This window comes from Hemiscyllium ocellatum, chromosome 9 (genome assembly GCF_020745735.1).
Source record: "Hemiscyllium ocellatum isolate sHemOce1 chromosome 9, sHemOce1.pat.X.cur, whole genome shotgun sequence".
Taxonomy (NCBI): domain Eukaryota; kingdom Metazoa; phylum Chordata; class Chondrichthyes; order Orectolobiformes; family Hemiscylliidae; genus Hemiscyllium; species Hemiscyllium ocellatum.
Window position 1 is genome coordinate 74,628,051 of NC_083409.1, and position 72,089 is coordinate 74,700,139.

Here is a 72,089-nt window from a genome sequence, read left to right on the forward strand (position 1 = left end):
TAGAGGAAGGACTTGAAAGCTGGGTAAGCAAGTTTGCGGATGACACAAAAGTCGGTGGAGTTGTGGATAGTGAGGAAGGAAGTGGTAGGTTACAGCGGGATATAGATAAGTTGCAGAGCTGGGCGGAAATGTGGCAAATGGAATTCAATGTAGCTAAGTGCGAAGTCGTTCACTTTGGTAGGAATAACAAGATGATGGATTACTGGGCTAATGGTAGGCTACTTGGTAGTGTGGATGAGCAGAGGGATCTTGGTGTCCATGTACACAGATCTCTGAAAGTTGCCACCCAGGTAAATAGTGCTGTGAGGAAGGCATATGGTGTACTGGGCTTTATTGGTAGAGGAATTGAGTTCCGGAGTCCTGAGGTCATGTTGCAGTTGTATAAGACTCTGGTGAGGCCTCATCTGGAGTATTGTGTGCAGTTTTGGTCGCCATACTATAGGAAGGATGTGGAAGCTTTAGAACGAGTGCAGAGGAGGTTTACCAGGATGTTGCCTGGAATGGTAGGAAAATCTTATGAGGAAAGGCTGAGGCACTTGGGGCTGTTCTCATTGGAGAAGAGAAGGTTTAGGGGAGATCTGATAGAAGTGTATAAGATGATTAGGGGTTTAGATAGGGTAGATACTAAGAACCTTTTACCGCTAATGGAGTCAGGTGTTACTAGGGGACATAGCTTTAAATTAAGGGGTGGTAGGTATAGGACAGATGTTAGGGGTAGATTCTTCACACAGCGGGTTGTGAGTTCATGGAATGCCCTGCCCGTATCAGTGGTGAACTCTCCTTCTTTATGGTCATTTAAGCGGGCATTGGATAGGCATTTGGAAGTTATTGGGCTAGTATAGGTTAGGTAGGATTCGGTCGGCGCAACATCGAGGGCCGAAGGGCCTGTACTGCGCTGTATCCTTCTATGTTCTATGTTCTATGTTCTTGCTTCTCCATCCAAGTTGTCATCTGTAATCTGGACAGGAGATAATGTTTTATTACAGTTTGCTGCTACTGTCACATAATCTCCACAGACATAGCTCTCCTATATGATTCACTGAATGACAATGAGGATTGGAAATCCTCAGCAATCCTTTGAACAGGCCAAAGCACACATGTTCATAATGAGCAAAGATATAATGGCTAGGCTCACTCTCCCAAAGGCTACCATAGAAATAAGGGGCGAACAGTTAAAATATGACAATTGTTTAAACTGCTGGAATGTTTCTCACCAAGACTGTATCATAACACTGCAGGGAATGTTTGATATTGCTTGGTAAGGAGTGGAAACAAGGATATATCAGAAGATAGAAACAATGTGCACAAAGGATTGGAAGATAACAAAATTTGAGTAAGAAATAATAATGTATTAGATAGGCTCAGATTTAGTGGGTTAAAATACATTAAAATAGCTTTATATGTGTGTAAATATACAAACTGTGTTAAGTATGATCTGCAAACACAGATAGCTGCATGGGACAATTTGCCATGGTGATAATGGAAACTTACCTCAAAAAAGAACAGGACTGAGTGCTAAATATTCCTGGACACAAGGGGCTGAATTTACATCTGGCTGTGATGATGTGTTTCAGCTTGCAAAAAGTCCAACATAGAGAATTTATCAGAGGATTTCCTCCGCATTCCCAAGCTCTCACTATTTTCTGCCTTTTTTTCACACATGATGTGAATACTCTTGTATGGAATGCATATTCTCTCTGGCTGACATCAGTTCCCTCGTATATGAGGGTGAGCAAGATCAACTTTCCCAATGCCTGCTATTTTTGTTGGGCCCAGTATGTCTAATGATTTGATCAAATTTATGCCTCTGCTGTTGAGCTGAGAAAGGCTTTGTGACTAAAGATCAAAAATGTGCCTCAGTGACTTTTTTGCAACTTTTAAACCACCAAAATACTCCCTGCAAGTTTTACTGGAAAGAGGGCTCCCTTAAAAACCACAACCATCACAACTGAACAGCAGCACTTCAAGCTCAGTGTCCTGAGTGTTCAGAAAAATCCTGTTAAAATTTACAATCCCGAACGACAGCAGATCCATCCAATCTGCACTGTATATAAACTCAGGTGCAGCAGCAGCATTGGCAACACAAGGGCACCAAGAAGAGATACAGCGTTACCATGTGCCTGTGAGAATGTTGAGGAATGACCATCTGAGAGTCTGTCCTGGAATAGGGTAACTTGCCTTGATATGGTGAAGAGGCAATGTTGGAACATGGTACATTTGTTTTGAGAAGTGGTGGTTTGCAAACAGGTCTTCAGCCAAGGTGAAATCAAAGGTTGGTACTCACAGTGACCTATAAGGTGACTGTGAGCCCTTGAGCTCTTGTGACCTGCTCTGTTGCAAGTTCCACATCTGACTTCTATGGGATTTCACAGCCTGCAACATGCGACAGTACATCCAACTGGTAACCCAAGCCCGAGTTTCCAGTGTAGGGCATTTCAACTCCTTCAACACAGATACTGCAGTAGTGTCATATTCATTGACAAAGCTTGTATCGGTTTCGGGTCTCCCGCAGATGCAGAGGGTACTCAGCGGCACATATATGGCAATAAAGGTACCCTGCTGAATGCTGGTTTCTCACACATTCAAAACACCACCAGACCCAACCACAGTGAAGGTGCAATGAGAGCCACTTTCACATGAGGATCAGCATTTAATAGACAATTGACATTCTGAAGATATGGTTCTGGTGATTGCACTGCTCATGGGGTGGGTGCAGAGTGAGCAGCCATGGGTATGGGTAAGCGCATGGATTGCATAGAGGAAACATGGGGAGTGGGTGATGGAGTGAGGGGTTGTGACTTGTGAGGGCTACAGGGATTAATGGCATCTTAAACAATTGAGATGACGTCCCAGAGAACTAAGCCGGACTTTCTAACCAATCTGCCTTGACACTCACTTGCTCCCCGTGGCCACCATTACTTCTGGGGTTGGTGAACACAACCGTATCCACAACACCAACCTCCCTGGCGCAAAAATGCAGAGTAATGAGGCCTTTTAAACAGAGGTCAGTCAGCAAGGCGTAAACTTTCCCAACTCAAGTGACCACATCAGGAGCAAAATTGTGACCCATAGGGTATAATAAAAAAAACAGTGTCCAGCATCTCCTCTAAGCTGGATGGGTGACGCGGCAATGCAACTGCTCCAATGATCTGCAAAGGTGCAGTATTACCTCCTGGTTCCAGACCCCAGTGCACCTCGGAGGGCCATGCAGCAGAAAAGAAAGTTAGCAGGAACATTGGCCGTATTTCCAAACTTTTGAAGACACTGGTTTGACCTCAATTTGAATTTATGTACAATCACCAGCATTTGAAGAAGAAGGCAATGCCTTTAGAAAGCATGCAGAAAAAAATTACAAATGTGGTTCCAAGGATGAGGAATGTTAGTTATGTGGAAACATTGGAGAAATTGCGCTTGTTCTCCTTTAGGATAATTGGAAGGAAAATTGATAGGAATGTTCAAAATCATGAAATGTCCTGATCTAGATAGGGAGAAACCTTTCCAAGCAGGGTTGAGAAAGAAAGGATTCCAATTGAAGGTGATTAGCAGAATTAACATTGGTGACATGAGGAAGGAAAATCCCATGCAGTGAATGCCTAAGATCTTAATTGCACTGCCTGAGATTGTTTTGGAGGAAGATTGTGGCTTTCAGAATGGAATTGGATAAGAACCTGAAAATAAAAAAAAATCACAGGAATAAAGGGAAAGGAGTGAATTTAATTGGCTCTGTTGTTTTTGTAGAGAGCTGCTGGGAACTAAATGACCTCCTAATAGGGCTGTAATCTTTCTGTGAATCTGTGTACATAAAGACTATGTGCTTGAGCAATGGCCATGGAATACTCAGCCCCTACCAGATGATAATATTTTAAACAAAATAGCTGTATTGAGTAGATAGAAACTGGAATAGCTAGATGGAACCAACTATAATCATTTTTGAGCAGTAGCTTCTGAGATTTTAGCAGAACTGAAGAACCCATGTCTCTGCCCCAGTACAAATAGGCCCAGTGAAGTTAAGATTTCACTCCTTGGAGAAATCAGGGTGTACCCTATTAGTCAAATCATAAATGATGGTAAAGAGCAGTTGCAAGCTGCACAATGTTACTCAAGGTTGTGGATCCAGTGCAGGTAGTAGTGTATTTGTGGCAGTACAGACTTGGTGGGCCAAAGGACCACTTCTGTATTGTATGATTCTGTGATTCTGTGGTGAGGAAGCCCCATGCAGCAATTAGGCAGCAATCCTAAAAGACGTGATGACAGTGAGCCTGAGGCCAAACTCGAAGGTAAATCCTGCAACATCTAACAGATGATAATTGCAGTTAAAATTCAAGGGTCACCACAGTACAGTTACTGAACTGACTGATAAATCTCCATGGCCAATGCATGATGAGTTGTGCCACATTTAACCAGTGGAAAATAATTGTCCCCTCTAATGGTCTAAAAAAACTCTTTCACAAAAATTTTTCAAGTGAACTCATTATTTTGTCTTTGTTCTTTCATGGAATGTATGTGCTACTGTCAAACAGTTGTTGCCCATTCTAATTGTCCTGGAAGAGAGTGACTTTGTTTGATTATTTCAGAAGGCAGTTAAGAACCAAGCATGTTGCTTTGGGTCTGGAGTCACATGAAAGCTAGATGAGGTAAGGTCAGAGATCAGAGAAACAGATGGGTTTTTATAACATCCGAAGATAGTTCTCATGGTCAACATTCTTCTCCAGCTTTCAATTCCAGATTTTACTGAGGAATTTAGAATTTCATCAGATGACTTGATGGGATTTGAGCCTATGTTTCCCAGTGACAGAACATTTGCACATCCAGTACAGAAGGATAGAAACATGGAATTGTCTATGATTGGGGGGTCGGGGATGGGCAGACAACACATTCAAGGACTTTGCAGATGAAAAGGGTGTTTGGTTGAGGGATGACAGTTTATGAGGTCAGGGGTCGGCAAGGAGAGATTATTTGAAGACATAATATTGGGGTTTTGGGTAGGAGAACAATAGAGTCTGAAGAGAAAGGACAATTTGAATGGTCAACTGTCATGGGAATCTGGAAGGGGCATGGACAATATGATGTTGGAAATGGTATAGAAAAGAATCCAGGAAATATCAAAGAGAATTACCAAATATGGCATAAAGACGGTTTCACCATAATACTGATGAAATTGCTCATTTAGAGAGCTGCTGTAGTTAAATTACCTTCCTCTGTGCTGTAACAATTCTTTGAGTCTGTTCTTCTTTGGCTACATTTGTGTGAACATAATATTTCAATTAGACAGATCCTGTAAATATCCCTGAGGAAAAAAATACTAATGGTAAAGAGGGAAAATGGTAAAACTATGTACAAATCGCTACACTTCCTGTCAATAAGATGCATATTAGTACAAGCACTTACCAGTGTGTTTTTGCTGTTTCTATCTCCTGTGAACGTTTTTCTTTGCTGTCTTTTACTAAAACAATTTTTAATCGAAAGTTACAATGAAACATATCAATTACAGTTTCTCTGGAAAAACCATATCTTTAAGTTCCAGGAATGAATTCAAGCATGCAGCAGTGTGTTCATGCTTCAGCTTTGTCCATTCCAGCACATTCTCCATCATTTCCGAGGTCTCTCAGGTCAACAGTTTACCGCTGCAACCATCACATAGTCCACATTTGTGCATTGGTTGATGGCTGTGCAAGAATGATGAATTGTGTGTCTGACATATTCTCCTTTTCAGCTTTATATAAACCTGACACTTCAATGCTGGTAACTGAAGAAACTTAGTCTGTGTGTTGAGCAAATATTCACTTAATGGAAACATAACTATTTATTCATTTTAAAGTAAAACAGAAATGCTTGATAATGGAATCTAAATAGCTGTGGTGATATTATCTCTAGATAAAATACTTCTTACATCAATTGTAAATTCGTATTTTACTACCAGAGTGGTTTTCTGCTATGCTTCTTCATATTAGTGATAATCTCACTGGGTGTTCAGGTTACTCCAGGCCCAGAATCTTAGAACTGGTTGTTAGGTTCCTAATATCTTATATGGCTTTTTTCCAAACTCACGTATGAACCAAAAGAGTGAAGTGGAACATTTGCTTCCTGTAATTTAAAAAAAAGTCTTTCCATTTTGCCTTTGGAACATTTATCAAATGACATTTTAAGCATTCCATTTCTCAATTCATGCATATCGTTTAAGTGCAACACTTTCCTTGAAGAGTGAATTGGCACACATCTCCTCTGAGGTAAATAGGAACAGAATAAACCGTTCAATTAATTCCATTTCATTCTCATCATATTCCTGTGAGAAATGGAAAAATCTGTACAATAACTCAGGTTAAAAAAATTTGGATTGCATGGATTCTAATATAAGATCTGATTATGTGTTGGATTGAATGGATTTTATTAAGAAAAATATCCACCTGCTAAAGACTGTCCAGCGTAAGTTTATTTTGCATTGTTGATGTGACAATGACACATAGACTAATGGACATAACATGAGCAGAACCTGTCTTCATAAGCAAAGGAAGATGGATGTGGAGGGCAAATCTCCAAAAAGTTAAGACACTGCCATTATCTTGCAAGGTTCAAAGGCAATTAGGAAATGCTCATTTACCTATCAAATAATACATTAAAATATTGTTATAAACAAAAAACTTCTGCTTTAAAGAAGGCTTCTGGATTTAGCAGGCAGTGCATCTATTTCTCAGTGTATGTGGAACTCAGTAGAATCACCAAGGCAAGCACAGAGGGGCGACAGTCTCTTCAGTGAAACTGACAGCCTGAAAGCCTGAGATCAATGAAAAGTTGACGCCATTCCTGGGTGAGAAACTGCTACCTATGACACTCCTTCTATTAGAAGGGTGACTGCCAACCCTTTGGAAGTCTCTTTATGAGTCTTGTAATTTACCGATCTTCAGTTACATTTTCCTGTTGCCAGCCCTTACTACAGCACGTGAACACAACCTCCGATGAGAGACAGGAGTGGCAACACCAAGACCAATAAGCTAGGCAAATGTGTCTTTAGGCAGTGAAGAAGCCCTGAGGAGTGTGTGAGAGGGTGAGAGACTGAGTCTACCCATGTCCACAGAAATCCAGGCCAAATGCCAGGACAATCCTGGAAGATTTGGATGGTTAGTCACTCTGTGGCTGTTTGAACTGAGGGTGCCAAGTGCCCAGAGAGAAAGGAATTCCAATCCTGCAGCTGGGCATTCAGCTTAGTATGACAGAAATAGGAGGAGTATCCTTCTCAGAGATTCTCTCCAAGGCTGTAGTTTGCCCAGCCTCAAATATCTAAACACAAGCTAGCCATTTAAGCACTTACCATGGCCCATGTTATTAGAAATCCTTCATTTGACAGTTTCAGTGAGCCATCTGACCTGTATTCACCATGACAACAATCTACCAATCAGACTTCACTTTTCAACCAATCAGCATTCTCCATTCTTATACAATAGATGTTGGTTTTCTCCTTACTTTGGTATTCTTGCAAATTATCCTGATGATTGTATGATTAAAAACTTTCAAAAAATGTGATTTTATTTCACCAATACACCAGGTTAAATCTATTCTAATGGAGAGAGAAGTCTCACGGTCTTTAGTTTATATTCATGTTCATACATAATTAATCACTTCATAAACGTTTAACAAAGACGTGTCCTGTTGTTAATTGTTGTAATCAGAACGGAAAAACAACGGATGATTGTTTGACTTTTAGACCCTTATTTGTTAAGTTAATTTGTACTTCCTATTTTAATCTCTGATAACAGCAAGCCAGACACAAGCTGTGGCCAGGATGGGGGGTGAGTGACTCCCTCAAAATCCTTTGGCAATAAAATTCCAAAGCCGAGACATGAAGTATTTTTGATTGCCTGGGTGATGGCTCTCCCTCCAGCTCTTCCCTCACTGTGAGGGTTTGAGCCTGGATCTCACTCAGCAATTCTTACATTGCCAGGAATACATAAATGTTATTTTAATGAGACATAAACTATTTATTCCAATGCACAACAGGAAAGATAAGAACAACACTCCCATAGAACTGAAACACAATGGTTGTAAGTTGATATTTAATCCTCTAATCAGTGATCCTAACCTTAATCAACTGTTCTTTGATGTACAGTTTAAATTGACTTTTCTGGATTTCATTGTGGGCAATTTCAAGGTTGCACAGTTGTTTAGTTCCCTCTTTCCCTCTTCTATAGATTTCAAATACATTGAGCAAACAAAGGAATATGTAAAATAATGCTTTTACAGTCAGTCTGCATTGTATCTCCGTCTCATTAAATAAATGTTTGTGGAGCAGCGAGAGAAGGAGATTCTCTATCATCTTAGTTGGCTGAACTGGAGGGAATGGGTTCAACTGGGTATGATTCTGGTTGGAAAGGATCTTTTAAACGATTATTCTTAGTTAAAAATACACGTGCTAGGGCACCATCCACAAGTACAATCATATGGCATCAAACTGACCTTTTCATGTTGTTACTTCACTCCATTGCCTCAGTTTATGAATTTTTTTTCAGGAAAGATAGACACTGTCAGTAGGAATTCTTTAATATGTATGTGCTTGACTCTATAGAAATGTAGTTTAGTAAAGTGATACCACAGGAGTACGTGGCTTTCAACCTTTGACCAAGACAGGATATGAGACTGTATGGAACATGCTCTGAAACTGCTGTTTAAGCTGCACTCACGTTCAACATGCACATGAAATCATTCACAATACCACATTATTCCTCAACTAAACACCACGTTGTGAAGGATATTTATGTGCTGACCCTGGCCTGAATACTTAAGTCAGAATATTTAATTAGAGTAATATTTGCCAATTTCTTTCTCCGAATTGAGTCAGAAAGCTGTGCATTAACCCTGTAAGTACTGAAACCAGGTTGCAGCTTTCAGATGGTGTATCAGTTTGCTGGAGCATTCTGACACTGGTGACTTGAAAGTGGTCTGCTGCATGCTGTTGCAGAACAGTCACTGACGTGGTACCAACTGACTACACTTGTTCTACTCTAAAGCTTTCTTCAGGTGCTTACAAGCTTTTCCATGTCTTTGTGTTACATGAGACAGACAAACTGTAGGCTATGTCTGTTTCTGTAATGGTGTTTAGTTCTGAAAGGGTTAATGCTGAGGTGCACATTATGCACTTCCTAAAATGGTGACGTTATATGGACTTGGGTGTTGGAATAGTTTTTGATCTTGAGAGAGATTGATCTACCATCCAGGTCTCCTCAGCATCTTAGCAACAATATTATCAAACCAAAATAAATTGCACATGGTTGCTATCTTGCAACTAACTACATCTTTTCCAAGGTGAAGCCACTTCTCATTTGATTATCCTCTATCACACTAGAACAAGTGGAAACTGTAGATTCCAACTTGCAGGTGAATTGTGGCAACAAATCTACTTCATGGTGCCCAATAGTCTAGATATCTCATACAACCTAACATTGAACGGTATTATCTTACAATGTGGATAGTGGCCAGGATTCCAAAGGATCTTTAATCAGCAGCTGGAAGAGCTGAACATTCCAGAAGCTTGTGGAAGAGTTTATGGCATCATTCAATAAGATAGGAGCTACGGTCAAGTGAAAAAACGTTACAAATCTGGTAAGAGAAGAACAGTAGCGAGTGTGAGCTAAAACCTACATGGAGCTGAAGGACTAAGTACACCTGGCAGTTCCAGATTGCATTGTGTGCTGGTGAACTGCAGAAGCAGTCTGGAATTCCGCTGGAAACCAAATGAATATCGAAGTAAAGTTAAAATCCTTGATGGGCCAAGGGAAAATAAACAAAACAAAGGCACAGTTACAGGTTGAGAAAGATAGAAATGAGTGAAGTACTTACACTCAAATTGAACATTGTCCCGTAGAGCGTGGACACCACGAGGAATGGCTCGAGTAAGGAAAATCTACAATTGTAGATGATTTTTAAAAAGTTGTAGTACTGGGAATATCACAAAGCCAGCAATAAAGGGGTAATTTTGAAGCCCAAGCAGATAAAGTTTAATGGATGGAAAAAGTAAGGAGACTGTTTTGGCTACAGTAAGAGTGAGATACAATATTTAAATAGTGGATAAAGGTGGGAAGAATTCATCAAGCTTGCAATTGCAGGAAAATCTAGGAAGAAAAAAACAATGGGCATTATTATTGTCACTGACAATGTTAATCATCTATGGGAATAAGTTAAAGGAACAGGATCCACCTGCAGGCAGTGGGAGTCATTTAGTAAAGCTGCAGGAGAAAGGGAATGATCTTTAAAGCCACAGACATTGGGATTCAATTGGCAAAATGAGTTTTGCTCAGAAAAGGGTCAGGAATCGTCCATTTTACTTACATAAGGTAGCAGTCCTCTATTTTGACTGGTTAAGTTCAGGAAAACCCTCCAGTACAGAAGTACAAAGCAGCTGCATTGCTACACTGTAGAATCAAAAGGAAGAGAAGTAATTGATCATATTAAGAAGACATTAGCAGCAAAAATAATATCACCTGGGAGATCTAGCCTCACATGGGTCCAATAAAACACCAAGCTGGACATCTTGGATCGAGCAGTACTGAATACAGAATTGTTTCTGAGCTCCACATTAAGTTGGAAAGTCAATATGCATTTATATTCAATTGGGACTAGAACTGATGACATAGTTTGTCGAGGCATATAAGAATGCACAAATACTTTTGATTAAGTTCTGCAAGCTTTTGACAATTACTTTAACATTAGAACTAATAAAATTCTTGAAAAGCAATGTTGACCAGAAGACTTCAGCATCCAGGAGAATCCATAGATTCATAGAAAACTGACTATGGAGCTCTAAACTCAGAATTTGTAAGGAACAGAATTGCTTTTGAATTACTGTTCAGTCTTCAACAGTTTTATTATAGTCTAAAGAAAATTTGACTTAAAGAAAGCCATTCAGATGGTGAGTGAAGTGGAAACCTTGCAGAACGCAGATGAATCCTAAAAGGAGAGGATCATCTTTATCACAGGTGATCAGCAGGATCAATTCATCTCTTATGGCACAAACACTAAAGAAATATGTGAGAAGCTAGTACAGAGAGTAGGCTGGACAGTAGATCCTAAGAGTCGATATCAGCATTGTAGTGTCGGGAAAGCTCACAGTCAAAATAGATCCCAGATATTAAAAGAAAAATGCTTCATATGTAAAACACTCGAACACTTTCTGAGGATGTGTGCAATAAGACATCCTTATACAGCAGCAAGAAATCAGATAACCACACATACATAGGTGCTAATAAGATAGAACAAGTTACAATACAAGAAATATCAAAGTAATCCTTGGAGAAATAGGTAATCAAAGCCAAATCTTTGGTGAGAATGGGGCTACATTATCAGACAATATTTACAGCATTTAACAGTGAAACCAAATGGCCCAGGAGGTGTAGCGCTTGAGATTAAAGATGTGCTACAAGCAATTCAGCAACTCAAACAGTGTCTGATGGTAGAGCATGGATGCATGCTTACAGTCAAGAATTTTCACTTGAGCCTGAATGTGGTCGCTGACTGTTCCAGTGTGAGCAATGCAGGCCCTTTACGATTAAACCAGATATCTCCAGGTAATGTATTTAATAGTGAGGTTCTTCCCACAGAAGAGTGGGAGTTGACTTCTAGATAGGGAAAGGATCCAAAGGAGAGAGTAAAAACTGGTATTTGTGCTACATTATTGACTGGCAATCAAACTCTTGTAAATCTTTTCTAAGTCTTTTATTGTCTAGTTCAACATATGGACATTGGTGTATTAAACATTGACCTTATTCAAATTATGGGAGACATCTAACTTGATCCAATTAAGAGAGAACAATTGGAGAAGCGGCCAGACATGCTGCAACTGTTCAGAAATAGACAGACGTGGATGCAATGTTCAAGGAACAGCAGTCATGGAATTACAGATCAAGTAAATATTTTGGTTGAGTAATCAGTCACTGAGCAATCTATCATCAAGCAACTGGTCAAAAGACAACCAGTATAAGATTTCATATGGCTTCCTAGACTCATGGCAGAATGCAAAATACAGGACAGAATATATTGGCACACAAAATTATTTCATGCAATCAATAGGATGGAATTCACTCCCATCAACATTGAAGCGTGTTTATACAAGAACAAGCCAAGTTTGTGAGGATAAATAAATGAATTGAAAGATAATGCGTAATATAACCCACTTAAGCTCACTGAAGAATCTTTAACTGAAGTGGTTCAGACTGTAATACAACTTGGGTAACAGACTTGGACTTGAGGGAGAAAGCGAGGACAGCAGATGCTGGAGATCAGAGCTGAAAATGTGTTGCTGGAAAAGCGCAGCAGGTCAGGCAGCATCCAAGGAGCAGGAGAGTCGACGTTTCGGGCATGAGCCCTTCTTCAGACTTAGACTTGATGTCAGTGACTGAGAAGGTGCAAGGTCAATTAAAACATTTTATTTCATCAGTACGAGTGACAGACATTATGCTAAGTAAACAGCAATACTCAATTAGCATGACTGAAGAGCTAAACATGTTGGTTTCACCAATTTTACAATCATTGACGATGATTGAAGTAATCTAATTTAGTCAACAAGTTGAAGTATGGAGTCTATGGACTTCACAGATTTGGCGGCAGGTTGAAAATATAGGTTTGCTCATGCAGTTTGAAAATGGACTACATACAACTTCATGTAAGATGGATGATTGATATCCTCAGATTCATGACATGTGACTAGCCTCAGAAATCCAGGGTATCTTCATGTGAAAATGTCCTATTTCCAAGATCCAGGACATTGTCAAAAGAAGAAAGTTGCCTTGTTCAGAAATCCAGGATACTCCAAAACAGAAAGTGCCTCTTTTGAAAAGGCAGCAATCCTCGGTGAAGGAAAGTCATGAGATGAAAGGACTCCCTGTTGATGCAATGGAACAATTTCCACGACACAAGAAAGATGGCCTCTTGAAGGAAATTCACAATATAAAATAACCTCCATTTTAAAGGGACAGTACATTACGCTATCAAGAAGAAAATCAAACTTGACAGTCTTCAGGCCAAAGACTGATCAATCTTCCAAGTCTGAAGAGAATGTATTCTGGCAGATCAGTGAAACCACCAGACACACTGTTTTGTGAAGTCAGAGACTTGGAGAGAGATGGGTCATGGTAAATGTAAATACACACATGAATGCAAAATGGGTAAAGAAGCTTGGCAGGTGATATTGTAGACTATGTTAGGGTTTGAAAGGATTAGTGCTGAGAAGTGAATAAAGCATAATGCAATATCATGATGTCATATGGATTCGGGCAGGGGAAAGCTTTAGGACTCTGGAAGGACACAGCCCTACCATTGGGTCAACCTCACAGCCTAAGTAACAATGTTTACCATATCAATCTAATGTGACAGACTGTTATTATGCAATAAACATTACCTTGTTTATGAAAAGAACATCTTATAGAGTCATACAGCATGGAAACAGACTCTTCAATCCAACTAATTCATGCTGAACATAATCCCAAATTATACTAGTCCTATCTGCCTGCTCCTGGCCCGTATCTCTCCAAATGTTTCCTATTCATGTACTTGTCTAAGTGCCTTTTAAACAATGTAACTGTGCCCGCATCCACCACTTCTTCAGGAAGTTCATTCTTTGTTAAACTTGGTTGTTCTGTGCCACAATAGATCAATAATGCCACATACATTTGAAGTTAAAAAGTGGTTGTGGCTAATAGTCCAGGCAGCTTGTATAACATGAAGAATCATCATTTAACAGTTTCCAAGGCTAGTTCTTTCTAGAACAAAATGCCAGCCTATCGCTACAGGCTATAGCATGATGGGTGCCAATCCGCATGATGCTTGGCTCAACAGAAGGCTGCCATTGGCATAACAAATTGACAAAGAAGCTAAACATTTACCTGTTCAGCCAAATTATCAATGCATTTTCTACGGCCATCAAGTTCTTGACAGAGAGTTGTACCCAAAGTTTCTGGCTTGGGTTAGGAACCCTAGCTACTGCTACATAATATCGCCTCTTCCTCAAATGTCTTCATTGAGGGCAAAATGCCCATGATTTCAGTTAGTATTGAGCAATGTGCATTCCTGGGAGCAATCGATCTTCATATTCCAAGGAAGGTGAATATAGCCTTGACAGCATATTGGAATTGAATTCCAAATAATCTACAGGAACAGTGGGAACATGCACAGGACGTGCTCCTATTGTACTTTTGAGCTGCACCTGCATGAGTTCTATTTTATATCAGTCCAGTTTCCTGGACTTCCTCACTTAATGAATTACTGGAAAGGCACTAGAATGACATTTTCACTCAGCAGTGTTACATTGCTAAATATCAGGAGGAGTAAAAGGTAATGACATAATTTGAAATAGGAGAGCTTGGTGATAGTACCGAGGGAGCTTTGTTATGAAAGCTTCATTTGGCATTAGTTCAATCTTCGATAGCAGAAAATCTCCATTCAGAGCAATGCTTGTCGCTGGCATAGGTCAGAAAGGAATTATGGTCACAGTGCAGTAACTGCAATGGAGTTTTAGAGAAGTATCTATTCCTGTTCTTAGTTGTTTTCAAAACTCTCATGGTTGTGGCCTACCAAAAGTGCACAATGTCTCCTTCACTGAGATGTCCTTTACTACTTGCAAGTCCTGAGCAAGTGGGGGCTGAAATGTATTGTGGCACTTACCCACTTGTTATAATTTATATGTGGAGAGTGGTGTGCTGGAGGGGAAATATCCATACCACTTTCTTGAATTGGCAGGGGTGGTGGGGTGAATGAGAAACTCTCTAGGACAAATCAGGCCCATGATTTCAATCTGTTATGATTTGAATAAAAATGGTAATGAATATGTATAGAATCTAAAACTCAGGTATTTAGTAAAACCTTAAGGTTCCCAGTTGAAAATAAAAGAATGATACTACACAAAAATGGAAGAATATGAATTTAAATAAACACAGCCTCCCGCATACAGTTACATTAAAGAGTTTAGAAAAACAATGACTACAGTTACTGTAAAACAAACTTCATAACTCAACTTTCCTTTTACACATATTTGGCTTACACATCTATAGTTCAAGTCGGATAATTAGAATTTGAATATTAGTATTAAAAAAACCCCTATGGGAGATCCAAGATGGCGGTGACTCAGCAAGTCTGAGTCTCTTGTACTCCTCCTAAGACTTGGGCAAAGTGGGCCCCTGCCTCTACCACACTTACCAAATCATTTAAAATAGTTTTTACTTAATGTAATTAGTTGCTCAGTACTAAATTTAAACAGTCTAGTCTCTTGTAAAAATGACTAAAGGGAAAGGAGCCGGCAGTTCTCAGCAAGCAGGAGCTCCTCCCCTACCTTCCCCAGCTGCAGCAGAGGTGTCCACAGCCGCCCCGGGGGACTTACCTACAGTGGCGAGCCTCACAGAAATAATCTCCAAACTCGATGCGAAGATCGCGCCTTCATTGAAGAGTCCTGGAGCAGATGGAATTCACTCTCGGCTGCACTACAAAAGCACAATCGAGGCATCGAGGAAATCGAGTGGCGAGGCGGAGGGGCAGAGCTAAAGGCCGCGACCTTCAAGACTATAGCAGAATCGGCCGTGGATCGGGTCCGGACTCTTGAACAGCAAGTCCAGACTTTAGAGAATCACATTGACGACCTCAAGAATTGAGGTCGTTGAAAAAATATTTGTTTGCTGGGGCTTCCTGAAAGGGAAGAAGAAGGCCAGCTTACAGTGTTTCTCGAGCAGTGGCTTCCACTGCTGTTAAATCTTGAGGCTGGATCAGGCCAGGTAGGGGTGGAATGGGCCTATTGGGTTGCAGTGCGTGGGCCCGGCTTGAACCAGCGTACCCGCCCGGTCCTGTTCCGGGTGCAGAGCTACAAGGACAGGCAGATTCTCTTGGAAGCTTCCAGAAATCTTGCAAAAGGTCCCCAAGCCATGATTTATAAAGGATCCAAGATTATGTTATCCCAGGACTTTTCCTCAGCTTTGGTCCAAAAGAGGAAGGCGTTTGACAACTTTGGATCACCGGAGAAGGCCAAGGCATTTTTGGACTCTCTTAGATAAATTGTAAGAGTTAATTGATGCTGTTTGCCCTCTCCCCACCCCGGTTTACCCCTTTTTTTTCCTTTCATTATCTAACTGTTTAATATTATCTCCGGGGGGTGGGGAGAGGGGTTTATTTATTTATTCTTCACTTAGTGATTTTCTCCCCTCCTTTTTTAAATATATATATAGGCCAGTGGGTCTAATTAATGTAGGTGGGGGGGGGAGATGGTTACCTTATCCTATTTTATCTCTGTCTTTAGGAGCGGGGTTGTTTTCCCCTGTTATTTTGTATTACTGTATTTAATTATTATTTGTTGAGACTGTAATTTTATTGTTATATATGTTCATACATGGTATTAACATTACCAAATATATCCAGGTGTTGGTGGGGGTGGGGGTAGGGTACTCATTGTTAATTCTAGCTCAGTAGTATATTTGAATTTTCTTTATCCTATCGTGAGGTACCTGGGTCAAGGGTGGAGCACTGATTGGGAGAGGTTATGATGGGCTTTTGGAAAGGAAGTGATGCCCCTGGGAACAAGGGAGAAAATCTCAGTTTAAATATGTTTTTTTTTATTTAGAAATAGTTTTTTATTATATTGGTCTGAGTGTATTAAAGAGCTTTTATTTTTGTGAATTTTATGCTCGGGATGTTTTGGCTAGGATTTCTTCTCCCGAGGGGTCTCGGACTTGCCTGGTGATTATGGTTAATCAGTTGATTAAATGGTGCACCTGGAATGTCACAGGGATTAATTCACCAATCAAAAGGAAGAAAATATTATCAAAACTCAAGAAAGAAATGGTTGATATAGCTCTCCTATAGGAGACTCATTTATTGGATAAAGAACACTTGAAATTACAACAGGGAAGAAATTATTTTCCTTTCTCTCTTTCTGTGCAAGGAAAAACATTTTGGTAAACTGGGTGGTTGAGGGCCCTCATGGACTTCGAATTGGCACAGAATAATTATGGAATATATTCCCTCTGACTTCCTTACAAATATGGTGCACCAAAAAACCAAATTATTCCATAAAATATGGCAGCCCTTCTTGAATTACACAAATACAGATATTTTGGTCATCTCAATTATTTAAGTGAGATGGTGAACCTGGCTGGTCCGGGGCCCCTTGGGAGAGGAATCCCGCACGAATACGGGTTTTGTTATGATCGGATGTTAACACATTCCGAGCACGTATATCACGACTCAATTTCTGTGTTATCTGTCGTTTTTTTTCTCTTGAATAATGTAAGAGATTTAATCATACACTCTTGTTAGTTGTAGGTTAGATGAGTAGTTAGTTGAGTTTTGTTTTTTTTTCTTTCGTTATTTCTTTTTTTTTGTTATATATATATTTTGGTTATTATTTATTTAAGATTTAATTGTACACCAATGTTTATACTTTTTTTTACTTTTCTTTTGTAAACGTGTAAAAACATGTTAAATTTTCAATAAAAATATCTGTAAAAAAATCCCTTATTGTCACGTGTACTCCTGTACTTCTGTACCTGAGTACAGAGAAAAGTTTTACAAGGTTGCCTCTTATGGTGCCATTTTAGGTACAAAATACCTCGCTACAAATCTTAGAAATAAAAGAAGAATTAAAAAGAAAAGTTGTTGCATTACTTTATGATGATTCATAGTATAAGATAGAAATATGACGTAGTTAAAAGGATAGACATTACAGAGTCATTAGCAAATTACAAATTAATATTACATTGCAGGGGCTTCCACATGTGGTCTGACTGCCCACACCAGACCCCAGTATAACAACCATCCTCACTCCAGGCCTCCTGTCCATCAGCTCACTGGCCATCAGCTATTCTATGTAAGTTTTCTTTCTTGCTCCCTGCACTGGCCTCTGCTCTGTTTGGTGTGGTACTGTTTGTTAGATTCATATAAAGATCAAGATTTCTTGGGCTTTTCACTTATTACCAAATGGATTGTCTCTTTGAACTCCCTCAATCTGTTTGACAGTTTTAGACTCTCCTTCAACAAAGGCAGCATTAATGTCTTAAGTGTGGCTACCTCAGGTCAACACCTTTCTGTTCTAATATGTTTTAACTCTGGAATCATGCATCCAAAATTCTTTTGATCTCTTTTTAGTTTGGCTATCCATAGAAATCCAGTTTACTGTTAATAGAGTTGTTCAGTTAGTAAGAGTTTTAATCTCATTTAGACAGCACAGCTGAACCCTGCAGCAAAGTGCTGATTCATGCATTTTGCTTGTGCTGAATGAACCTAAAATTAAACTACTTCAACACAGAACCACACCCAGAAAAGAAGGATCAGAATTGAATAAAATGATGGGAAAAGGAATTGAAAATTGGCAGAATTCCAAGATGTTAAACCTTGTAGAGGAACACTGTAGGTCTCTATAATTCTCTCAATGTTGAATTACCACACGTAAACCAGCTGAGAAAGGAACTAGGTATTTTTCTATAAGGGTCAGGGAAGGAAAATAGAATGGAAAATCTCTGCAATTCATGTTATCACACAGATCCTGCTGGCTACCTACTGGGAAACAGGGAACTGGGAACTTATGGCAAGAGGAAATAGTTAGAGAGAAAATAAAATGGAAGGTATTAATAAATTGGAACCTCATCACAAACTCATAACAACTGTAACTAATTGTCACCTAACTGGTTGACCTTGCAATAGTAATCATTGAAATGAAGTTTTCTCAACTTACAGTCAAGTATGGAGACCCAGCTTAGGTGGTACTGTTAAATAAATGGCATTGGGCTGGCCGTTTATTATGGACAGCACCCGATATTGAATTCCATTGACTGCATCTGAGAGATAATTTTAACTAAACTTAAAATACTTTAATAGAGGAACAGTTTTGACAATAGATATTTTAGTTATCTGTTTGCTAAATTGACATTGAAATACTGTGGAATGAGGGAGGTTGTGGAAAACATGAGGGCGAAACAATGATAACATCAAAATGGTGGAAACACCCTATGAACAAAGGTGAGCTGGAAATATTTTGTGGACTGGTATCTCTCAATTTTCTCACTAGGGAAACATAAAGGTGTGTCAGAGACATATCTATTTCCTGATGAGGGTGTAATTCTTTGTAATTATAACAAGCACATTATCCAAAGTTAGAAAAAAAACACTTCTGGTTCAAGCCAGAAACATAAAAACAGTTAAGAATCAGGTCTGTAAAGTAACCACAATTGTTATTTAAAGCAGTGTTAAAGTCTATTTGATTTTTGAATATTTTCTGATTTCTAGTAAGAGTGTAATGTAAACAAATTCATTTCTCAATGTCTGCCTTGATTTTTGCAGTTATGATCTTGAAATGATTAAACATTTAGGTCATCATAGTGTTGTCTTAAGAACTTGAAACATATTGATAAAGCTTATATGATCTTAACTACAAATTCCATCCTCTGTCTAAAATGTCTTGCCAACTTAAACTGTGCAATTGTAAACAATACTTGATGGAAAGTATGTTCATAATTTTCCCATTTTGTTGACTGAGATTCATTGTTCCTGGTCCACCATGGTTCAGAGCAACTTATATCTCATGTAAACTTCTGCTCTTCACTACCTTAGTTATGCAAATGGACTGTTGTGTGCCTTTCTTGGGGAATTATATGGCCAGAGAGGGGAAATGCTCACCACTGCCAAGATCATTCAGTTTTCACACCCTGGAACTATATTTAAAAGTCAGCTGCACACCACTTCAGATGCCCCAAGCCAGGATCTGACCCTCACACTGTGTGGTGCTTGGCTGTTACTGTCAAACCCATGGCTCAGAGCAAAGGAAATCTTGCTCTCTGCTTTGTGGATAGTGACCTGGAGATATAGGTGGATGGTGTGGTGGAGAGGAAGCCAGTCTTCTTTCCACGCAGCAGCCAGAGGGAGCAGTCCATCAAACCAAGCTGTCCTGGACTCAATCTGCCACCTGGGTCCATGGTGAAGCGGGAAACGCAATCGTGCAGGAAAAAATGTCAACGATCAATGTCTTCTCTCTGCTACCTCGCACTGACAGCTAACTCTGCTACTGCACAGTCATCTCAGCATAGAACGTAGATGATACTCACTATTGCAAGCATCATGTTAATTCAATGACTCTCACCCACATTGTCCTCCCAATCTACTAACCCTTCCTGCCCTCTACACTTCCTATTCATTCATGGAGGACACTGTACTGCCTCTTCAGCTACTGCATTCCTATAGCTCTCCCATCTACTTCCATCGTACTCGTTCCCTCCCTTTGTCTCTCAGGGCAACAGGGTGATGCCAGCAAGCACCCTCAGCGAGAAGGAGTGACATAAAAGATGGCCAGAAGCAGCTTCTCAGAATACTTCAGAGGTGCCAGGCACCTTGATGTCCCTCCGTATCCAACCTCCCCCCACCCCCGCCTGTGATCTCAAAGCCTCAAGCAATTCAAGCTGAGGAGGGTGACCCAGCATCTGGGCTGGGGCTCTCAGGCCCTGGACCCCCTAGGCCCTGACAACGTTAAACATGGCTAATGAAATAGGAGGCTCCCTTCACTCCAGCTACAGAAGTTAGGATTGCATTTAGATGTAGTGGAAGGCAGGGGAGGAAGAATAAAACTTACTGAGGTACATAAGTGGCATGGATGAAATATCATTGTAAATAACCCCTCGCTTTTGCACATTTATATTCACTTGCAATAGATTGGCCATGCTAAATTGCTCTGTAGTGTCCAGGGATGTGCAGACTAGGTGGCTTAGCCATGAGAAATGAGGGGTTATGAGGATCAGGTGGGTGAGTGGGTCTGGGTGGGATGCCCTTCAGAGTCTCAGTGCAGACTCAATGACCCAAATGGCCTCTATTTGCAGACTAGAGATTCTATTCTATGGTTCTATGCACTGTTAACATGTCTGCTGTAGTGTCATTTTCTTACTTAGATTATTTACAGTGTGGAAACAGGCCCTTCGGCCCAACAAATCCACACCGACTCTCCGAAGAGCAACTCAACCAGACCCATTCCCCTGAATTTACCCCTTCACCTAACACTATGGGCAATTTAGCATAGCCAATTCACCTAACCAGCACATTTTGGACTGTGGGAGGAAACCAGAGCACCCGGAGGAAATCCATGCAGACACGGGGAGAATGTGCAAACTCCACACAGACAGTTGCCCGAGGCGCTGTGAGGCAGCAGTGCTAACCACTGTGCCACCATGCTGCCCGCGCATTTTCATCCATTTAAAAAAACATTTCCCCAGAACATTATGGGAAGCTAGGGAAAAGATTGCTGGGCCTGTTGCTGAGAGTTCTTGTATCATCAATAGCCACAGTGAGGCACCAAAAGAATGGAGGTTTGCTAACGTGGTGCCATTATTTAAGAAAGGCTGTAAGGAAAAGCCAGGGAACTATATCGGTGAGGTGGGTAAGTTGTTAGAGGTGATTCTGAGTGACAGGATTTACACGCATTTGGAAAGACAAAGACTGATTAGCAATAGTCAACATGGCTTTGTATGTGGGAAACTGTGTCTCATCAACTTGATTTGATTTCTTTGAAGAGGTGACAAAGAAGATTGATGAAGGCAGAGTGCTATACATTCTGTATATTGTCTTCAGCAAAGCATTTGACAAAGCCCCATATGGTAGACTGGTTAGTAAGGTTAGATCTCATGGGATCCAGGAGGAGCTAGTCAATTGGATACAAAGTTGGCTTGAAGAGACAGAGGGTGGTGGTAGAGGGTTGCTTTTCGGAATGGAGGCCTGTGACTAGTGGAGTGCCACAAGGATCGGCACTGGATTCATTGCTTTTCATCATTTATCTAAATGATTTAGATGTAAATTTAGGAGGCATGGTAGTAAGTTTGCAGGTGATACCAAAATAGTTGGTGTTGTGGACAGTGAAGAAAATTATCTCAGAGTACAATGGGACCTTGATCAGACTGGCAATGGGCCGAGAAGCAGTAGATAGAGTTTAATTTAGATAAAGTTGAGGTGTTGCATTTTGGTAAAGCAAACCAGAGCAGGACTTATCGAATTATTAGTAGGGCTCTGGGGAATGTTGCCAAACAAGGAGACCTAGGGGTGCAGGTGCATAGTGTTATGGACTAGGCCAGACACCCTCAAAACATTGCAAGATGATAGCCCAATCCTAACTTTTTTTCCCAGATATGAAGTGCACATTCTAGGAGTAATGCAGCTGGTCAATCACTCAGTTTTAAATAAAACAAAATTTATTTATAGATGACCGAATGAAACATTAGCAAAAGCAAACAGAATTTAGAATAACAACTATTTGAAACCCCAACAGGCATGATATCCCCTGCAACTTAACAAAGGGCTGTTCTGATTTCCTGCAACATCCTTTAAACACAGTCCTTGGCAAAAAGGTAGATTCAAACACAGGTTCTTACAGGAGAGAGAGATTGCAGAAAGAATCAGCCAGGGATCATTGGTTGAAACATTGAACGTCTTTTTTTCCCAGCAGATTCTTGGAGGTCCCCAGGTAAAACTAAACCAAACTAGAAAAATCCCTCAATTGGGAGAACTGGCCACTCCCCTTTCATTGCACAAGTATTTAAAAAACCCTGAAATCCTTTTCCCTGATTATTGCCTTTGGCAATCTCTGTTAACTATAATCAAAGTGGCTTAAATCGAGACAAATCAAAACCTCTGCCATTTGCAGCCTCTTTTGAAAAAAAAAACCAAGGACAACATAACCTTGTTAAAGGAGCAGCATTGTCACAATAGTTCCTTGAAAGTGAAGTCACAGGTAGACATGAAGGTAAAGAAGACATTTCACATGCTTGTCTTCACTGGTCAGAGCATTGAGTTTGGGAGTTGGAACATCATAATGTGGCTTTACAGAACATTGGTGAGGCCACTTTTAGAACAATTTTGGTTTACTTTCTATAGGAAGGATGTTGTTAAACTTGAGAGGGTATAGAAAATATTTATGCAAATATTGCCAGGACTGGAGGGTTTGAACTAGAAGAAAAGGCTGAATAGACTGGCACTTTGTTTAACTTGGAGCATTGCACGCTGAGGGTGATCTTATAGAGGTTTACAAAATTGTGAGGGGAACGGATAAAGAGAATAGCTAAGGTCATTATTTTAGGGTGAGGAAGTCCAAAACTAGAGGGCTAAGTCGATGACTGAACCAATTCCTAAGAGCTATATTTGCTATATCTTTTTAATAGGTTATGTTTTTTGATTTAATGTATAAGTTATAGTTTATAATCAACAACAATTTGCCTGTTAATTCATGTTTAACTTATTTTTAGTTAATGTTTAGTGTTTGCTTACTTGTATTTTGTCTATTAAACATTATTATGATTTAAAGAATGGAATCTTGTGCCTTTCTTCTGATAATAACTGGGATTCTGGATTTTGATCTCTCATTGACCTTGATGAAGATTATAGTATTACTCTTTACAAGTCCATGCTGGCCCTTTCTGATCCACTGAAAATGTTCAAGATGTTCAGTTACTCTAACTTTAATTACAGACTTTAGTAATTTCCAACAACAGGTGCTGTCATGTCCAAACAGTGTGAAGATGTATTAGACAAGTGAATAGAATGCACAGTGCGATAGAGAACATAGTTCAGTTTAACTTTCTATCAGCCATGCTAGACCCAGCATAATGCAAATTGCTGTGATCACCAGAGGCATTGCAATGGGAAGTAAAAGGTTGTTTCCTGGTGTCTGAGCAAAGAGCAATAGTCAGAAACTCCATTAGCTGAGATTCCTCAGCTTTAGAGAAGGATATTTCATGGCAATGTTTTAGAGGTAAAATTTCTCAACAGAATAGAGAAGGTAAACCCATAGCAATCCATCCCAAAGCAGAGAAACAAAGTGGCACAGATTTCAGGGTGTAGAATATGGATTTAAGATCGATTTCAGGAAGTCTTTTTATACAAAGTGCGATCAACACATGCAGGAGTTTGGCAGGAAGGGCAGATGAAGTTGTGAAGTTAATTAATTTTTAAAAAAATCTGATTCCGCAACAGGAGAAACAGTAGCAGTGATATTTTGGAAAGACGGGACAAAATGAATTGAAGAGCCTTCTAATTAATTCCTGAATTGGAGATGCCGGTGTTGGACTGAGGTGGACAAAGTTAAAAATCACACAACACCAGGTTATAGTCCAACAGGTTTACTTGGAAGCACACTAGCTTTCGGAGCGTCGCTCCTTCATCAGCTGGTAGTGGAGGGCTCAATCCTAACGCACAGAATTTATAGCAAAAATTTACAGTGTGATGTAACTGAAATTATACATTGAAAAATTGATTGTCTGTTAAGCCTCTCATCTGTTAGAATACAGTGATAGTTTCACTTCTTTTGTGTGTAAATCACAAAACCTGTTTTTAAAAAGTTGCATTCTCAGGTTAGCTGTTAACAATGGTGATAGCTAGACATTAAGTTGAAGGTTTTAAAAATATGTTGCTGGAAAAGCGCAGCAGGTCAGGCATCATCAAAGGAGCAGGAGAATCGACGTTTCGGGCATAAGCCCTTCTTCAGGAATGAGGAGGGTGTGCCAAGCAGGCTAAGATAAAAGTTGGGAAGAGGGACTTGGGGGAGGGGCGTTGGGAATACGATAGGTGGAAGAAGGTTAAGGTGAAGGTGATAGGCTGGAGAGGTCGGGAAGAAGATTGCAGGTCAAGAATGCGGTGCTGAGTCTGAGGGTTGGGACTGAGAAAAGGTGGGGGGAGGGAAATGAGGAAGGTGGAGAAATCTGCATTCATCCCTTGTGGTTAGAGGGCTCCTAGGCGGAAGATGAGGCGCTCTTCCTCCAGGCATTGTGTTGCTATGCTCTGGCAATGAAGGAGGCCAAGGACCTGCATATCCTTGGTGGAGTGGGAGGGGGAGTTAAAGTGTTCAGCCACGGGTGGTTGGGTTGGTTGGTGCAGGTGTCCCAGAGGTGTTCTCTGAAATGTTCCGCAAGTAGGTGGCCTGTCTCCCCAATGTATAGGAGGCCACATCGGGTGCAGTGGATGCAGTAAATATTCCGCCTACTTGCGGAACGTTTCAGAGAACACCTCTGGGACACCCGCACCAACCAACCCAACTGCCCCGTGGTTGAACACTTTAACTCCCCCTTCCACTCCGCCAAGATCCTTGGCCTCCTCCATCGCCAGACCCTGGCAATACGACGTCTGGAGGAAGAGCGCCTCATCTTCCGCCTAGGAACCCTCCAACCACAAGGGATGAATGCAGATTTCTCCAGCTTTCTCATTTCCCCTCCCCCCACCTTTTCTCAGTCCCAACCCTCAGACTCAGCACCGCCTTCTTGTCCTGCAATCTTTTTCCTGACCTCTCCGTCCCCATCCCCTCTCTGGCCTATCACCCTCACCTTAACCTCCTTCCACCTATCGTATTCCCAACGCCCCTCCCCCAAGTCCCTCCTCCCTACCTTTTATCTTAGCCTGCTTGGCACACCTTCCTCATTCCTGAAGAAGGGCTTATGCCCAAAACATCGATTCTCCTGCTCCTTTGCTGCCTGACCTGCTGCGCTTTTCCAGCAACACATTTTTAAGCTCTGATCTCCAGCATCTGCAGTCCTCACTTTCTCCTAATATGTTGAAGGTGTTAGCCCCATGTGTTCTCTGTCTATGTTTAGATTGATTCTAATCTAAAATGTGAGATAACAGAGCTTTACATGAATTCATGCAGTTTTTGAGCTCAGAGTTCTACATGAATGCACACAGTTTTTGAAAAAAATACAATGTAACCCTGTAAGTACAAATTCACTCCACAAAATATATGTGTGCATGTGGGTCTTTGTCTGTGTGTCTGTCTGTCTGGGTTGGGGATTGTGTGTGTCCGTCCAGGACATTCGACCTCGGACCTTTGAGTGATCATCCTCCAAGGCGGACTTCGGGACAGGCAGCAGTGAAAAGTGGCTGAGCAGAAGCTGATAGCTAAGTTCAGTACCCATAGGGAAGGCCTCAACCGGGACCTTGGGTTCATGTCACATTACAGGTGACCACCATTGCACTGTGCACAAACACTCTCACACACACACAGGCGCTCCTGTACACACATACACACAGACACACATATACACAGACGCGCACACAGATACCCACACACACCCTTACAGACACACACACTCCCACATGCACCCCCTCACAGACTTAAGACACTCTGCACTCTCTACACACACACATACACTTTTTCACACTCACAACCCCCAGCCAGACAGACAGACATGCACACATATATTTTGTGGGGTGAATTTGTACTTGCAGGGTTACATTGTACTTTGCTCAAAAACTGCATGCATTTATGTAAAACTCCGTTATCTCAAGTTTTAGATTACAATCAATCTAAACATCAGGTTATAGACAGAGAACACAGGGGGCCAACACCTTCAACATATTGTCTAGCTATCACCATTGTTAACAGCTAACCTGAGAATGCAACATTTTAAAAAAAGGTTTTGTGATTTACACATGAGAGAAGTGAAACTATCATGGTATTCAAACAGATGAAAGGCTTAACAGACAATCAATTTTTCAATGTATAATTTCAGTTACATCACACTGTAAATTTTTGCTATAAATTCTGTGTGTTAGGATTGAGCCGTCCACTACCACCTGATGAAGGAGCGACGCTCCGAAAGCCAGTGTGCTTCCAATTAAACCCGTTGGACTATAACCTGGTCTTGTGTGATTTTTAATTAATTAATTCCTGTAATGTATAGACACTTTGATATTTAAGTAGGAAAGGATAAATGGATAAATGCAGGAAAGTTGACAGCTAACCTTCCTTCATCTATAATTTTCCAAATTCTGACTGTAACCTTCGATTTAATCAAAAAATACACACCACTTCATGTTATTACACTTCATGTAACTGTGCTGTGTAGAATGCTGGATGACTAAAGAAATGGAGGGTTTGGTTAAGAAAAAGAAGGAAGCATATGTTAGGTATAGACAGGATAGATCGAGTGAATCCTTAGAAGAGTGTAAAGAAAGTAGGAGTATACTTAAGAGGGAAACCAGGAGGGCAAAACGGGGACATGAGATAGCTTTGGCAAATAGAATTAAGGAGAATCCAAAGGGATTTTACAAATATATTAAGGACAAAAGGGTAACTAGGGAGAGAATAGGGCCCCTCAAAGATCAGCAAGGCAGCCTTTGTATGGAGCCACAGAAAATGGGGGAGATACTAAATTAATATTTTGCATCAGTATTTACTGTGGAAAAGGATATGGAAGACATAGACTATAGGGAACTAGATGGTGACATCTTGCAAAATGTCCAGATTACAGAGGAGGAAGTACTGGATGTCTTGAAATGGTTAAAGGTGGATAAATCCCCAGGATCTGATCAGGTGTACCCAAGAACTCTGTGGGAAGCTAGAGAAGTGATTGCTGGGCCTCTTGCTGAGATATTTGTATCATCGATAGTCACAGGTGAGGTGCCAGAAGACTGGTGGTTGGCAAATGTGGTGCCACTGTTTAGGAAGGGCGGTAAAGACAAGCCAGGAACTATAGACCGGTGAGCCTGACCTCAGTGGTGGGCAAATCTTTGGAGGGAATCCTGAGGAACAGGATGTACATGTATTTGGAAAGGCAAGGACTGATTCGGGATAGTCAACATGGCTTTGTGCGTGGGAAATCATGCCTCACAAACTTGATTGAGTTTTTTGAAGAAGTAACAAAGAAGATTGATGAGGGCAGAGCAGTAGATGTGATCTATATGGACTTCAGTAAGGTGTTCGACAAGGTTCCCCATGGGAGACTGGTGAACAAAGTTAGATCTCATGGAATACAGGGAGAACTAGCCATTTGGATACAGAACTAGCTCAAAGGTAGAAGACAGAGGGTGGTGGTGGAGGGTTGTTTTTCAGACTGGAGGCGTGTGACCAGTGGAGTGCCATAAGGATCGGTGCTGGGTCCTCTACTTTTTGTCATTTACATAAATGATTTGGATACGAGCATAAGAGGTACAGTTAGTAAGTTTGCAGATGACACCAAAATTGGAGGTGTAGTGGACAGCGAAAAAGGTTACCTCAGATTACAACAGGACCTGGACCAGATGGGCCAATGGGCTGAGAAGTGGCAGATGGAATTTAATTCAGATAAAGGCGAGGTGCTGCATTTTGGGAAATCAAATCTTAGCAGGATTTATACACTTAATGGTAATGTCCTAGGGAGTGTTGCTGAACAAAGAGACCTTGGAGTGCAGGTTCATAGCTCCTTGAAAGAGGAGTCGCAGGTAGATAGGATAGTGAAGAAGCTGTTTGATATGCTTTCCTTTATTGGTCAGATTATTGAGTACAGGAGTTGGGAGGTCATGTTGCGGCTATACAGGATATTGGTTAGGCCACTGTTAGAATATTGCGTGCAATTCTGGTCTCCTTCCTATTGGAAAGATGTTATGAAACTTGAAAGAGTTCAGAAAAGATTTACAAGGATGTTGCCAGGATTGGAGGATCTGAGTTACAGGGAGAGGCTGAACAGGCTGGGGCTGTTTTCCCTGGAGCGTCGGAAACTGAGGGGTGGCCTTATAGAGGTTTACAAAATTATGAGGGGCATGGATAGGATAAATAGGCAAAGTCTTTTCCCTGGCATCGGGGAGTCCAGAACTAGAGGGCATAGGTTTAGGGTGAGAAGGGAAAGATATAAAAGACACCCAAGGGGCAACTTTTTCACGCAGAGAGTGGTACGTGTATGGAATGAGCTGCCAGATGATGTGGTGGAAGCTGGTACAATTGCAACATTTAAGAGGCATTTGGATGGGTATATGAATAGGAAGGGTTTGGAGGGATATGGGCCGGGTGCTGGCAGGTGGGACTAGATTGGGTTGGGATATCTGGTCGGCATGGACGGGTTGGATCGAAGAGTCTGTTTGCGTGCTGTACATCTCTATGGTTCTACGACTCTATGATGAAATCAATCAAGTAAATAGTTTGGCTTTGAGAGTGGTTTTCAAAATAATAAGAATTGAATTATGGTGGGTGGTTGAGCAAGTAACACAAAAGCCAGGCCAATTAGTTGGAATAGCCCTCAATTTTCACAGCTGCTTTGTTCCTGAATGATTAAATACTAATATTGGAACTTTCTTGACAAACTTCTCATCTTTGGATGCTGGTTTCTCTTACTCTAATAAACATAGCATAATAAAACAAACATAACAAACCTCACAATTAAAAAAAAACAAGGATTTCCACTATTGAACCTTTCAAACATTTATGAAAACAGCAAAGGACTTATTTCATAGATATATTTCATTTTTCATAGAATCCTTACAGTGTGGAAACAGCCCATTAGGCCCCAACAAGTCCACACTGACCCTCCGAAGAATATCCCACCCTACCCTATTTTACTTCTGACTAATGCACTTAACCTACTCATCCCTGAACACTCTGTGCAATGTTATTAAAATTGGATGAATAATTTCCAAATTCTAATCATGCAACAACAGCAGGTGGCACTCTGAAAAATGTGATAACATTAAAATACTGGCAAGCCCATTGAATATGTAGATTTTGTGTCCACTTATAGGAAGAGACCAAAATCAAAGATGATGAATGTAAAATAGTCATTAATAAATCCAGCAGGGAATTTAGAAAAAAATTACTTACCTCGAGATCGGATAATATGTGAAACCTTTAAACATAGGAGCTAGTTGGAGTCAATGGAATAGATGTGTTGATGGAAAGTTTGCACAACTAGGTGAGGGAGAAATAACTAGATAGATATGCTGAGAAGGTGCGATGAGGTTTGGTGGAAGCGATGATCATATGGTTAGTTTTAAGGTGTCAATATCTTTGAGGAGTAGTTCTCACCAATATACATGGAGGCACCTGTCAGTCAGGAGGTCCCAGAAAGGACAGTCTCTCATACAAAGGTATTGGGAATATTAGGGATCTGCTTGGGATGGCATTGGGTCAGGGGGTCGGGGCATCTGCAGTCCAGGGAGTGAGTCATGGGAGTGATCCTATGGCTCCACAGTGGTCAATCTGGAGCAGGGGTGGTAGTGGAGTGATGAGTGTTATGGCAATTGTCACAGGGAAGATCTACAGGCAGTACTCAATATCTGAGTGTGTATTGTGCAGGACTGTCTGGTCAAGTTGAGAGAGTGGGCCATGGTCAGTCTGTCAGGCACATGCATAGAAACTAAAGGGGAAGGGGGTTGGAGGGTGGAAAGTGCATCCTATGCCATGGCTTTGAGCCTTAGTGTTTTCACATTGGGACTGGGGGTTGCAGGCACTGGGCAAGGGTGCAGTACAATTGTGAATGGGGCAGTGGGATTTGCAAGGAGGTGATACTGTGAAGCATGTCTGGGAAGGGTTCATTGCAAAAGGGAGTTTGTCCATGGTTGGGAGCAGAATTCAAGTTAGAGTTGGAGTATCCTGGTTTAATAGGGTGAAGGAACACTGAATGACTCCACCAAGAATGCTCACTTCATAGCCAGGGTCTGGGTAGACAAAGTAGGCAGTTGTGTACCGCTGCCTTCCATCGTGATGGAGATTAAAAGTGTGCAGTAGGAAAGAAAATGATTGAGACTACACTTGGCCATCCTGCATTGCTTATGACACTGTCATATTGGTCAGTTGCAATGTAACCAACTAAGATAATATGTAATAAACTATTTATTATTCATTAAGATTTAACATTCCTCCTATCAAAGAGTCTGTGTGGGCAGTGTTCCCCATATTGTGTCAGTAGCTCAGACTGGTACCAGCAAAGAGGTTTGGGGGCAGTACATTGATACATGTAAACTTAGAAGATAGGAGCAGGAGGAGGCCATTTGTCCCTCTGAGGCTGCTCTATCGTTCATCATGATTGTGGCTGATTGTCCAACTCAATAGCCTCATCCTGCTTTCTCCCAAAAACCTTTGACCCCATTTACCCCAAGTACTACATCAGCCACCTTTGAATACATTCAATGTTTTGGCATCAACTACTTCCTGTGGTAATGAATTCCACAGGCTTACTGCTATTTGGATGAAGAAATGTCTCCTCATTTCCGCCCTAATTGGCCCAATCTGAATACTGAGACTGTCAACCCTGGTTCTGGACACATTCACCATCAGGGACATCCTCCCTGCATCTACCCTGTCTAGTCCTGTTAGAATATGAGACACCCCCTCAATCGTCTGAACTCTAGCAAAAACAATCCTAACCTACTCAATCTCTCCTCATACATCAGCCCCGCCACCCCCAGAATCAGCCTGGTATGTCTTTGCTGCACTCCCTCAAGAGGAAGATCATCCTTACTCAGATAAGGAGACCAAAACTGCACACACTATTGTAGGTATGGCCTCACTAAGGCCCTGTATAACAACAACACATCCTTGCTCCTGTACTTGAAATCCTTCGTGACATATCATTTGTTTTCTTTACCATCTGCAGAATCAGCATGCTTACCATGTGCAAGTAGTGCATAAGGACACCCAGGTCCCACTGCACTCTCCCCTCTCCCAAATTACAGCCATTCAGGTATTAGTCTGTCTTCTTGTATTTGGTTCCAAAATGAATAACCCCATATTTATCCCAATTATATTGCATCTGCCATTGATTTGCCCATGCACCCAACCTGTCCAGATCATGCTGAGGGATCTCTGCATCCTTGTCACAGTTCACCCTCCCATCCAACTTGGTATCATCTGCAAACTTCGAGTTGTTACGTTTTGTTCCATCATCCAAATCATTAATACATAACATGAATAGCTATGGCACCCCACAAGTTACTGCCTGCCAATTTGAAAAGGACTCACTAATTCCTACACTCTTTCTTCTCTACCAACCAGTTTCCTTTCTACCTCAATACACTTCTCTCACTCCCATGCACTTTAATCTTGCACAATAATCTATTTTGCAGGACTTTGTCAAACGCTTCCTGAGAAACCAAATGTAGCACATCAACTGGCTTCATAAATCCATAGTGACTCTGCCTGACCCTGCCACTGTTTTCTAAATACTCTGCTATAAAGTCCTTGATAATGGATTGGAGAATTTTCCCCACTATCGATGTTAGACATACTGGTCTATCATTCCCTGCTTTCTCTCTACCTCTCTTTTTGAATATTGGAGTGACATTAGCTCCCCTCCAATCTGCAGGGACTCTTCCAGAGTCTATAGTAACCCATAAGATGACCACCAATGTATCCAATATTTCTAGAGCTGCTTCCTTAAGTACTTTGGAATGTAGATTATCAAGCCCTGGGGATTTATCTGCCTTCAATCCCCTCAATTTTCCCAGCACCAGTTTTCTACTAATATTGATCTCCCTCAGTTTTTCCCTCTCATTAAATCTCACATTCTGCAACATTTCTGGTATTTGATTTGGACTCTCTTTTGTGAAGACAGAACCAAAGTATGTACTTAGATGCTGAGCCAGTTTTTGGTCCCCTACTATACATTCCCCTGTTTCTGACTGTAGAGGACCAACATGTGTCTTTATCAATCTCTTCTCTTCACCTATAGAAACTCTTAGTGTCAGTCTTCATGTTCCCTGCAAGCTTACTTTCGTTCTACATTTTCTTCTTCTTAATCAATCCTTTGGTCCTTCTTTGGTGAATTCTAAACTGCTCCCAAACCACAGACTTATTACTTTTCTTGGCCAATCTGTATTCTTCTTCCTTGGATCGAATACTATCTTTAATTGCCTTTGTACGCTATGGATTGACGCTCTTACGAATTTTACTTTTGTGCCTGACAGGAATAAGCTGTTGTTGCAGCTACCCTTGTGTTCCTTGAATGTTTGAATTGCATATCCACTGTCATCCCTTTAAGTAACTCTCCCTAATCTATCAAGACCAACTATGCTTCACATCTTAATAGTTTCCTTTATTATGATTCAGCACTCTAGTTTCCAAATCAACTACCTCACTCTCAATCTTGATAAAAGATTCTGTCATGTTATGGTCACTCATCCCCAAGGGGTCTCACACAAATCTACTCAAGGCATCCCAGCTGATTCAAACAGATGCCTACAGATATAAGAGAAACACCCCTTTCCAAAAGCAAAATTGCAAACTGTTCCTTGTTATTAGCTTTCGATCTTCCTGCTTCACCTTTTTACCCACTCAAACACTGAACTCCCCATATCCCTTACACATTCCTTCTCATTTCTGTCTCTTCCTGTTCAGTTGCTCTAATCTTCACTCTGCTATGATCTGCTCTTCAATTTTTTTAATATCTTACCTCTTTGCTGCCCTGATGCACTTTTACAAGTAGGTATCCACTGAAATAGCTGTAGACAATCACAACAGTGATTGGATTAAGCTACCTTCATATAAAATAAGTTGTGCTGGTAGTATCTCTTTCACACAAATGCTGAACATCTCAAATGCTGTTCGGTGACTCCTTTATGGAACAATCTCCCAACTTAAATGTGGTTTTGGCCTGTGGTGAGCCAAGTCAGCAGTAGTTACATAGGTCCTTAATGCCACAATGACTTCATTGCATCTTCTCCTGTACCTTGCCAGACCTTAACCATTTAATCCTATAATGCAGGTAGCTGCTACCTAATATGTAGCTGATCATGTTAATATTTTATTTTATAATTAAGATTATGTAGCAATTGGAAGGCACTTTGTTCACTCATTTTGTTTAAGGAATGAAATAAGGCTACATTGTTCATAAAGTGCAGGCCTTTTCTGGTTTTCCTATTCAACTTAAATAAAAAAATCAACAATAAGTATGGCCTGCCTGAGTCTTTTTAATCAAATTTAGCAGTAGTATTTTCCAGAAGCTGGATCAGTTATTCAGCTGACTCATGCTGCTGTCTTTTTAAATATAAACAAAAACTTTCTGCAACACTCCACTAAATGTAATTCTTGGAATTGTGCTGGGATATTGATGAAAAGAGGGGGTGAATTACAGTGATTATTTGAAAACCAACACTTAATAGTTCCATGGTACCATCTCCGAAAAGGGTGGGTTGTTTGCCAATGAAATACAACTGTGCTTGCTTTTATTCTGCATCTTATTGCTTTCTGTTATAGATCTAAGTGATTAAATCATCTATTATTAAAATAATCTGTTATAAACACTAGTGTAATGGCATAGTTGTACTGTAGTAGTGATTTAAGGCTGTATTTCTTTCGCATCACAGAGGCAGTGGTGTTGAAATATGCTGCTGATTATAGGTTATTTTTTCCCAAGGGAAGTGAAGCAGCTTCATACTCAGTTCAGCAGCATCCAAATGTCTGTCAAATGCAATAACTAAACAATTGGCTGACTATTATTTAGATTAAAACTAATATTTAAACATTTTCTCTTGCACTGGTAATAAGAATGGAACTGACACAGAGATTGCATATATTATGAAGCATAAATCATCTCAGTTGTGTGGGACAGGCTTGAAGAATCAGAGACCATAATCTGTCTGCCCATTTTTGTATGTTCCTAATCATTGGGAGGAATATTCAGCCACAATAGAGATGATTGAAGCTCAGATGATTTAGAGTCCATTTGGCAAGAAGTGAAAAAGAGCAAGAGAAAGTAGGAGTAGTGTACATATCCCACACAGTAGCCACTCTGTGGGAAAGGCTATAAATTAATAAATAATAGGATCATGAAAAGAAAGAGCAATAATTATGGGTGACATAATCTTTATGTTTTTTTAAATAGATATTTTTATTGGAAATTTAACATTTTTACAAGTTTACAAAAATAAAAAAAATCTCAAGTACAAACATTGATATACAATTAAATCTTAAATAAATAATAACCAAAATTTAACAAAAGAAAAATACCGAGGGAGACAAAAAACAAAACTCAAATCTAAACCACAACTAACCAGCTTGTATAATTAAGTCTCTTACATTATTCAAATAAGAGAAAGAAAAAACAACGGATAACACGGAAATTGGATAGTGAGCTACATGCTCGGAATGTGTTAACATCAAATGTAACAAAACCCGCATTCGTGTGGGATTCCTCTCCCAAGGGGCCCCGGACCAGCCAAGTTCGTAATCTCAATTAAATAAAAGCCCTTGTTAGGATAGCCATAATATCTGTATTTATATAATTCAAGAAGGGCTGCCATATTTTATGAAATAATTTGGTCTTTCGGTGCACCATATTTGTAAGGAAGTCAAGGGGAATACATTCCATAATTAATCTGTACCAATTTGAAAGTCCAGGGGGGCCCTCAGCCACCCAGTTTACCAAAATATTTTTCCGTGCACAGAAAGAGAGAATAGAAAATAGTCTCTTCTTGTGCATATCCAGGGAGGGTAAGTTCGAAAAGCCCAAAAGGAGAGATACAGGGTCCACTTTAATTTCTGTTCCTAAAATGTCTGTCAGGGTACTTGCTACTTTAGTCCAATATCTATGGATCATTGTCCATAGGCAATGTACAAGAGTGCCCACCTCTATTTTACATTTGGGACACATTGGAGATGCTCCTGCCTTAAATTTTGCCAATCGATCTGGTGCTATATGGGCCATATGAAGTATCTTCAGCTGAGTTCTGTTACAGATGGTGATTCTTGTGGCATTTTCCCAAATGTCATTCCACATTTCTATATAGATTTCTAGTCCCAAATGCTGATCCCATGTTTTAAGCAGATTGTCCATATCTCCCGATACTTCATGTAGTAAATGATAAATAGTACTGACGGAAGATACCCCCATTGGCCGTAGCACTCTACATTCTCTATCTGATTTATAAAGACTATCTAATAACATAGTCTTCTTCTGTATATAATCTCAAATTTGGAAGTGTCGAAAGAAGTCTCCATTAGGTAATCCGAATTTCTGACGCAGCTGTTCAAAAGACATCAGGACTCCTTCTTTAAATAGGTCCCCTAGACATGAGATACCCCTGGATCTCCAGAGTTTAAAAGTGGCATCTGTAAACCCCAGTTGAAATCCCCATGCTCCCACTATTGGAGCATAGGGGGATGTTTTATGTGAGTTGCCCTCATTTTGCCACTTTATATGCAATGCTTTATTTGTCTTTAGTATTATAGGGTTTTTATAGTGATTCGTAATGATTTTCCTCTTATCTGAAAATAAAAGGTTAATAAGTGGGAATTTTACTTGTGAAGCCTTGATGTCCAGCCAGATTGATTGCGGGTCAGACAAGACCCAATCAGCTATGTAACTTAATAGGGAACATAACTTATATTTCCTAAAATCTGGGAAGCCCAATCGTCCCCTTGCCTGTGGAAGCTGTAGCTTCTTCAGCTTAATGAGCTTATGATTCCAGATAAAGGAACCCAACCAGCCATATAATTTACGTAGTGCCAGCCTCGGCAGCATCACCGGAAGCATTCTCATAGGGTATAGGAGACTGGGTAGGACATTCATTTTAATTAGTGCTATTCTACCCAGCCAGGAAATTGGAAGGTCTCCCTGTAGCTGGAGGTCCTGCCTTATATTTTCCAGTAAATGCACAAAGTTAGCCTTGTGTAACTGACCAAATACTGGGGCAATAAAAATGCTTAAATATAAGAAACCCTCCAGGGACCACCAAAAGGGAAAGTGGGATCTGTCCACTAAGTGTGGTATCATAGCAAGGCCACCCATTGGCATAGCCTCCGATTTTGAGAAATTAATTTTATAACCTGAGAATGCTCTAATTGTATTAATAACTTGGATTAAGCGAGGCACGGACATCAGAGGATTACTGAGGAATAGAAGAACATCATCTGCATAAAGGGTAATTTTATGTTTACCTGTACCAATCCTCGGGGCCGTTTTATTAGGATCAGCCCGTATAGCTTCTGTTAGTGGTTCAATTATTAGCATAAATAACAATGGCAAGAGAAGACATCCCTGACGGCAGCCCCTATCCACGTTGAGGCTATCCGAACCTAATCTGGTAACCATAACTGCTTTGGGATCATTATACAATGTTGAGACCCATTTGGTAAACACCTTTCCAACGCCAAACCTTTCCAATGTGTAAAACAAATATGACCATTCAACCCTATCAAATGCCTTTTCCGCGTCTAATGAGACTACTTCTCCTGGTATCTTTCCCTGATGGCAGGCTTGAATCATATTCAAAACCATTTTAACATTATTGGATGATCTACGGCCCTTAATAAACCCCGTTTGATCCTCCTTAATGATATGTGGCAATACCCTTTCTAGCCTCAATGCTAAAGTTTTAGAAAGGATTTTAAAATCTACATTTAGCAAGGATATTGGTCTGTATGATGCGCAATCTTCTGGGTCCTTTCCTTTTTTAAGGAAAAAGATATTTGCCTCTTTCAACGAAGGCGGGAGACAGCCCTGACTGTATGTGTAGTTATATGTCCATAAGTCGACCAGCCAATATTCCTGTAAATTCTTGATGGCATTCAGCTTGAAAGCCATCTGGGCCAAGTACCTTACCGCTCTGAAGTTGCCTGATTGCATCAAGTATTTCTTGGACTGTTAGGGGAGCATTCAAGACCAATACCTGTTCCGGAGTTAGCTCCGGAAAGGTAAAATTTTTTTAAAAAATGATTGCATCCTCCTAGTCCTGTCTTCACAATCCTGCGATTTATATAAATCAGAATAAAATTTTCTAAAGATTGCGTTAATCCTTTTATGATCATGAGTCATACTTTCCTTGATAGATGTGATAGTTTGAGGGGCCTTTTTTTTCTTTGCAAGAAGTGCTAAGTATCTAGCTGGTTTGTCGCCAAATTCATATAACCTTTGTTTTGCAAATAATACTTCCCTCTTAGCCGTTTGGGTAAGCGTGGTATTTAGAGCTGTCCTAAGAGCCGTAATCCTTTGCAATTTGATAATAGAAGGTCTATCAGCGTATGCTGTTTCAGCTGCTTTTAAGCGAGCTTCGAGCAGACGCTGTTGTTCTCCCTTTAATTTTTTCTGGGTCGCTGAGTATGAGATGATCAAACCTCACGCATAAGCTTTGATGGTCTCCCACCTCATTGATGGGTTGCAAGCCGTACCTAAATTAATTTCTAAAAACGTTTTAAATTCTTGAGAGAAGTGCCTTACAAATTTACTATCTTTCATCAGGAAGGGTCCATACGCCAATGCCGAGGGGATGTCCCATTGTTCCTCGCCTTGATTTCCATATATACAGCAGCGTGATTGGAAATTGCTATACTACCTATTTTACAGGATGACATGGAATTTTAAAAAAGCAAGGGGGCAAAAATCATATCAATTCTGGTATGACATTTATGTGGATTGGAGTAAAAAGAAAAAATCTCTGCCCTGTGGATGAAGACATCTCCATATATCTACTAGTCCTAATTCTTTGTTCAGATCCACCAATTGTCTAGATCTGGGAGATACTCCAGCAGTATTCTTGGGAATCCTATCTATTTGCAGATAGAAGTCTCTCCCTATAATTGTATGACGAGCACCGAGAGCCATCAATTTTGAGAAGGCTTCTGTTATTAATTTAAAAGGATGTGCCAGGGGGCAATACGAATTCAAAATCCCATATTCCTCTCCATTTATAAGGGATTTAGACAGAATATATCATCCAGATTCATCTTTTATCTGATTTAGGATTTTGAAAGGGAAATTCTTCTGAGTAGGAATAACAACTCCCCTGCTTTTTGAGCTAAAAGAAGAAAAAAAGGCCTGATCAAATCCACCCTGTCGTAATTTCAAGTGTCTTTATCCAACAAGTGCGTCTCCTGTAGGAGAGCTATATCAACCCTTTCTTTCTTGAGATTTGATAATATTCTCTTCCTTTTGACTGGCGAATTACTCCCCTTGACATTCCAGGTACACCACTTAACTGACTGATCAACCATAATCATCCGGGCAAATCCAAGACCCCTTGGGAGGGGAAACCCTATCCAGAACATTCCGAGCATAGAGGATATAAAATACACAAAAATAAAGGCTCTCTAATACACTCACAACAGTATAATAAAAAACAATTTCTAAATTAAAAAAAAATAAAACATATTTAAATGGAGATTTTCCCACTTGTTCCCAAGGATTATCACTTCCTTTCCAATGGTCCATTGTATCCTCTCCCAACCAGTGCCCCACCCTTGACCCAGGCGCTCCTCAATAGAATGAGGAAAATTCAAATATACTACAGAGCTAGGGTTAACAGTGAGCACCCTACCCCCACCAACATCCGGATATATTTGGTAATGTTAATACCATGTATAAAGATATATAACTATAAAATTACAACCTCAACAAGTAATAATTAAATATAATAATACAAAATAACAAGAGAAAACAACCCCGCTCCTAGAGACAGAGGTAAAATAAAATAAGGTAACCACCTCCCTCCCACCAACATTAACTCGACCGCCTGGCCTATATATATGTATAGAATAATTAAAAAAAAACAAGGGCGAGAGAAAATCGTTAAGTAGAGAACAAATAGATAAACCCCTCTCTCCCCACCCCCCCAGGATAATATTAAACAGTAAGGTAAAAAGAAAGGGGGGTATATAAACCGGAGTGGGGGCAAGGCAAACCAACATCAATTATCTCTTACAATTTATCTAAGAGAGTCTAAAAATTCCTTGACCTTTTCTGGCGATTCAAAGTTATGCACGGATCCTTCATGGTTAAAGCGCAGCTTCGCTGGGTAGCGCAGGGAGTACTGAATATTTAACTCCCTTAAACACTTCTTCGCCTCATTGAATGCCTTCCTCTTTCGGACCTGAGCTGGGGAAAAGTCCTGGAATAACATGATCTTGGATCCTTTATAGATCATGGCTTTGGGATCTTTTCCAAGATTTCTAGAGGCTTCTAGGAGTATCTGACTCTCCTTATAGCTCTGCAGCCGGAACAGGATCGGGCGGGGGTGCTGGTTCGGGTCGGGCCCGAGTATTGCAACCCGGTAGGCCCATTCTACCCTTACCTGGCCTGATCCAGCCTCCAGATTTAAAAGCTGCGGAAACCACTGTTTGAGAAACGCTGTAAGCTGGCCTTCCTCTTCCCATTTGGGAAGGCCCAGCAAACGAATATTAGGTTCGGATGTCGCGGCCTTTAGTCCACCCCTCCGACTCAGCGCTCAATTTCCTTAATGTCTCAGTCGTGCTTTTGCAGCACGGCCGAGAGGGAGTCCCATCGACTTCGGGATTCTTCAATAAAAGCGTCGGTCTTTCCATCCAATTTGGAGATGATTTCCACGAGGCTTGCTATTGTAGGTAAGTGCCCCGGGGCGGCTGCGGATGCCTCTGCTGCAGCTGGAGAGGGTGGGGGAGGGGTTCCTGCTTGCTGAGAGCTGCGGGCTCCCTTCCCTTTAATCATTTTTACTGAAGATTAAATTGTTTAAATTCAATACTAAACAACTAATTACATTAAGTAAGAGTTATTTTAAATGATTTGATGAGAGTGGTGGGGATGGGTGATCCAATTTGCCCAAGTCTTGGGAGGAGCACTGTAGACTCAGAGTTGCTGGGTTGCCGCCATCTTGGATCCCCCTAATCTTCATGTTGATTGAGCTAATCAAATTGGAAAGTGTAACAATGAGAGCAAACTCATTAGGGATAGTTTCTCAGAGCAATACATCAAGGAGCCAATAGAGAGCAGGTTATCTTGGATCTGGTAATGGGTAATGAGGCAGGGTAAATAAATGACCTCAAGAAAGAAAGAGTCTATGACTCTATAAAAAGATTCCCTTGGAAGTAGTGATCATAACATGAGAGAATTTAATATTCAGTGCGAGAGTGAGAAACTTAGGTCAGAAAAACCATTTTAATTTAAATAAAGGGAATTACAATGGAATGAGAGTAGGGTTGGCAAAATTGAACTGGGTGGATAGATTATCAGAAATGACATCAAATAATCAGTGGCAGACACTTAAGCAAGTAATTCATGATTCTCAGCAAGAATGCATCCCAATAGAAAGGAAAGATTCAAGGAGAGGACTAAACCAACTATGGCTAACCAAGGGTAAAAGCAAATTACTGTGGATGCTGGAATCTGAAACCAAAAGAGAAAATGCTGGAAAATCTCAGCAGGTCTGGCAGCATCTGTAAGAAGGGAAAAGAGCTGACATTTCACGTCTAATTGACGCTTTGTCAAAGCTCGCAGAAACGGGCTGTCCAGGGTTGGGAGACTATGAGGTTGGAAGCTGTGGGGCGGGGGGGGGGGGGCGAAGCATCCGGAGGAAATGAGATCAGTCCCGGTGTTGGAGACAATGGTTTGATGCTCAGTGATGTGGTCATGCTCCAGGGGGAGGTAGGAGGAGGAATCTGAGAGTTGGCGCTCAGCCATTACGAGGTAGAGGTCAGTACACCAGACGACAACGGCACCCCCTTTGTCAGCAGGTTTGATGACAAGGTTGGGGTTGGACCTAAGGGAGTGAAGGGCAGAAAGTTCGGATGGAGAGAGGTTGGAATGGGTAAGAGGGGCAGAGAAATAAAGACGGCCAATGTCCCGTCGACAATTGTGAGTGAAAAGATCGAGGACAGGAAATTGTCCTGGTGGGAGTGTCCAATTAGAGGAGGAATGTTGGAGGGATGTGAAAGGATCTGTGGAGCGGGGGGGAGGACTCTTGCCCAGACAAGTGAGCACAAAGGCGAAGACGATGGAAGAAGAGTTCAGCATCATGTCAAGCCCGGAATTCATTGAGGTGGGGACGTAAGGGTACAAAGCTAAGTCCTTTGCTGAGAACAACACGCTCAGCCTCAGAAAGGGGAAGGTCAGAGGGTATGGTGAACACGCAGCAAGGGCTGTGGCTGGAAGAGATGGGGTTTGAGGGATTGGGCCTGGAGGAAGGTGGACGGTGAGTAGGGGTGTGGATGAGAAGTTGATGCTTGCGTACCTTAACATCTGCAAGAAACAGGAAAAGTTTGGAGTTAAGGCGTCAAATAATACGAAGGATGAAATGAAATTGTGGACCAGGACAGCTTTGAGAAAGAGTAAATTGGTGCTGCTGGAGAGAGGTGGCTAACCAAGGATCTTAAGGAGAGAATTAAACAGGAAACAACAGGACATATAAGGAAGCCAAAGGCAGTGGTAGCCTCAAAGACTGGGATAAATTTAGAATCTAGCAAAGGAAGACAAAAAGATAATAACAACAGAGAAATTAAAGTATGAGGGCAAAGTAGCAAAAATATAAAAATTAACTACATAAGCTTCTTTATAAAAAGGAAAGAGAGGTCAAAGTGAATTTAGGCTCCATTGAAAATGAGTCTGGTCAACACTTTTGAGGAACAAGGCAGAAGAGTTAACCAGGTACGGTACTTCAGTCTTTATGGTGGAAGATACTTCAAAAATCCTATTCGTAGTAAAGAAAATGGAGGAGGAATGAAGTAACAAAAGCTTTACTAAAGAAGTAAAATTAGAAAACAAAATCATGCTAAAGACATGTAATTCCTTATAGTTTGGATCCAAAGATCCTAAAAAAAAGGGATAATGAAAGCATTGGTTGTAATTATCCATAAATCCTGAGATTCTGGAGAAGAAGCACAGGATTGGAAAACTGCTAAAGTGACACTTCTACTCAAAAAGGGAGAGAGATAAAATGTGGTAACTACAGGGTAACATTTGTTGGAAATGTATTGGATTACATCAATAAGAAAGTAATAGCAGAGCATTTGGGAATTCATAATCTAATCAAGCAGGGTCAGAATGCTCCATGAAAAGTGTCACAAAACTAGTCCCTTTTCTTTCTAAAACCCATTCCTTGGCTCAAAGAGACTCTGCTGTTGGTTTTTTTCAGAGGAGTAATAACCAGGCTAGGCTCCAATCAGTCTGGTTTGGTACAGAGATGAACAGGATTTTGAGTGGCCTTTTTGTTTATATGTAAACAGATGAGACTTCAGGCCAAAGTGGTCATGTTTTAGAAGTGACCTATGTAATGAAAGGAAAGTGGTCAGCTCTTTAGATGAGCTGAGCAGTTTTAGTTGAGTCTTGAACTGGTGAGAAGTTCAACAGGGAGATGTGTGGAAACTCTCTCTTTCTCCCTCTGCCCTTCAACCTCAACCTGTAAGTGTATGTTCCATTTATACTGGTTTATAAAGAGATTTTGTTTATTGGGACTGTTATGTATATTCAGAACAGCATAATTAAGCCAAGTTTGGATAGAATGAGTTCTGTCAAGGTTCTTTTTTCTGTTCTTTGTGTTTCATTCCATACTTTTGTTTTTAAAATACAGTAGGAGAAAGTGAGGACTGCAGATGCAGGAGGTCAGAGCTGAAAATGTGTTGCTGGAAAAGCGCAGCAGGTCAGGCAGCATCCAAGGAGCAGGAGAATAGACGTTTCGGGCATGAACCCTTCTTCAGGGGCTCATGCCCAAAACGTCGATTCTCCTGCTCCATGGATGCTGCCTGACCTGCTGCGCTTTTCCAGCAACACATTTTCAGCTTTAAAATCTAGTAGTCAACCTAACTAATTTATTCTGGGTAATTTTCATTGTACACTTACCGAAACAAATTGCAAAGTTATGGTCTGGGGCTGGCTGCTTAAGAATATTTTGATGGTCTGGCCTGGTTCATAACAAAATTTTTCAAGGAAATCTCAACCATCGTGGATAGAGGAGAACCAATAGATGTTTGTATTTGGACTTCCAGAAGGCATCCATCAAGGTACCTCACAAAAGGTTAAATCATAAGAGCACTCAGTGTTAGATATAATATATTGGTACGGATAAAGAATGGGCAGAAAACAGTGGGTGAGGATAAGAGGTTCTTTTTCAATTTGCCATCCCATACCCAGTGGGTGTTCCACAGCGATCAGTGCTGGGACCATAAGTGTTTACAATATATATTAATCACTTGGGGAAGGAAGCGAATGTATTATAGTCAAATGCCCAGAAGACACGAAAATAGGTGGAAAGATAGGTTACAAGAGGGATAAAAACCATTTGCAGAGAGATATTTGTAGATTAAGTAAGTGGGCAAAATGTTGCCACATGGAATATAATGTGGGAAAATGCAACATAGTTCATTTTAGAAGGGAGAATGAAAGAACGGACTATTATTTAAATGGAGAAAAACTGCAGAAAGCTGCAACATAAAGGGAGGTGGGGGTATTTGTGCACAAAACACAGAAAGCTAGCACACAGATGCAACAGGTAATCAGGAAGACGAATGAAATGTTGGCCCTTATTTCAAGGGGGTTAGAGTATAGGAGTCAGGGAGTCTTACTGTACAAGGTGCTAGTGAAACTATATCTGGAGTACCTTGAACAGTTTTGATCCCCTTATTTAAGGAGCGATATCATTTCACTGTTGACAGTTCAGAGAAGGCTCACTGGGATATTCCCTGTTATAAAGTGATTGTCTTATGAGCAAAGGCTAAACAGGCTGGGCCTCAACTCACTGGAGTTTAGAAGAGTACAAGATGATCTAATTAAAACATTCTTGATTCTTAACTGGTTTGACAGGCTGGGAGGATGTTTCCCCTCATGGGACAGTCTAGGACCAGAGGCATAGTCTCAGAGTGTTGTGTGTCTTTGGAACCCCTTGCCCTAGAGAGCTGTGGGGGCAGAATCCTTGTGTATATTTAAGGCTTATCTAGGTTGATCACTAAAGGAATCAAGGGTTATGGGGAAAGGGCAGGAAAGTTCGAAGTGAGGAATATCGGATTAGCCAATAATTCTATTGAATGATGGAGAAGCTTCATCGAGCCTAATGGTCTACTCCTGTTCCTACTTTTCATGTTCTTATTATGGTCTGCATGAGCAGGTAAACCTAGATCACCTTGGTATCCATAACAGATAATGGTTGATCATACAACCACTATGTTTGTTTTCCTGTAACACCAGGGTGAGCACATGTTGTAAATTCACAATTGTAGTATCGTGGCTTGAGGCAGATTAACAATAAAATTAAAGCTGCTCTTGACCAAGTACAAGTTCTTATATGAAGTTTACACATTGATATGTCACAATTTGTTTTATAAAAATATACACCTGATGATTCAGTAAATGTTGGAGATACATAATCAGAACATTTCAGTAAATGAAGCCCCTACTTTCCAACTAACTGAAAGACTAGAGAACTGATAGTAATATCTAATGTAAGGATGTATTTGATACAATAAAAATCAACAAAACAGTATTTTGAGTAAAATATTTCAGGAAAATTCCATTACCCAATGTGAGACTTGAAACCATAATTCTGGAATTTAAAGTAGTAGTATCAACCAAGTGAGTTACTTCAGATACACAGGAGTATGCTGGGCAAAGGCTGAAAACTCTGCAATGACCTGTCCCAAGGAGATGGTATGTATATGAAATGCCATTGAGGTTGAGATTCCATCACAGATTGGGAACTACAATGAATAGTCATGTTACAAATGGTGAGATTTTACAGTTGTTCCTGGCAAATCAAATTTTTCTTTTGTTTTCATTATTTGCTACAATGAAGTTGAAGGTGATCACATAAAATCCAAACATTAGTCCATCCAGAAGGGTGTCAAGAAGTGTTGTGCATGTGTCAATGGCTATAGAGTGAGCTGGGTGTGCATGTGTAACTGTTCCTGATGTCCTCCTGGTTCACTGCAGGATTCCTGGATGCAATAGTGAATTCTGAATGGAATTTCCAACAGGAATTGGGAGTAAGACCTGGGAAGAATTTAATAGAACATTGAACATAGAACATTACAGTGCAGTACAGGCCCTTCAGCCCTCGATGTTGCGATGACATGTGGAACCAACCTGAAGTGTATCTATCCTACGCTATTTCATTTTCATCCATATGTTTATCCAATGATCGTTCAATGCCCTTAAAGCTGGCAAGTCTACCACTGTTGCAGGTAGTGTGTTCCACACTCCTACTACTCTCTGAATAAAGAAACTACCTCTGACATATGTCCGATATCTATCACCCCTCAATTTAAAACTATGTCCCCTCATGCTAGCAATCTCCATCTGAGGAAAAAGGCTCTCACTGTCCACCCTATCTAACCCTCTGATTGTCTTATTTGTCTCTATTAAGTCACCTCTCAGCCTTATTCTCTCTAATGAAAACAGCCTTAAGTCCTTCAGCCTTTCCTCATAAGACCTTCCCTCCATACCAGAAACATTCTAATAAATCTCCTCTGAACCCTTTCCAAAGCTTCCTCATCCTTCCTTTAATTCAGTGACAAGAACTGTACGCAATAATCCAAATGCGGCAGCACCAGGGTTTTGTATAGCTGTCGCATGACCTTGTGGCTCTGAAGCTCAATCCTTCTACCAATAAAAGCTAACACACCGTATACCTTCGTAACAGTCCTATCAACCCACATGGTAACTTTCAGGGATCTATGTACATGGACACCGAGATCTCTTTGCTCATCTACACTACCAAGAATCTTACTTCATTAGCCCAGTACTCTTTATTCCTATTGCTCCTTCCAAAGTGAATCACTTCACACTTTTCCACATTAAACTTCACTTGCTACCTTTCAACCCAGCTATGTCCTTCTGTAAGCTGCAACATCCTTCAGCACTGTCCATGACTCCACCGACATCACTGTCACCTGCAAATTTACTAACCCATCCTTCAACTTCCTCATCTAGGTCATTTATAAAAATGACAAACAGCAGTGTCCTTGCGGTACATGACCAGTAACTGAACTCCAGGGTGAACATTTACCATCACACTCTGTCTTCTTTCAGTTAAGCAATTTCTGATCCAAACTAGTAAATCATCCTCAATCCCATGCCTCCGTATTTTGTGCAATAGCCTACTATGGGGAACCTTAACAATTAATCTACCCCATTATAACAGGAACAACAGTGGCCAAGAGATGCATTATAACTGGAATTAATATGTTAATGATGATGATATGGATGATGATATAACTCTGATTTCAACAGTCACATGTTGTCAACACTCTAAGAAGTGAGAAATGGAAGAACTGTAGAGAACTGCAATCAGCATGATCTACATCAGAACGTGAGTAAAGAGTTTAGAGCATCTCCGGAAGTAATGCAGTCCTTACTCTGAGCGAAGGTAAGCACAGAGATACAGGAGACTCAGAGTAGGCAATTTAACTAAATGGAGCAGCCTCAACAATCCTGTACAGACACGCAACACCCATGTCTTATAGTTAACATAATTCACAAGGAGAGGTTAACATAAGCTGTAGACCATGAATGCAGAACAGTCCTCGGTGACAACAACATTAGCACAAATATGGAGAGGCCCCATGTCCATCTCCTGGTGATGACAAAACTCCATAGCTTAAGTCAAGTGATGCTGACACAGGGTTCCCAACCACCAGTGGTGAGATGTTAATTCAGTTCAGTAATGAGCCAAGTCACATCCAGTATCCCTGAGATTGCAATATTTTAGCAGTGCCTCATAGATTAAATGGGATCTGCACAAGTTTCCTGTATTTCCTGTTGCTCATTGGCGTCATGTGTCAATATCAGACAGCTGCTCAATTAAAGGGTCAGGCATAGGGAAGGAAAGCTGTTGAAGTCTCATCCACTTCCCTCTTCTCTGAATCCCCTTTCTCCTGTGACCGCCTGGTGTGACCTCCCCCTGTGATCTCCATCCTGCCTTCACTCATCTATGGACAAGGGACTCTCTCACCAATCCCAGGTCGAGGGCATGTGGGCTTTGCTGGCAGCTGACACCATTCCCACTGCTGCAAATGTGTTGCTGGTCAAAGCACAGCAGGCCAGGCAGCATCTCAGGAATAGAGAATTCGACGTTTCGAGCATAAGCCCTTCATCAGGAATAAGAGAGAGACAGCCAAGCAGGCTGAGATAAAAGGTAGGGAGGAGGGACTAGGGGGAGGGGCGGTGGAGGTGGGATAGGTGGAAGGAGGTCAAGGTGAGGGTGATAGGCCGGAGTGGGGTGGGGGCGGAGAGGTCAGGAAGAGGATTGCAGGTTAGGAGGGCGGTGCTGAGTTGAGGGAACCGACTGAGACAAGGTGGGGGGAGGGGAAATGAGGAAGCTGGAGAAATCTGAATTCATACCTTGTGGTTGGAGGGTTCCCAGGCGGAAGATGAGGCGCTCCTCCTCCAGCCGTCGTGTAGTTGTGTTCTGCCGGTGGAGGAGTCCAAGGACTTGCATGTCCTCGGTGGAGTGGGAGGGGGAGTTAAAGTGTTGAGCCACGGGGTGATTGGGTTGGTTGGTTCGGGCGGCCCAGAGGTGTTCTCTGAAGCGTTCCGCAAGTAAGCGGCCTGTCTCACCAATATAGAGGAGGCCACATCGGGTGCTGCGGATGCAATAGATGATGTGTGTGGAGGTACAGGTGAACTTGTGGCGGATATGGAAGGATCCCTTGGGGCCTTGGAGGGAAGTGAGTGTGGAGGTGTGGGTGCAAGTTTTACATTTCCTGCGGTTGCAGGGGAAGGTGCCGGGGGTGGAGGTTGGGTTGGTGGGGGGTGTGGATCTGACAAGGGAGTCACGAAGGGAGTGGTCCTTGCGGAACGCTGATAGGGGAGGGGAGGGAAATATATCCTTGGTGGTGGGGTCCGTTTGGAGGTGGCGGAAATGGCGGCGGATGATACGTTGTATGTGCAGGTTGGTGGGGTGGTAGGTGAGAACCAGTGGGGTTCTGTCTTGGTGGCGGTTGGAGGAGCGGGGCTCAAGGGCGGAGGAGCGGGAAGTGGAGGAGATGCAGTGGAGGGCATCGTCGATCACGTCTGGGGGGAATCTGCGGTCCTTGAAGAAGGAGGCCATCTGGGCTGTGCGGTGTTGGAATTGGTCCTCCTGGGAGCAGATGTGGCGGAGACGAAGGAATTGGGAATATGGGATGGCGTTTTTACAGGGGGCAGGGTGGGAGGAGGTGTAGTCCAGGTAGCTGTGGGAGTCAGTCGGTTTATAATAGATGTCTGTGTTGAGTCGGTCGCCCGAGATAGAAATGGAAAGGTCTAGGAAGGGGAGGGAGGAGTCTGAGACAGTCCAGGTGAATTTCAGGTCGGGATGGAAGGTGTTAGTAAAGTTGATGAACTGTTCAACCTCCTCGTGGGAGCACGAGGCAGCGCCGATACATTCATCGATGTAGCGGAGGAAAAGGTGGGGGGTGGTGCCAGTGTAGTTGCGGAAGATGGACTGTTCCACATATCCTACGAAGAGGCAGGCATAGCTGGGGCCCATGCGGGTGCCCATGGCAACTCCTTTAGTTTGGAGGAAGTGGGAGGATTGAAAAGAGAAGTTATTCAGGGTGAGGACCAGTTCAGTCAGTCGAAGGAGGGTGTCAGTGGAAGGGTACTGGTTGGTGCGGCGGGAAAGGAAGAAGCGGAGGGCTTTGAGTCCTTCGTGATGGGGGATGGAGGTGTACAGGGACTGGATGTCCATAGTGAAAATAAGGCGTTGGGGACCGGGGAAGCGAAAATCCTGGAGGAGGTGGAGGGCGTGGGTGGTGTCCCGAACGTAGGTGGGGAGTTCTTGGACTAAAGGGGACAGGACCGTGTCGAGGTATTGGGAGATGAGTTCGGTGGGGCAGGAGCAGGCTGAGACAATGGGTCGGCCGGGGCAGGCAGGTTTGTGGATTTTGGGCAGGAGGTAGAAACGGGCGGTGCGGGGTTGTGGGACTATGAGGTTGGAGGCGGTGGATGGGAGATCCCCTGAGGTGATGAGGTCCTGGATGGTCTGGGAGATGATGGTTTGGTGGTGGGAGGTGGGGTCGTGGTCAAGGGGGCGATAAGAGGAGGCGTCCGCGAGCTGGCGTTTGGCTTCAGCGGTGTACAGGTCAGTGCGCCAAACTACCACCGCGCCTCTCTTGTCTGCGGGTTTGATGGTGAGGTTGGGATTGGAGCGGAGGGAGTGGAGGGCTGCACGTTCTGAGGGTGAGAGGTTGGAGTGGGTGAGAGTGGTGGACAGGTTGAGTCGGTTGATGTCACGGCGGCAGTTGGCTATAAAGAGGTCGAGGGCGGGTAGGAGGCACTGCTGCTGACAACAATGAGGAGCTGCTGGCCTTTGGAATAAAAGCAGAGGGTGCTGGAGAAATTCAGCAGATATGGCAGCAACTATGCAGAGAAAAACACAGAGTTAACATTTTGAGTCTGATATGTCACTGCTTTGGAGCTTCAGTGCTGGCCTCTAATTGGTCAGCACCTCTCAGCAGGTGGGAATTCTGCTTCTGGGGTACTGATTCCTATGGAAGGTAAGATGACTGTGTATGTGCTGTGACCTTTCCACCTCCTCCATGGAACTGATGGAAGTTCCCCATTGGTTCTCTGAGTCGTGGGTGAGAACCCCAATGGGTCAATTAAGCCTCAACCTTGATTCTGTGTGGGTCCCTACTGAGACTGTAAAGGAACAAAATTAAATTAAGAGATAAAACTGTAAACACTTCATCTTTGTCATCGATCAATACAAATTCATGTCAGATCTAAATGCTTTCTCATTAATAGCCCAGTTACTGGCCTGAACTAATCTCTCCTGATTCTCATGGGACTATAGGACCAAGATTATTCCTCATGTCTGATGTTGGTATGACCAATGCAGTCTATCACAATTCTTTATGGGTGAATTCTGACAGGGTGTTTTGGGAAGACTTCCTCAATCCATGAGCTCTTATGGAGTCATGGAGCCATAAAGATGTATAGCACAGAAACAGACCCTTCAGTTCAACTTGTCCAGGCTGACCAGATATCCTAACCTAATCTAGTCCCATTTGTCAGCACTTGGCCCATATCCCCATAAACCCTTCCTATTCATATACCCATCCAGATGCCTTTTAAATGTTGTAATTGTAATTACCTCCACCAGTTCCTCTGGCAGCTCATTCCATATACGTACTACCCTCTGCGTGAAAAAGTTGCCCCTTACGTTCCTTTTGTATCTTTCCCCTCTCACACTGAACCTATACTTTTATATGTCTCTTTCACCTCTAAATGCAAATATTTTACTTTTAGCCTTTTTCTTCCATTATTCATATGTAGTGTGGTGACAAGATCCTATTCCCAGCAACTCTTGGCCTTGCTTCTCCTGTGCTTCTGGTATTCAGCCATTCTCTGCACACCCTCATGCTAACATTACACTCTCTGGCCCAAGTTCTAGCTTGTCTTGACAGATTGTCTCTTTCTTGACATTTACTCTGCTGATCCCAGTCCCTCCTTGCCTGGCAGCTTTCAGGAGGTGTGGGAAATCTGTGTAGATCCAATTTAATCCCTGAGTCATTGCTAAGATCCTGTGGTCTCAGGGACAATGGGTGTGAATTGTCTCATTCACTGCTCTTGTTCACTTTGTGCCTGACCCTCTGGTGTTTTGCCATGTACTTCCCAATGTCTGGGTTTGGTTTGCACTCTGCTCGGCTGTGATGCCTTCAACTCTGCTACTGATTTTTCAGTAATATCCTCCCTTTGCTTTATCATTGCCAAAAAGACTCAGGTGCAAATTTCACTGCCTTACCTGGACTCAATGGGTGATCTGTAAATGATGTCAAGTAACTTACTAGCTTCAGTTACATTGGCACTCTACCATTGGCATCTTGGATTAGGTCCACAACTGTGCAGTCAAACTGTTGCATGGAGTGAAAGTGCCAGATGATGATCAAGTGCACTCATTGAGAGTCTCAACAATGGAAAGACAGAGGCCCAATGAGCAGCACCACCTCCCCCCCCCCCCCCCCCCCCCCCCAACCACCACCACCCCATTGTCTGTGTTGTTGATCCCACCTCTACAGAACTCACCCCATGATCACAAACCCATAAAACTCTTCCTGATTTTACTCCATGATCCATGAGACTCTGCTGTCTGTCATTCTGGCAATAGCTGTCATCTCCTCAGTGGTGCTGCTGAACAAAAGAGCTGAAAGACCCATTACTGGTCTTGCTGTTACCTAATTGACTCTTGGTTTGGCAGATCAAACTAAGGATCATCTAAAGAGTCTTTGGTGAATTCTTGCAGTGCATCTTGTAGATGGTACAACTACTGCTACTGAGTGTTTTGTGTTAATTGCTCAGATTTCATAATGTCAATGACTTGCAGTTTGTTTAATAGATATTTGTGCTGCTAGCAGAGATGGCTAAAAGCCTATTATAGGTTGTGAACAGATGTAGCTTATTTCCAGGCTGTCTTTGTCCGAATGTGCCTTAGAAATTAACATAACACAGGGGAAATAGTTTCCTTTAACAGTGGGATGAAGAAACACTGTCAGGATTGTCACAGGAAAATAATGGCATTACCATAACTTTGATAAGTATGCTAGGTCCTTATGCTGAATAAAACATGAAGGTGACTTTGTGCTATGTAAACTTTGATGCTGACTAGAATATTTGGAATAATTTATGCCACTTAAACAGCCCTACAGTAACATTGCAGTCCTTTTAGTCAGACTGCCTGGACTCTGCTGGGAAACAAATTGAATATATTGGGTTTGTTACGACATGGGTAAACCCTCCTGCTTTATTTAAACCAGCAACACAGAAAAGATTTATCCAATGCAATAATCTGTGAAAATTTGAGAGGCCAAGAACTATTTAAATTAAAAATTAACAACTTTATTCTCTGTTATACTTTAAGAAATAATTAACTATTTACAACTCCTTCCTCTAACCTATCTTGTACCTTCCCTTCTATAATACTAGCCCAATAAACCCCCCCCCATTAAGATTCACCAAAAATTCACGTTTTCAAAAGCAGCCAGCTGTCAGATCTTCTATTTGGATCTTCCTGTGTCTTCTTTTCTTCTGCCTAGGGATTATGCTTCACAGGTCACGGATCAATAAAGGTATCTTTAAGAGAGCTATTTTTCAGCAGTCTCTACATGCTGGTGACGTGGCTATTCTCTTCCCAATTGCTCAATTTCCCCAGTGTTATACCCCAAAGCATCGGATTGTGTCATTGGCTTTTACGACTGTCAATGTACTAAATTCAAACTTGCTTGAAATTTGGTATTTTTTGGCGTATAATTTAAACTGACTGGCCAAATTCGAATCTGGACCACATGCCACATTGTATCTTGTTGAGAACACTTGGTGCTGTCAGGTAGTTCTGCTAGCTTTTAACTTACTTAAAGTTACAGTACACCCACATCTTCATAACACCTCCCCCTTTAAGAAAAAAATGAACCATCTCTATTCCTGAGATGCTGCCTGGCCTGCTGTGCTTTGACCAGCAACACATTTGCAGCTGTGATCTCCAGCATCTGCAGACCTCATTTTTTACTCACATCATAATGAAAAGATGACTTCAATTTTTGTCTAATCTTTAAATGCATTACCCTAACATACAGATAACTTTAATCTAAATTCACCTTAATTTCTTCCGGTATAATTGTATAGATATATAAAATTAAATAAATACAAATCTCATCTAAACTTTATCAATTAAATCCGTGCTAACGCAACTGCGATTGCATTCTTACTACCTGCAACATTTGCAATTTTTAAATTAAAAGTCTGTAACATAAAACTGCAATGAAACAGTCTTATATTCTTGTCTTTAAAGGATTCTAAGACATAAGAGGATTGTGATCCATGTACACAACTGTCTCCGACACATTGTTTATGACATACACATTAAAATGTTGTAAGACCAGTACCAATCTCAATAGTTCTTTTTCAGTTGTGGAGTATTTACCCTGGTGGATGTTGATCTTCTTCAAAAAGTAACCAACTGGCAGTTCAGTGCCATCCTCATCATCCTGTAGGAGTACAGCTCCAACTCCTATGTCACTAGCATTGATTGCAACTTTAAAAGGTTTTGAAAAGTTTGGTGTAGCTAAAACGGGCTTGGTGGTTAATATTGATTTCAAATGGTCAAACGCCACCTGGTATTGCTCTGTGCACTGAAACTTGGGCTCTTCTTCAGCAATTGGTTAATGGTGCCACTACACTGCTGAAATTTGGAACAAACTTCTGATAGAATCTGCTGAGTCCTAAGAATCGAAGCACCTCTTTCTTCGAGGTTGGTCATGGAAATTCCTTGATGACCTTCATCTTTACATTCTGTGGGGTCAGCCTTCCATGACCGATGTTATGTCCCAAGAACGTCACCTCTGCTTTTGCAAATTCAGTTTTGTTTAAGTTTATCACCAGTTTTGCTTCTTGTAGTCATTCAAAGAGCTCTGCCAACTGTACCAAGTAACCTTTCCAGGACTGACTAAACATCATCCAAATAGACTGCACAGTTTGTTAACCCAACCACAACTCTGTTCATGAGTTTTTGGAATGTGACAAGTGTGTTCTTTATTCCAAAGGGCATCACTTTAAATTGATTTAGCTCATTTGGGGTTACAAATGCAGAAATCTCTTTCGCTGTCTCTGATAAAGGTACCTGCCAGTAACCAAGCATTAAGTCCACTTTGGTGATGTAACTCTCTTGTCCAACTTTCTTGATACAATCCTCCAATCTAGGAATTGGATACAAGTCCGATTTTATGATGGTATTGACCTTCTGATAATCCACACAGAATTGTTGAACTCTGTCCGATTTGGGAACTAAGACGATCGGCAAACTCCACTCGCTCTGGCTTGGTTCGATGATGTCCTTATCGAGCATGGTCTCCACCTCCATCTGGACCTGTCTGGATTTCAGAGCATTAAGCTGAGAGGGGTGTTGTTTTATCAGAACAGTATTCCCTATGTCTACTTCATGTACAATAGCATTAGTCCTCCCCATCTGATTCTTACGTATGTCCTTATTCTGCAGCAACAAATCTGTCAACTGCATTCTATGTTCCTGTGACAGATAGCTTACTAACCTATCCCATTCCTCAAGGATTTCTTCATTTTATAATCTATTTTGAGGCACATCAAAATCCACATCATCTGGATTTGATTCTTCACTCTGTGGGGCAGTAACTAACTCCTGTTTCTCCAGTTCTTTCTCTCTAGTGTAGTTCGGTTTCAACATGTTCACATTGACATACCCAATTCCTTTTTTCTATCTGGCATCTTTACTAGATAGTTCACCTGATATGATAGGGATGACTCAACCTTGCTTTAAAGGGATCTCCTATCACTGGTGACAGTACTAACATGTCATCCCCTTGGGACAACGTCCGAGTCATAGAGTCATAGAGATGTACGGCACGCAAACAGACCCTTCAGTCCAACCTGTCCATGCCGACCAGATATCCCAACCCAATCTAGTTCCACCTGCCAACACCTGGCCCATATCCCTCCAAACCCTTCCTATTCATATACCCATCCAAATGCCTTTTAAATGTTGCAATTGTACTAGCCTCCTCCACTTCCTCTGACAGCTCATTCCATACATGTCCCACCATCTGCATGAAAAAAATTGCCCTTAGGTCTCATTAATGTCTTTCCTCTCTCACCCTAAACCTATGCCCTCCAGTTCTGGACACCCCCACTCCAAGGAAGAGACTTTGTCTATTTATCCTATCCATGCCCCTCATGATTTTGTAAACCTCTGTAAGGTCACCCCTCAGCTTTCGATGCACCAGGAGTCTCAGAGCTTTTATCTGCTACCTGCTTCATTCTACACTGTGCCTTCTTTAGGTACTGTTTAGCTAACTCATCTATCCTATTTGATCTCTCCCTTATCTCTGATACATAATCTAAGTGTGAGATCTCCAACTTCAAAGGGCCTCTCACTTCTTGACCGGATATTAACTGAAGGAGTGAACTGAGTAGGTTCTTTTGGGGCATGTCTAATGGCAAACAATATGAATGGAATACCTTTATCCCAATCATTTGGGTAATCCTGATAATATGCTCTCAACATGCCTTCAGTGTCTGATGCCACCTTTCTGAAGCTCCCTGGGATTCAGGATGATACACACTGGATTTAACGTGCTGCATATCGAAGCTATCCATATTCTCCTTAAACAGCTGAGCAGTAAAAATTGACCCTTGGTCGGACTTAATCTCTCTGGGTAGCCCATACGCTATGAAGAAAGCTACTAACTCCTGTACTACCCTTTTTGCCTTGATACTCTGTAATGGAATTACCTCCAGAAATCTGGTAGACACCTCCATTATAGTTAACAAGTACTGGTTCCCACTTTTAGTTCTCGGGGGGGGGGGGGGGGGGGGGGGGGGGACACCTACTCAATTAATTATAATCCGAGTGAAGATTCTTCAAATGTGGGAATTGGCAACAAAGATGCTGGTTTTATTACTGCCTGTGACTTACCACTTGGCATGTATGACACGTACGGCAAAAGTTAACCACATCCTTGTGCACTCCAGGCCAATAAAATTGTTTTTATCCCTTAGCCTGAGTCTTTCGTACCCCTCGGTGACCTCCTACAGGTAGTTCATGTGCTATCCCTAACACATCCTGTCTGTATGCTACCGGCAACACAATCCAATGACCTTCAGCCCATTTCTTCTCTTCACTAACCTGCCATGGTCTCCATTTCCATTTTAGATAATAACCCTCCAGAATATTCATCCCATTTTGAATGGGAGATTCCCTTACTTTCAAACTGTGCCTCTTAGTTCTAGATACCCATAGACCCATCAGAAAATTATATTGATAAACTCACTTCTTGTTTTTATAAACTCCAATGTGTATCAGCCTAAGATATTTCCAAAGTAAGGAAATCAAAACTTTGCATAATAATCTGTACATGGTATGAACAATGCCCTGAACATATGTAGCAAAACTTTTACACCCCAGACCCTTCCAATAGGCAGCATGCCATTTAACTTCTTAATTATTTGCTGTACATGTGTATTAACCTTTATGATATCGGTCTGTACTGCAATATTCGCAATCTCTGTCCATTTAAATTATATTCCACATTTCTATTCTTTCTGCCAAAGTCAGTGGCAATATCTTGGCAATATCCCAAAGTGTTGGGTAATTTGAAGTGGGCAGTCAGGGTTGAGCAAGGTAAAAAAGGTTATGGAGTCTCTGGTGGGATCTTTGATATTTTTCCCACGTTATGCTCCATCTGCTGATGCTTTTCCAACTCAGTGAATCCTTTGCAGTTTCTTCACGTGGAATCTTGTGGTAATCTTCTCCCAGTGAAATCTGGGAGAATCACATGGGAAGTCTAGCAAAGCCAGGATCTATGAGTTGCATTTTAACTAACTCTGGGCATGGTGATGTGATTCCCAGTAAGTGGTAGCAAGATGCCTGTTAAGGAGGAATATTGCTTGTTATTGGCCTTACTAACTACACTTCTCACCTCATTAAGATGCAAGTTCCTACATTACCAACCTTTGAGAGGAAAGAACATACTGAAAATACTTAATATGAATTCCAAGCCTGCCTCACCATTCACACCTTACCATAGCCTTGACAACTAGCAATAATGTCTCAGGGTTTGCTCCATGGGATATGGCCACATGGCACCCTCATTCATGGACACTGCCATTTGACCACAGCCAGCTCCTCAGAACCTTCATGGCACGTCTCTGATCTGTAAGATGCGTCTGCACTTTAAAGTTGTACTTTACAGCACACTGACAACTAGCATTGAAAGGCTGCAGCAAGGACACTTTGCACATAGGTCCAGGCAGCCAGTTGGTGGCTTTGACTATTTGGTTAAATTGGAGCTGGGGTGAAGGGAGGTGATAGGGGCTGAGTGCATTCACCACCAGAGGGAAAAAGCCAGAAATATAAGTTGAGATGGGGATAAAGACAGTGGTGAAGCTAGGCTATTTATGAGGGAGGCAGTACAGGAAGGGAGGGCATGGATTGCTGGCTACATGAGGGGATTCAGTTGGTAGTGACCATGCTGTGGATCCCATGGAGGTGGGAACACGATCATGGTTGGCATCATCAACTTGCAAACCCAGAGTTCAGGGTGAGGAGGAAAGTTGACGGTGGAGTTCTATGTGATGAGTGTACACATGGAAGGGGTTTGTGTGGGATAATTTGAAGTGGGCAATCGGGGTTGAGCAAGGTAAAAGGGGATGTGGAGTCTCTGGTGGGGTCCTTGAGAATGAGACTGAGCCCAGTGCTGAGAATATCCACCAGGAGCTGCTGTTCAGAGTCACAGAATTGTGGCAGTGCAGAAGGAGGCCATTTGGCCCATTGTGCCGGCACTGGTTCTATTAACTGCACTTCCCATTTGCTAGAAATAAAAAATGCTTGAGCCAACATCCATGGTGGACAAAGTCAGTGCTATTGTCACTTTGATGGGCAAAAGCTTAAGCTTCACTTCTGCTTGTCAGGAAGACATTGAGGGGACAAACACGTCAATCATGCACTTGCAAAAATTCAGCTACATTTCATTTGCAATCATCTCATTGTGCATGGGGAATACATGGAGTGCAGTTCAAATGCTGACCAGTAATGATTTCCACCATGTTACTGGTCCTTGAAAATTGCACATAGGCAACCCAATGAAACAGAACATATTGCCACTGACTTTATAAGAGGCAGATACTCGTTACAACCAATATAGTTCTTGTGCCACTCCCAAAGCTGTGGGGCACAGAACACAATCCCTCTCTATCTGCTTTGTGAGTATTATGGTACATGCTACTGTGTGCAAAGATGACATTCATGGTTGATGTGGGGCTGGGATGGAAGGGTACAGAATGCATGGAACAATTCCAATGTACTACTACGTGTTAGTCACTCAGCTGGTACAACATCTCTTCAAAGTAAGTGGTTATCCCAAAGAGCCATGATAATCGAAATGTGGCTTTTATTGTTCAGACCCTGTAATCTCGAGAATCTGGAGAAGTGGAGGAATAGTATGAAGCTCATCAGATCTGGGCACTTGTCAGCCTGCGCTTCCAACAACTTATTTCACCACACCACACTGGTGGGCGGCACGGTGGCACAGTGGTTAGCACTGCTGCTTCACAGCGCCTGAGACCCGGGTTCAATTCCCGACTCAGGCGACTGACTGTGTGGAGTTTGCACATTCTCCCCGTGTCTGCGTGGGCTTCCTCCGGGTGCTCCGGTTTCCTTCCACAGTCCAAAGATATGCGGGTCAGGTGATTTGGCCATGCTAAATTGCCTGTAGTGGGGTAAATGTAGGGGTATGGGTGGGTTGCGCTTCGGCGGGTCGGTGTGGACTTGTTGGGCCGAAGGGCCTGTTTCCACACTGTAAGTAATCTAATCTAGTAAACTTCTCTGGTAAGTGTGATTTTTGTGAGCTCCTCCCTTGCTTCTATTTTCTGATTTATTGCTGCATTTGGGATGTTCGTTGTATCCTCTAAAGTGAGCATTTATTTTCAATCATTTGCTATTTCCTTATTTTCCATTATTAATTACTTAGACTTAATTTCTTTAGGGATGCATACTTCCTTTTGTTAACTCTCTTTTAAAAATGATCATAGAAAATCTTCTATCAGTGCTTATATTTAGAGTCATAGAGTCATAGAGATGTACAGTACAGAAACAGACCCTTCGGTCCAACTCATCCATGCCGATTAGATATCCTAACCAATTCTAGTCCCATTTGCCAGTACTTGGCCCATAACCCTCCAAACCTTTCCTATTCATTTACACATCCAGATGTCTTTTAAATGTTGCAATTGTACCAGCCTCCACCACTTCCTCTGGCAGATCATTCTATACACACACCACCCTCTGTGAAACAGTTGCCCCTCAGGTCTCTTTTATATCTTTCTCCTCTCACCTTAAACCTATGGCTTCTAGTTCTGGACTCCCCCACTCCAGGGAAAAGACCTTGTCAATTTATCCTATCCATGCCTGTCATGATTTTATAAACCTCTATAAGGTCACCCCTCAGCCTCCGACGCTCCAGGGAAAACAGCCCCAGCCTATTCAACCTCTCCCTATAGCTCAAATCTCCAATCCTGGCAACATCCTTGTAAATCTTTTCTGAACCCTTTCAAGTTTCACAACATCTTTCCGGATCCCAGAATTACCACAATATTCCAAAATTGGCCTAACCAGTGTACTGTGTAAGTGCAACATGACCTACCAACACCTACACTCAATGGTCTGACTGATAAAGGAAAGCATACTAAACGCCTTCTTCACTATCCTATCTACCTGCGACTCTACTTTCAAGGAACTATGAACCTGCACTCCAAGGTCTCTTTGTTCAGCAACACTTGCCAGGATCTTCCCATTAAGTGTATAAGTCCTGCTCCAATTTGCTTTTCCAAAATGCAGCACCTCACATTTATCTGAATTAAACTCCATCTGCCACACATCAGCCCATTGGCCCATCTGATCAAGATCCTGTTGTAATCTGAGGTAACTTTCTTCAGGGTCCACTACACCTCCAATTTTGGTGTCATCTACAAACTTGCTAACTATACCTCCTATGTTCACAGCCAAATCATTTATATAAATGGCGAGAACAGTGGACCCAGCACCGATCCTTGTGGCACTCCTTTGGTCACCGGCCTCCAGTCTGAAAAGCACTCCTCTACCACCGCCCTCTGTCTTCTAGCTTTGAGCTAGTTCTGTATCCAAATGGCTAGTCCTCCCTGTATTCCATGAGATATAACCTTGCCAACAAGTGTCCCATGAGGAACCTTGTCGAATGCCTTACTGAAGTTCATGTAGATCACGTCTACCGCTCTGCCCTCATCATTCCTCTTTGTTACTTCTTCAAAAAACTCTATCATGTTCGTGAGACATGATTTCCCATGCACAAAGCCATGTTGATGATCCCTAATCAGTACTTGCCTTTCCAAATGCATGTACATCCTGTCCCTCAGGATTCCCTCCAGCAATTTGCCCACAACAGACATCAGGCTCACCGTTCTACAGTTCCCTGGATTTTTCCTACCATGTTTCTTAAATTGTGACACCATGTTAACCAACCTTCAGTCTTTCAGCACCTCACCTGCGACTTCTGTGATTTCTGGCAAGCTTTCTCTCATGCTGTAGTGCTAATAATATTTTGGCAATTCTGTCTTTTTTTGCATATTAACAAATCTGCAAAACTATGTTTTTACCTTTGGATGGACATTAACTTTAACTTTGCTAGTTGATGACTGTAGTGATAGGAACAATGGATTAATAGATCCTTGAATGGGGCTGTTAACCCGGGCCAATCAGGGATCTCTTGCTGACAGATACAATCAGGAGATCTTGTCCTGACCGCTGTCACCCTGGGCAGTTACCAGGACGGGCTGTCCTAGAGGTGGTCGAAAAGTGTGTGAGGGCGGACTGAACTGGAAGGGGCACGGGGTGGACCGAGAACTGGAAGGTGGGTAGGGGCGGGCTGCCTTAGAGTGGTCAAAAGGTGGGGGCTTGCTGGGTCTGTATTGTCTGCACTTCTGTATGTAACCGTATTGTTAAATGTAGAACTGGGATTTGAGGGTTGTCCTCCTCTCCCTGTAAAATGGTCAAACGGTAGGGTTTGGGGCCTAGCTTTGCTGTTCCCCCTCCCTTGTAAAATTGCTGTCTCTTTTACAGCTGTAAATGTTTATTGTAAACTTTTGTAATTTTGTTAAATAAAATAATCAGGAGATCTTGTCCTGACTGCTGTCACCCTGGGCAGGTACCAGGACGGGCTGTCCTAGAGGTGGTCGAAAAGTGTGTGAGGGCGGACCGAGAACTGGAAGGGGCACGGGGTGGACCAAGAACCGGAAGGTGGGTACAGGCGGGCTGCCTTAGAGTGGTCAGAAGGTGGGAGGGGCAGGGGCTTGCTGGGTCCGTATTGTCTGCACTTCTGTATGTAACAGTATTGTTTAATGTACAAATGTTGTTGTCACTGTCTTATGTGTAACTGGGATTTGAGGTTTGTCCTCATCTCCCTGTAAAGTGGTTGAACGGGAGGGTTTGGGGCCTAGCTTTGCTGCTCCTCTCCCTTGTAAAATTGCTGTCTCTTGTATACAGCTGTAAATGTTTTTGTAAACTATTTTGTAATTTGTTTAATAAAATAATAATCAGGAGATCTTACTTACACCTGGGCCCCACCCGCACCCAGGACTGCTTCTTCTGCAAAAAAAAAATCAGGAGATGGGGTATGGGGTTTGGTTTTTCTGCCCCTTCCCCAGTATACAGTGGCTTTTCTTGTGAACTGTTGTTTTCTGTTTATTGTTTAATAAAATTTTAAAAATGGAAAAAAAAAATGACCAGGAGATGTGGACACTCTTCATTCTAGGGACTTGCTCTGAGCTAGCTGGTTAGAGCCTAGGTAGTGTATACATATAAATAAAGGATGACTTGGTGATGGGATACAAGTCTCTGTGCAGTTGTTTCAATCAAAAAAAAGTGGATTTATACCTTGGAAGTATTCTTATTCATTGTTACATATCTATTCTGTTTATTTTGAAACATTCCCTTCAATTCCTGCACCTTTATTGGCATATACTTTAAACTAATTTGCCAAATCACTTTAGGCAGTTGTGCTTTCATACCCTCATAGTTGTCCCTATTTAAAGTTAACAAAATAGTAGTAGACCTCACTCCCTCAAACGAAGTGTAAAACTCAATCCTATTACAGTTGCAGATTCCTCAGGGTGACTCCACATTAACATAATTACTGAATTTTATCTCATTGCAAAATGGTAGGCTTAGTATTTCCTGCTCTCTGGTTGGCTCCACAATATGCTGTTCTATGAAGTTATCCCAAAAACCTTATATGAATGTCTCATCTATAATACCTTTGCCTATCTGACTCTTCGAGTTGAATTATAGATTAAAATCTCCCATGATGATTGCTTTCCTTTCTGACATAGGCTCTCATTATTTATTTCTTTATGCTCCATTCTCAGTGTGGTTGCTGTTAGGGGGCCTGTATATCACTTCCCTACGCAGCTTTTGCGTTTATTACTTTTTCACCTCTGTTAAGCCTGTTTCTGTTTCCTGATTTCCTGAACTTAGGTTATCCCACTTTGTAGTGCGAATCCCATTATTAACTGACAGAGCTGGCCATCCATATGTTTGTACACTTGCAGCCTTCTGAAATGTACTATACCTTTCAAAATTCAAATCCCAATCATGTCATCCTCTATTCATGTTTCTGCTTGGATTAACAGATCATACTAATTGGTTACTATTTGTGCTCTCAGTTAATCAGACTTTTTCCTTGAATGCTGCATGCATTGAAATATAGAGCCTTTAGTTTCATTCTTCTATTTTTCTTGTTAACACAGTTCCTTTAGTTGAAGACACTAGTTTAAAACACAAATTTCTCATCCACACTTGAGCGTGAAGCTCCATCGTGTTATAGTCACTTTTGCCCAAATGTTCCATTGCTTTATGCTTTCATCAATCCTTGATTACACTGTCATGTCTAAATTAGATTGTTCCCTAGTTGATTCCAGAATGTATCGTTCTAAGAAACTGCCTCAAATATCCTCTATGGCTGGCATTCCCCTCCCTAGAAGTGACTGGGAAGGTAGTGGGAAGGGCAGATAATCTGGTAGATTGGCACCAGAGAGATACCAGCCCCTTCCTACAATGTCAGGAATTGAGTTCTAAACTGGAAGCCCATGGTTGATCTCCCAAATCTGTTCACAACTTAAGCTCTTAACTGGTCAATCAATGACCATTTTAAGGGCTTAGCCCAATACCAGCCAGTTCAACTGTTTCCAGCAATTGAGAGAAGGAACATCTTCCCGATTTTTATAAGAGTGTCCTGCCTCCTGGGTTTGGTGGGGTCTCAATTTGCCCCAAAGTGGGTCAGACAATGGTGTGGATGGTTGGGCAGGGGGTACTCTTGCCTTCAAACCCTCTGGCACCTTCACTCCACGTCTTTCACACAGCGATGCCCCGACCACCATTAAAGCGAAGTCACTTACCTTCCCACTGCTCCTGATCTTCAGCTATGCTGTACAGTCTGGATGTGGAAGCAGTTTAGGTCAAGATGAGAAATGATAAAAACAAAAAGTCACTTGAGTAGGGTGCAGGCTTCCAACAGTAATTACATGGTAGGGTGGTGCATAAAAGAAGAAATATCTTGTCATGAATGCTCTATGCGTTCAGGTTTTAATTCTATCCCTTTACTATTTTGCCTCTCTCTAACCTTATTTGTTGACACATATTATATTTATAGACTATGTCTGTCCTTCTCACATCCTGGTTATCAGAGTAATTTGTTCAACAGGTTGAAGGATAAATGTTTCTGAGAGCCTCTGGAGAACCCATCAGTCCTTCCTCCAATGTTGTCATAGTGTCTTTTACATTCATTTGGAGCACAGATGAGACCTTGGTTTCACATCTAATCCGAAGTATGACATCTTTGACAATGTAGCACTCTCTCAGTACACCAATGTAAGAGGGTGTGATAAAACTGAAACCGCCTATAACTTTTATTGTTACAACGTGTGACTTAATTTCAAAAGGTGGTTCTATAAAGATAATATTAGCTCATAGGCATCATTAAGAAAGGAGCAAAAGATCATCACAGAGGTCAGATCAGTTGAATCAGTTCTTCTGGTAAACAGTGACATTATCTGCGTGTAGACTGGCAGAGAATATGGTATATGCTTTGAACACTAGATAAATGTTCAGGTATTCCTTAGGGTTGCTGACTGGAGCTCCCAATGATGTGGAGATACCGGTGTTGGGCTGAGGTGGATAAGGTCAGAAGTCACATCACATCAGGTTAAAGTCCAATAGGTTTATTTGAAATCACAAGCTTTTGGAGCACTGCTCCTTCGTCAGGTGAATATGTGCGCAATCTTACACTGATCACCTCATTAATTATTTGTCCAGGCCCCATGGTGTCCACCTCATTGAAGTGCGCAGTCATGGAGTGAAATTACTCACTGCTGCTAGGACCTCTCGGCGGTGACACCATGGGCACCATTTTAAACCTTAACTGGCCACCATGTCAAACACCGCAAGCCAGGAGCTGCCATTAAACTCAGCTGCTCGAATGCTATTGTATGGGAGATGGTTGTGAAAGGAATATTGGCTCCCCAGTTCATGGACAGAGACCTCGAGAGGACTGCTGCTCATGACCACCAGAGGCTGCCGGAAAGAAATCAGATAGTTGCCCAGGTCAGTGCAGTGTCCATGAGCAGCAGAAACGTGCAACGATGCCATAAGAAGGTCAATGACCTGCCACGTTATGTAACAGTTAGTGCCAATTTCCTACCTCTGCTATCTCCCATTCACTCTAACTGTGCCATTTCACCCAGCTCCCTTCAAGACTAATGGAAAGGATATAAAAGCAGAAAGTGCTGGAAATTTTCATTGCAGCATCTGTGGTAAGAAAAGAGAATGGTGCAGTATTAAAGGCACTGAACTCGTCATCCAGAAATACAAGTTAATATTCGGGGGATATGTGTCCAAGTTCTGGCCCCCACCCCTTGGCAGCTGGTGAAATTTAAATCCAAGTAGTAATTCTGGAATATAAACCTAGTTTCAATAATAGTGACCATGAAACTAGCATTGATTATTGTAAAAAAATCCATCTGGTTCACTAAAATTCTCGAGGGAAGGAAATCTGTTACCTGGTTTTCCTTACTTGTGTATCCAGCAATGATGTTGATTCATTACTTTTCTCTTAAATGGCTGAAGAAGAAACTCTCAGCTCAAGAGCAATTCAGGGCAGGCAACAGATGCTGATCTTGCCAGCGAAGCTCACACCTCATGAACCAACGAAATAAAACAGCTAATATTTCAAGTCAGCACGACTTTTTTTTTTAGGTCTGAAGAGTCATAGTTGACTTGAAACATTAAATTTGTTTCTCTCTCAACAGCTGCTGCCTGATGTGATGAGTACTTGCAGTGGTTTATGATATTGGTTTGGATTTTCAACATCCAGCTGTATTTTGCTTTTAATTTAATGAAGAGTGTTCTCTTCTGCGTTAAGATCCTGAATTTAAATCTTGTGCTTGTAAATCAGTGCTTAATTTCACAAAACTCCTTTATCTGTTAGAAGCCTAAGTAATTTCCAAATTCATGACAGATGAACAAATACAAGCAAGCTCACACAGCCTCAGTGCACTCTAATCTCTTACAATTAGAAAAACACATTTTTAGGAAGGGCTTTTCTGTTGGCATAAATTCAAAAGTGCTGTGTTTTTGGGCTCAACAAAATCTCCACGTTGTCCAGCTCACTCAAAATCTCCTGTGAAATTATTGTAATGCGCATTTACTGATTAAGGTACAATATTTCTCTGTCCTGATCTACCAAGGACTACAGAAAATTTAACAATAAGTCACTCACATTCTTTGTCTTTTATACGATCAGAGGTCTGATGTAACAGTTGCAGAATCAATAAAGAAGTTGGTTTGGCCAGTTTCAATTTATATTCCTCAGAACAAAATAGCTCTCTAGAGCATGAGTAAGACAAAATAAGGAACAGAGGAAATGGCCAGACCGCCCCTATCTATTCTATATTCAGATCACATTGTTTCCACTCTAACATGGTGAATTTAAATCATCCACCCACAAAAAGCCTAAGGCAATATTTTGTAATAAATATTCACTGTCCTTGAAAGATAATCATGTGAAATCTATTGCATATCTATACTCTCCACAATTGTGGTTGGATACTCTCCACAATTCCCATCTTCATAATCTACAGGACTAGAACCATCAAATTTGCTGTTTCAAAAAAGCTCAACTACCACAATCTTTGGCAATGTATTAGCAGCGTCACTTGGAGAGATGTATTAGTGAGCCCAGGAGATGTATTACTTGTCACAAGTTGGCACATAGGGACATTGACAGCATTGTCAACAGAAAAGAGTAACACTTTGTCTGCATTTTAGCCTGATTTTGGGAGTACTTAATGTCACTTCTGAACATAAGGCAGAGGATTCATCTGCTCTGAGTTCTGTTATTACTAACTCTCCTAAGTAAAAATACATAGATAAACAAACATGACAAAGATGCATTAGTGTCATCAACTCTGCAGTAAGTAGCTAATATGCTCCTTGCTGTGTGATAGATGCTGAGATGGCTAACTCATTCATTATTGGCTTACACTCTCAAATTTTTCTGGATAAAATACCTTCAACTCAAATTCTTTCAAGGAAAACAAAACCAAGAAATTCCTTCTGTTCTCGTTTTGTTACATTATGTCACCCCAAATAGCCACAAGGGTGACCTTTTATTGATGTAATCGGGGTTCACGGGGATCTCTCCCTGGTTGAAAATCCTTAGCAAGTTCACTTGTACTAATGGTCATGTGGATAAGATGTCAAAGGTACCAGTACACACAGAATCTTAACTCAGCAAGCAAAGCTTCAAACCTAAATACCATATTTTTGTTTTTATTCGTTCAGAAGATGTGAGGTTTGCTGGCATGGAAAACGTTTATTACTCATCTTTATTTGCCCCATACAAGTTGATGGGGGTGAGTTGCAGTCTGAAACTCTTGTAATCCATGTAATGTAGGCATTATAAAATTCCAGGTTTTGATCCAGTGACCATTGAAGTACCAATGATATAGTTTAAAGTCTGGATGGTGTGTACCTTGAAGGGGAAATTGCAGATGTTTATATTTCTATCTATCTGCTGCCCTTGTCCTCGGTGGTAGAGGTCACCGATTTGGAAAGGGAGGTTGGAGAGTTGCTAGAGTCAATGTGGATGGGGTGCCTATCAGGCAGACTGTTTTGTCATTGTCATTGCTGAATGTTTTTGCTTATGTAACCAATTCAACCATTTGGATAATATTCAATTACACTGCTAATTCATGATTCATAGATGAGGAACAGGCTTTGGGGAGTCAGAAAATAAGTTAGCCACAACAAAATTCTCAGCTTCATTTGTAGCCACAATATTTCAATGGCTGATCCAGTTAAGTTCTTAATCAATTGTAATCCCTCAGACTTTGATGGTGGGGATTTCGGCAATGGTAATGCTAGTTAACATCAAGGGGAGGTGATATTGAAAGTGTTCACTGTGTGGCACAAATGTAGCAAAAAGGTATCTACTGCTATTACAACCAGACGAGGTGCCCAAATCATTCTGGTTCCAGAGATAATGCCTAAATGCTTAAGCTCTTGGTTGAGGAGAGATGAATTGCCCCCCATCTTTATTCACTCACTCCCTTTAATGCTTGCAACAAGGTTAATTTAGAAATAGATCCCTGCTCTTGTGAATATCTTTGTCCTAAATCCCTTTCCCTACTCCAGACCTGAACCCCTTTCTGCCTGCTCTGGATTGCACCCTCCTTTGCCCTCAGGGTCTGAAATGCCTTCACCCATTCCAGTTCCAACTCCCTTCCATCCACTCAGTAACCAACCCTACCTTATTCCTTGGTACTCAACCTTTCTTCCCCTATTCGAGACCTGACTTTCTTTCACCTGCTCTGGGCCCAATCCCCATTCTCTTGTTCCAAGTCAGTAACCCCTTCACCCACTCCTGACCCTCCACTCACTCCATTCACCCATTGGCACCACCTCCAATTCACCTTCTCTAGACCTGACCTTCTACTCACCCACTCCAGATCCAACCCACTTCACCCCTTGGTAGTGGATACATTGATTGATAGATTTATTGTTGTCATATGTACTGAAATGCAGTGAAAAATATTGTTCTGTGTGCTATACAGGCAGATTATTTTACAAAATGCATGGTAGAAGACAGTGTTACAGCTGCAGAGAGAGACATCTGGATTAACATTTGACAGCTCTGTTCAAAAGTCTTATAACTGTTGGGAAGAAACTGTTCATGAGTCAAATCATACATGTATTCAAACCTTTGTATCTTCTGCCTGATAGGAGAAGGTGGGAGAGAGTATAATCAGATGGGAGGGATCTTTGATTGTGTTGGTTGCTTACCTGAAACAGTGGGGGAAGTATAGATGGAATTGATGAATAGAGGGCTTGCTTTTGTGATGGACTGGGTTTTGTAGCTTCTTGAGGTCTTGCGAAGATCAGTTGCTTTACCACACTGTGAGTCATCCCTTAGGATGCTTTCTATGGTGTATCTATAAACGTTAGTAGGACATGCTGACTTTCCTTCACCACCTGAGGAAGTGGAAATATTGTTGTGTCATCCTGACTGTGGGTGGGCCAGGACAGATTGTTGGCAATCATCATTCCCAACAACCTGATGGATTCAACCATCTCTACCTCTGGGGAAAGGGCAGGCCCTCCACTCCACTTCCTGAAGTCAATGACCAGGTCCTTCATTTTGCTGATGTTGATGGAGAGTCAACCCTCCTTCTACTGTCCCAAACCTGACTACCCTTCGTCACCCTGCACCTTTTCACATCCTCTGGACCTGACTCCCCCTTTCACCTCCTCTGGGTCTGATCCCCCTTTCACCTCCTCCGGACCTGATCCCCCTTATCCTCCTCCGGACCTGATCCCCCTTTCACCTCCTCTGGACCTAATCCCCTTTCACCTTCCCCAGACCTGATCCGCCTTTCACCTTCCCCGGACCTGATCCCCCTTTCACCTCCTCCGGACCTGATCCCCCTTTCACCTCCTCCAGACCTGATCCCCCTTTCACCTCCTCCGGACCTGATCCCCCCTTTCACCTCCTCCGGACCTGATCCCCCCTTTCACCTCCTCCGGACCTGATCCCCCTTGTCCTCCTCCGGACTTGATTCCCCCTTTCACCTTCCCCGGACCTGATCCCCCTTTCACCTCCTCCGGACCTGATCCCCCCTTTCACCTCCTCCGGACCTGATCCCCCTTGTCCTCCTCCGGACCTGATCCCCCTTTCACCTCCTCCGGACCTGATCCCCCTTTCACCTCCTCCGGACTCGATCCCCCTTTTACCTCCTCCGGACCTGATCGCCTTTCAACTGCTCCAGACCTGATCTCCTTTCACCTGCTCTGGAGCTGGTCCCCTTTCACCTCTGGACTTGATCCCCTTCACCTTCTCTGGAGTTGATCCCCTTTCACATGCTCTGCCAAGCTGCTTGATGCCACACTTGATTTAATGCAACCTTGAGATCAGAAGGAGAATGGAGTTAGACACGTTAGGTCAACAGGTAAGAGGCATAGCCTGTTTCTGCACTGCCTGTATGGAAGAAATTCAGTATTCAGGATGTGGAAAATATAATGTCACAAAATGACAAGTAAATTTCCTTGTGACTTCTATTCCTCCTTCAGCCTTATTCGGTCAAAATTGTGGAATTTACTCCCTAATGGCATTATGGGTAATGTTACTTTTCAGCTGTGCAGTGAAACGTGCGTGCAGCCACCCTGATTTTTCACATATGGCAATCTGTGTCAGCACATTGATTGTAGCAACGACTTCTGCTTCTGGGTGCAGCACCAATGACATCTCAAGATGCTTGACACCATCCAGGACAGCCAATTTGATTGGCATCACATCTACAATATCCACTCCCTCCACAACCCCGATGGTCAGTAGCAGCAGTCTGTACCATCTACAAGATCCATTGCAGAAATTCATCAAAGATCCTTAATAAGTGCCTTTCAACCCACAACCACTTCCAGCCAGATGGACAAGGGCAACAGATAATGGGAACACCACCACCAAGTTCCCCTCAAGCCATTCACCATCCTGACTTGGAAATATATCAGCATTCCTTCACTATCACTAGGTCAAAATCCTGAAATTCTTTCTGTGAGGGCACACTGGGTCAACCTACAGCACATGAACTGCCATGGTTCAAGAAGGCAGCTCATCACCACCTTCTCAAGGGCAACTAGGAATGGGCAATAAATGGAGTCCTAGCCAGTTATGCCCCACATTCCATGAGTGAATTAAAAAAACCTCCTCAGATGTGTGAACTCTGAATATATGCATTAATGTGAATTCTATTGATGTTGTGGTGATTTAACAAGAGAAATCCTGAGGAAATTCAACCCCCAAAGAATGTCCATGCTCAGAACCACTTTTTGGGGTTTGATTTTCACACCAAGGCTACTTGAACTCAGGATCATGGTGTGACCAGGAAATAACAAATAAAAGGCATATTTTTCTTAGGCATTTTAACACATTAGGGATGGTTTTGGCAGGATGCCGTCTGAGTTTTAAAATAGTTACATATGTGGTGAAACGTGTGCTTGTTTTAGTTTTCTGTTTCCCAAGTCCACACCCAATGGATTGATAACTTGCCAATTAAAAAAAAGCTTAATGACTGACTCTAAATCATATTGATCAGATAAAGGGGAAGTAACATTTGAAGCAAAGTAAACAGAAATTGCTGGGAAAACTCAGCAGGTCTGGCACCATCTGTGCAGAGAAAGCATAGTTAACATTGAAGGTTCAGTGACCCTCTTCAGAACAGCATACTGAAGCATATATAGCTGTTTTTTGTCAGGAATTTAGTCTTTTTGGGGCTAGGGTGCCTCTGCAAGTCATAAGGATCTAACTTACAGGGATCACTTTATTTAGAATTCTAGTTTGAACATCAGAGAAAATCCATTATTTTGAAAGAAAATTGGCCAAGTCTGTTGAATGGCACATACTCCACATTCCTCAAAGACTTTTGAATTCCATTGTGGAAGTTCTCTGCAAGAAAATGAAAGACAAGAAAGAAGATATTTGGAGCAGACAGATGGGCCTGAAGGCCAGATTCAGACAGGGATGTTGCCAGGGTATGCAAGTTCAAAGACATCATACATAGTTATTTGTTATTCACTCACAGAATGTGGATGTTGCTGGCTGGAACAGCATTTATGGCATAGCCCCAGTTGTCCTTCACAAGGTGTTGATGGGTGGCCATCAATAGGGAGGGAGTCCTGGGACCTTGACCCACCTACACTCGCACAACAGAATATTTTCAAGTCAGTGGTTGGAGGGTCAGTGGTGAGTGGTTTGGAGGGATGCTTGCAGGTGATGGTGTTCCCATGTTTCTGCTGCCCTTGCTGTTCTAGATGGAAGTGGTCATGGGTACAGAAGGTGAATTTCTGCAGTGCACTGACTTCAGGTAGTGCAGATAGTACAAACTGCTGCTACTAAGCATTGGTGGTGGGAGGGAGTGGGTGTTTGTGGATGTGCCATCCTGACATACAATCATTTGAAAGGGTGCCCAGGTATATCTTGTCCACAAAAGCAGGACAAATAAAACCCAGTCAATTACTACCCCATTGGTCTACTCTTGATCATCAGTAAAGTGATGGATGCTGTCATCAACAATGCTATCATGCAGCACCTACTCAGCAATAACCTGCTCAGCGATGTCCACTTTGGAATTCCCCAGGGTCACTTAGCTTCTGACCTCATCACAGTCTTGGTTCAAAAATGGACAAAAGATCCAAATTCCAGAGATGAGGTGAGAGTGACAGTCCTTGACATCACGGCTGCATTAAACTAAGTGTGCTTTCAAGGAGACTGAGCAAAACTGGAATCAATGGGTTTTGGGGCAAACTCTCTGCTGGTTGGAGTCATACTTGGCACATAGGAAGATGATTGAGGCTTTTGGATGCCAGTCATCTCAGCTCAAGGACTTCCTCAGGGTAGTCATAGGGCCAACTATCTTCAACTGCTTTTTCATAAGGTCAGAGGTGGGGATGTTCACTGATGAGTGCACAATGTTCTGTAATACTTGCGACTCCTCAGATACTAAAGCAGTCCATGCCCAAATGCAGCAAGAGCTGACAATCTCCTAGCTTGGGCTGACAAGTGTCAAATAACATTCATGCCATGCAAATGCCAGGTAATGACTACCTCCAATAAGACAGAA